General features: G+C 43.1%; 4 protein-coding genes and 2 long non-coding RNA genes across 9 annotated transcripts; 5 read left to right on the plus strand and 1 right to left on the minus strand.

Annotated features, from left to right (window-relative positions):
* The first annotated feature begins 13,897 nt into the window (after positions 1 to 13,897).
* Positions 13,898 to 15,690, plus strand: LOC127125972 (uncharacterized). 2 transcript variants are annotated; one of them, XR_007804854.1, is made up of 3 exons: positions 13,898 to 14,047; positions 14,253 to 14,363; positions 14,463 to 15,690. It is a non-coding gene; the product is annotated as an uncharacterized LOC127125972 (long non-coding RNA). The 2 variants fall into 2 exon arrangements; XR_007804853.1 differs by having other exon boundaries at positions 14,253 to 14,327; positions 14,463 to 15,689.
* A 25,913-nt stretch (positions 15,691 to 41,603) lies between these two features.
* On the plus strand, positions 41,604 to 44,640 carry LOC127125971 (uncharacterized). Of its 3 annotated transcripts, none has more exons than XR_007804851.1 (4): positions 41,604 to 42,924; positions 43,130 to 43,240; positions 43,340 to 43,689; positions 43,829 to 44,640. It is a non-coding gene; the product is annotated as an uncharacterized LOC127125971 (long non-coding RNA). The 3 variants fall into 3 exon arrangements; XR_007804852.1 differs by having other exon boundaries at positions 41,604 to 42,336; positions 42,475 to 42,924; positions 43,130 to 43,689; XR_007804850.1 differs by having other exon boundaries at positions 41,606 to 42,924; positions 43,130 to 43,204.
* Positions 44,641 to 45,847: 1,207 nt separating this feature from the next.
* LOC127125974 (DNA glycosylase/AP lyase ROS1) lies at positions 45,848 to 47,556 on the plus strand. Its single transcript, XM_051054835.1, has one exon. It carries the CDS (start codon positions 46,289 to 46,291, stop codon positions 46,823 to 46,825), a length of 537 nt encoding a protein of 178 aa, XP_050910792.1. The 5' UTR covers positions 45,848 to 46,288; the 3' UTR covers positions 46,826 to 47,556.
* Positions 47,557 to 48,988: 1,432 nt separating this feature from the next.
* On the plus strand, positions 48,989 to 53,298 carry LOC127125973 (uncharacterized). Its single transcript, XM_051054834.1, has 2 exons — positions 48,989 to 49,430; positions 51,923 to 53,298. Exon 2 carries the CDS (start codon positions 51,994 to 51,996, stop codon positions 53,269 to 53,271), a length of 1,278 nt encoding a protein of 425 aa, XP_050910791.1. The 5' UTR covers positions 48,989 to 49,430; positions 51,923 to 51,993; the 3' UTR covers positions 53,272 to 53,298.
* Positions 53,299 to 60,658: 7,360 nt separating this feature from the next.
* Positions 60,659 to 62,229, plus strand: LOC127125975 (DNA glycosylase/AP lyase ROS1). Its single transcript, XM_051054836.1, has one exon. It carries the CDS (start codon positions 61,100 to 61,102, stop codon positions 61,634 to 61,636), a length of 537 nt encoding a protein of 178 aa, XP_050910793.1. The 5' UTR covers positions 60,659 to 61,099; the 3' UTR covers positions 61,637 to 62,229.
* Positions 62,230 to 66,877: 4,648 nt separating this feature from the next.
* On the minus strand, positions 66,878 to 70,293 carry LOC127125976 (MDIS1-interacting receptor like kinase 1). Its single transcript, XM_051054837.1, has 2 exons — positions 67,595 to 70,293; positions 66,878 to 67,390 (listed from the first exon to the last, which is right to left on the minus strand). The coding sequence occupies exons 1-2, from the start codon at positions 70,227 to 70,229 to the stop codon at positions 66,972 to 66,974; spliced, it is 3,054 nt and encodes a 1,017-aa protein (XP_050910794.1). The 5' UTR covers positions 70,230 to 70,293; the 3' UTR covers positions 66,878 to 66,971.
* Positions 70,294 to 72,089: the final 1,796 nt, after the last annotated feature.

Consider the following 72,089-nt stretch of genomic DNA (forward strand, 5'->3'; position numbering starts at 1 on the left):
ACATCCACGCGAGTCATTTTCATTTAACCCTTTTTTTCTTTGGTAAATAGCACAAGATAAACTCACACCCGTTAGACAAGAACTACAAAAGTGGATCCCGTAGAGTACTACGGATGCGTAGGGGTGCTAACACCTTCCCTTCGCATAACCGACTCCCGAACCCAAGATTTGGTTGCGAGACCTTGTCTTTTCCTTCCCTCTTTTCAGGTTTACTTCGAGCGTTTCCTCTCCCTCCTTTGGGATAAATAACGCACGGTGGCGACTCTTCTGTCATTTTCTTTCGCCGGTTGTTTTTTCGCGCACTGTATTTTTCAGGTTGCGACAACAGGGAACGAAATATTTGAATGCAAAAAAGACGTCCTTTATTTATGATAAAAATGCAAGTGTCACATAGACGGGCCCTACAATGAGTCATTACGCCCTGGGCGGAACGTAAGACTTGGATATGCATGAATAAACAAAGAAAGTTACTCTTCAAGAAGAGTGACTTGGATAATCTCTTCAGAAGACCAATTGTGGATGACTTCACCCGGGATCCTCGGACGCACCCAGTTGTTGATGTCACAATCACTATCCCCATCTTCATCGTTGACTGCAGAGACTTGACCATACTGAATGATGCCAGCACTGGAGAAAGTAATCGGCCCCTGATGAGTCTGAAGTGCTGAAGTTGTAGAAGTCAGAGTTGGCTGGTACCCGATCCCGAACTTGTCTTCTTTCACTGGTAATTCCAACAGACGCCCCCAACCGGGAGCAACACCTGAATCCACCACGGCCCGTGCCTGCTTAAAGGACGAGATAGAGGCACCCGCTTTAACTTCTTCCACCGGAGCTGCATCTTTGATCTGAACTGACTCAAAGGCTTGACACAGAGTCTCGTGAATTTCACCTTCTACTTCTACATACTTGAATGTAGACAGGTTACTGACCAGGATGTCCTCCTCACCACAGACGGTGATAATTCGTCCGTTAACCGGAAACTTAATCTTCTGATGTAGAGTTGAAGAGACTGCCCCAACCTTATGGATCCAAGGACGACCCAGCAAGCAACTGTAGGAAGGACTGATATCCATCACGAAGAAGACAATGTTGAAGGTTTGTGATCCAATCAGAATTTGCAATTCTACTTCTCCAAACACCGACCTCTTGGAACCATCGAAGGCTCTCACAATAAGATCTGAAGGTTTCAAGACCAAACCCTCTACTTCTAACCTCGACAGGGCCCTCTTGGGTAGCACATTGAGAGAGGAACCTGTATCCACCAGAACATGAGATAACATGGTGTCTCTGCATTCTAATGAGATGTGCAGAGCCTTGTTATGATTGCGTCCGGCTGGTGTCAAGTCAGAATCAGTAAAACCCAACCCGTTGCTTGTATGGACATTGGCAACGATCCCTTCTAGTTGGTTCACTGAGACCTTCTGAGGCACATATGCAGCATTAAGAACCTTCAGAAGTGCCTCCCTGTGTGCCTCCGAACACAACAGGAGTGAGAGAATGGATATCTTGGACGGAGTCTGAATCAACTGATCGACTACCTTGTAATCGCTTTTCTTTATGATTCTCAGAAACTCGTCCATGTCCCTTGCGAAAGTGGTCCCAGAACCAGCTTGGGGTGTAGAGGTACCCTCATTCACGACTTGCTTGCCTTTGGCTTTCGCCACAGCATCAACATTATCAGCTTGGGTAACCGGTGGTGAGAGCAATCTACCACTCCTGGTGAATCTCCAGATTCCACCAACATTATCCACTGCGGGACCTTCAACTTCAAGTTCAAGCTTCTGACCCTCTTCTACTTTCAGTGGCCGTTCCACCCTATGATCGTGCGTGTATACGTTCCCCCCATAATTCCATGGAATGGCCCTTTCACTGGTGAAAGGTAAAGGACCAGGGGTTGTGATGGTCATAGTAGATTGCCGCACTGGTGGCACGGGTTGTGACTCCGGCGCATTGATCTGATTAGTTGGATAGAAAATAGTTATAGTAGCAATGTCACAGTCGTACTCAGGAACCTCATTTATTGGAGCATAAACCTCCGAAACATCAGAATCAAGTTCAATTTCATCAGAACCATCCATATCATCATGGATTACAGAATCAGTAGGAACAACATCTGCGAACTCATCAGTAGCATCTTCAAACCCCTCTTCCTCAACCCCTTCATCAAACTCTTGGACAGACAAATCTTCAACCTGGAGGATACCTTTGTCGAGCAAGACTTGGATACCCCGCTGTAGCTTTAAACAACCCGTCCCCTGTGTAGCACAATCCAAACAATCCTTCCCACAACCGGGGAAAACATAGGCCTTCAGCAAGCATCCTTTAATCTCCAACAACGGAGTCTTCAACTTCAACACATCCTTAATAGACTTGGCTTTTCCTTCCAGCATATTAACGTTTGCACCACCATGCTGCGGCATGGGATTATTGACGACATTGGGAGCGGGTGCAAGGTCGATGGCTTTTGAATCTATGAGGTCCTGAACTACGTGCTTAAAAGCTTTGCAGTTCTCAATGTTATGGCCAGGTGACCCAGAGTGGAAGCTACACCTAGCGTTGGCGTCGTAACCCACTGGAAGTCTACCAACAGGGGGAGCCAGAGTGCGCAATTGCACGAGCTGTAGTTGTTTAAGACTAGAAAGCAACTGAGCGTATGACATAGGAAGAGTGTCGAAACGCCGGTCCATCATCCTCTGCCTCTGTTGATAGGCGGGCCTGTTACCCGGTTGTTGCTGCTGTAGGTACTGAGCTGGTTGACGCTGCGGTTGTTGTTGTTGTAGTGGTGCTGCAGCTGGAATGGTCACAGCCGCAACATACGGTTGTTGACGATAATCCTGGAAACTGTTCCTTCTAACACCTCTGTTCTGATAGGAAGTCAAAGAATTCACTCCTCCCTCTCTCTGTTTATGCCCTCCAGCGAACGACTTTTTTACCCCTGACGAAGATCCACCTCCACTTTGGATCTTACAGGTTTTCAGGTAATTCTCCACCCTCTCTCCGGTAGAGACCACATCAGCAAAGTTGGAAGCATTGCACCCCACCAGACGCTCCAGATAAGGTCCAGGCAGCGTATTCATGAACATGTTGGCCATTTCCTTTTCCAACATAGGGGGTTGAACACGGGAAGCTGTCTCCCTCCAGCGTTGAGCGTATTCCCTGAAGCACTCATTGCTTTTAAGAGACAGATTCTGAAGTTGAGTTCTGTCCGGAGCCATGTCTGCATTATACTAATACTGCTTCACGAAAGCCTCCGCCAAATCCCTCCAACAACGAATGTGGGCTCTATCCAGCCTCATGTACCATTCCAAGGATGCCCCAGCTAGGCTGTCCTGGAAGAAGTACATGAGTAGCTTCTCGTCATCAGAGTATGCAACCATTTTGCGGAAATAGGCTTGCACGTGAGTTTTGGGACAAGAGATGCCCTTGTATTTGTCAAAAACGGGGACTTTGAATTTCGGTGGCACTCTCACACCTGGGACCAGCCCCAAGTCAGCAACATCTACTCCCAAAGGATTCTGTCCTTCTACTGCCTTCAACCTCTCTTCTAATCTTCTAAACATGGGGTCCATGCCATGGCCCATGCCAAAGTCTTCCTGAAGTGGGGGGAACTGATCGTCCTGATCATCATGCACGGGTTGTTGACCGGAGTTGGCAAGCGGGATCGGGATAGGCCCCGGTCCACTGGGTCCGTTAACCTCTCCAGCTGGAGGATCAATCACTGTCTCTGGTTGAGCAGGGGGGTTCCTGTGTATCATCTGCCTGAGCTCTTGTTGTCCCTGAGCCACCCCTTGAACCACATCCATGAATTGGGTCATGCGGGTCCTCATCTCGGCGAGCTCTGCTTGTACACCTCCCATTGCTCTCTGTTGATTCCTGCGAGTACCGTACCGGTGAATGCCTGAGTCAGCTATCCTGCTAGTGGGACACCAAACAAAATGAGAACACCGCAGCGGTACCTGTTATGCAAGATATGACAATGAATATGTAAATGCAATGATATGTTTATCAATTCCAAAGGTATTCTACCCCCTTGATTCCAGTCTTACATCAGACAGAATAGTGCAAGAAGACTGAGTTGTGGATAAACTTCTGAGATCAAGATGCAATAAAAGGAAACCATCATACAAATGAGTTCAAGGAAATGGGCCTTAGCCAAAAACACATCAAAAGAGGATCTCCACAACAAGCCTGTGGATTATCACTCTACAACAACAAAGCGGTAAGTAAAGAGAGGAATAAAAATCAGGAATCAGCCTCCTGTATACAACCCATAAGGACTGCTCTTCACTTCACCCAGTAATGCCACCGTGTCGGGATGATCTGGAGATTCTGCCAAACGCCGGATGAGCAGATTCCTCTTGTGAATGATCCCATCCAGTTCGTTGATGTGTTCTCTGTAGTAATTCCCATCATCTTCTCCGAATACCTCTTCAAGTCTGGATTTCTTCAAACCTGCCAGCGTCTTGAGTTCTTCGATATATCCTTGAGCCTCATTGAGTTGATCTGTGATATAGCCATTGGTTGATCGGGCGCACAGCAGCTCATGGTTCTTCTCCTTCAGCAAAGTCTTCAATTTCTCTATCTGACCAGTCAGTTCGGCCACCGTCTCTTCCTCCTTTGCCTTCCGAGAAGTTGAAAATGCATCCCATTGCTCTTGCCACCCAGCTAATTTACCATGAGCATCCATTAACTGTTGCTTGACTCGCCTCAACTCAGAACTGGATGATTTCAAGGCTTCGCCTGTCTTCCTGAAGAAGTCCACCTCTACAGCGAATTTCCTCTCGTCTTCCTTTTGCAATCTGACGGCTTCCTCCTTCTGATATTCTGCCTCATGGAATCGATGCATATAGTCTTGCAACTTCTCCCTCAACTCCGAGTTCTCGATTTGAAGTCCTTCCATGGCGTTCTTCAACTTGTCATACTCCTCTCAGCTCACCGTTGCTGACTGCTCAAGAGTAGGTGGATACAAAGGTTCTTCAATAGGAAACGGTAAACCAAACCCTTCGATTCTTCCTTAAAGCCACTCTCCATACTGAGGGTAAGTTCTACAATCTCCTTTTCCAAGCACAATTCTTCCTTTCTTGATCACCTTGAGCCAGGCCTCAGCTGTCTTACGGGATACAGTCGAATCAGGCGAAGAATGGAAAAACAGAGATTCTTCCACATCCTTTTCCAAAGACGGAGTTCTTAAGGCATATCCAAACTGTCTAACCGCAAGAGAAGGATTATAGTTGATTCCTCATCTTCTTCCTACCAACGGAACATTCGGGAAGTTCCCACAACTGTGAATAATATCTGCTCGAAGCAGACTCCGGTCAGACCACCAAGAAATATCTTCAGCCCTCAACCCCATCAATCTCTTCGACCAACTCGACGAGTCCTTGACATCAACGAATGCTCCTGATTTGGGTAGGTGAGAACTGAACCACTTATAAAACAAAGGCGCACAACAATTCAACAATCCTCCTTTTCTATTCTTATTCCTGTGGTGCACTGAATGAAAGAAATCTCCTAGCAAGGTCGGCACTGGGTTTCCCAACACGAAGAGGCGTATCGCATCCACGTCCACCAATTTGGCCATATTAGGGAACAAGATAATCCCATACACACAAAGAGCCAACACAGCATTGAAACCCCTCTGGTCACCATCTTCCAGTTTCTTCTTTGCTTCTCCCAGTAAGAAATTCAGATGAAAACCATTAACTTTTCCCTTCTGACACATATTAGCCTTCAAAACCGATTCCCTCAAATATGTGGTTGAAGCAACCATGCTGAGATCGGGCAGACACTCAGAACTGTAGAATAGCAATTGTGACTTGATAGGAACTCTGAGAAAACTGGCATTCTCCTCCAAAGTAGGGACCAAAACATAATCCGGGAATGTGAAGCACCTCAATGGAGGGTCATAGAACTGCAGCAGTGTGAAGAGAGCATCATGTTGATCTTTGGAAAGAACCGTGACGAAACTTAGAATCAAACCGTAATCCTATCGGAATCCTTCTAGAGAACCAGGATCCATTAACTTCATTAACTGTTGAATGGGCTCCAGACAGACCACCGGAAACTTGTAGGCGACGAGTCTCTTTCTGCCAATATCCATCTTAAGAGAACCAGAAAAACCCCGACCGGAATCAAGAAGAAGATGTAAACCCCACTAGAAATGGATAAACATGTGTTAAATGATATGAATGCAAATGATGTGATGATGTGAATGTAATGTAGTGGCATGTCAATCAGGATTGCTGTATCTGCTTGAACATCTGTCAGGTTGCACTGTCTGAAGAGAAAACCCACTGAAGAATATAATACAAGATCAAAGCTCTGCTCCAGAAAACCGGGTTGGTTGGAGGTTAAGGTTTCCTGAATTTAGCCTGCCCCTCACTGGTAGGTTCTAAGAACAGAAGTTCGTCAACTTCAGCCCTTCAGTCGCGAATAATACGTTTACCACTGAAGGTTTGGCATTATTACGGGATAAAAGACCTCCACTGACTCCCCTCAACAGGACATCCTAATAGCAAGTTCCCAGTCTCGGGGTCCTCGGATTGATCAGCGAGAATGCGCCCACAAGAGCTAACATAATCACGTCTCGGAGGAGAGGCCTCGACTGAGTTCTCGGGAAATGGTCACCAGAGTCGACAATTTCTAGAGGAACATCATGTCGTTACGGAACATCCATAGGACATAATATATCCAAGAGAAACCTCGTCTGGGTGTGGTTCTTCACGAACGACTTAACGTAGCAACATGCCACGCAAGCCTCATGAACATCCACTCTAAAATCTGTGTGTACACTCAAGCCAGGGTAATGGGCTTATCTCTCATAGAACACCCCATCCCAACAAACAGACAAACAGTGGCAGATACAGCAAACATATGTACATGAATGCAATTAGGCAAATAAGTAACTGTACAAAAGAATGAACATTCAATAAACAAGAAAACACACAAGCTAGGAGGGACTCGCTTAGGGAAGATGGACCAGCAAGAGGTCAACTTCTTAGCTTCCCCAGCAGAGTCGCCAGCTGTCGCAACCTGAAAAATACAGTGCGCGAAAAAACAACCGGCGAAAGAAAAAGACAGGAGAGTCGCCACCGTGCGTTATTCATCCCAAGGGAGGGAAAGGAAACGCTCGAAGTAAACCTGAAAAAGGAAAGGAAAAGACAAGGTCTCGCAACCAAATCTTGGGTTCGGGAGTCGGTTATGTGAAGGGAAGGTATTAGCACCCCTACGCATCCGTAGTACTCTACGGGATCCACTTGTGTAGTTCTTGTCTAAAGGGTGTGGGTTTACCTAATGTGTTTATTTACTAAAAAAAAGGGTTAAAGGAAAAGGACTCGCGCGGATGTCGCATCCACTGCATACGTATCTCATCTGAATATGAGAATCAGAGTCTTCGTAGCTCGGCTGACCTATGGGTTGGGGGGTGTGTGCTCGCTAAGACATCGCGTCTTATGCCTACGTATCTCATCTGGAATGAGAATCAGAGCACGCCGTAGTTCGGCTAACTACGGGGTTATGGATTGGGTTTTGGGACGAACGACGTCACTACGCAATCTACCGGATGCTCGACCTTTGGAGACTTACTCGCCTGTAGTAGAAGGAGTAAACGTGTTGCTTTGGGTTTTAGGGTTTGGGATGCGCGAGGGCAAACAGGCAGCCCTTAACGAAGGAACCGCGCTACATGTGGGGATATGAATACAAAACACAAAACATCTATCTCAAAGTAAAATGCCACCAAGGGGCTCAAACATTGCCTCCTATCGAGGTCTTCCAGCTAAGAAAACGGTAAAAATAAAAGGGGAAGAAGTAAAATACCACACGGATCAAGACCCGAAGTTACAGCAATTAAGGGATAAGCAACCCTGAGATCCTCCCAAGCTAACACCATCAAAGAAAACCAATCAGTACGGGTAATCGGAATAAACCTCCGGATGGTATCCCTGCAAAAGTATGTGAGCCCTCACAAAAACTCGACAAAAGGGGTTAGGCGAACAGGATGAAATCAAAAGATAACAATGCCATGGCAACACCAGACAGGTTAGAACAAAACAAAACAAAAAGAACGAGTACTGTCATACTCGCGACTGCATCGCTTAGCGAAAGCTTAGCGAGGCTTCGTTGCGTGCTCGCCTAGCGAAGCGGCCTGCGGGTTTTGGATTTCTTATTGATAACAGTCCGATGTTAGGGATTCCAAACCCTATGGCATTCATCTCAGAAACGAATTTGTTAAACATTCAAAGCATAAATCACATATTCATACACAAATATAACCCGTGGGCAAAACCTAATGTTACCTCATATAGTATTCATATCCAAGGCATAAAGTAATAGGAACAAAGGCATACCTGATGAGACACCTGTTAAAATTGGAAGACACGGCCGGATTGGCGAAGCAACGTTAGGGTTTGCGTGAGGCGGAATGAACTTCTCAGGGCTGCCCGAAGGTTGCTGTAGAGTAGTTCCTAGGTTTGAAACTCCACGCGAACTCCAAGTCTATTTCTTAGGGAATTTCCAAGTGTCTGAAACCCTACTGAAACTCTTATATTTATAGCTAATTTTCGTGGACTTGTGGGCTTGGAATGAGGTCAGCTCAGGCCCACATCTTTTCTGTCATTTTCTGAAACGCGCGCCCTTCGCCTAGCGACGGATCTGCTCGCTTAGCGAGCATGACAGTGCTTTTCGCTAGGCGAAGCATCTGCTCGCCTAGCGAGCATGACAGCTCAGTAGCAGATTCTTGCTTCTTCCAGCTTGGCGATTTGCACGGTGAATAGGCCCCATTTGGTCCTATTGGTAGTACCTCAGGTTTTTTCCTGGTGTTGACTGATCATCTGGATGATGTTCAAGCTTCTTGGAGCTAACTCTGATTGACATGATGCAATGTAATATGAAATGCTAAATGACCTAAACAATGAATGCATGAATGAGGAGGGCAAATTTTGGGGTGTTACATTAAGCAATATGATTGGATTCATGTTGTTGTTTCGACATAAACAACGAACACAGAGCGGTGGGAGATAATATTAATTTATGACTAGAAATATGTATAACGGATCACCATAATGCATGGGGATAGAAAAATAAAATCTAACCCTAACAATTTATTCTCATCTTTTAAAACCCTATTTTTATTTAGTGTTAATTCAATTTAGTTCTAATAAACAACAAACTTTTCAGAATATTTCTATTAAACTCATAGAGATAATTGAACTGTCTTTGATATTGCTTTATTTCTTGTGGATACAATAAACACAATATATACTTACTTTTGTTTTGACAACAACAACCTAAAATTCACTTCGAACGCTCACATAATGTCACCTCTTTAGGTCCAATAAAATTATTTCAGTCCATTTTCTTTTTTAGTTTTTTTTAAATAGACTTTGTTATGGGCCGCTTGCAAAGCCAACAATGAAAGGGTCAAGAACGAACATCAATAAAAAAAATGCACATGAACTTCACTCCATCTAAGGGCAGACGTTTTCGCTCTCCAATGCATCTCTCACCATCATATTTAATTGGATGACAACCCACGTAAAACATTGTGTTGTGCAGGAGCGGTTTTACCTGCTCTTGTTATATAAGAACCAATGCGCGTCATTTCAGGTATTTAAATTAATTTTCACTCTCAACTTACTTCTCATTCTCTCATTTACTAGGGCATTGGAGTGCTAACCTCACAAGTCCATCCTAACTTCGTCGCCCTGGAAGTTTACTCCGCCATACCAAGATTTTACTACACCATTTCACTATCTATTTTTGGTTCCATAATGGAACAATAGGGCCGTCTAAAGGAATCGACTTCTGATTCATGCGATTTTCCAAGAAAAACCACTGTCTCTTCACTAAAGATATAAATCGTTGATCTTATTCTCTCGAAGTACAAATTTATCTTTCGAACAAAAAACTGATCTTCTTTTCTTGAAGCACCAATCTCTTTTTTCGAACATATCTTATATCAAGTTCGTAAATCAACGGTGACTTCCAAAGTTATTTTATATGTCATCCAATGTCACACCGTCGTTGTGGTAGCTGAATCTAGTAAAGCTCATTGTCCTCCCTCAGTGGTGTAGCACCTCAAATTTGCACCCTCCCATTTGCATATTCATTTCATTTTTTAGGTCATTAACATCACATTAACATTGTGTCGCATTACGCGAAAAAACCGGCGGGAAAACAAGAACAACAGAGCCGCCACCGTGCGTTATTTATCCCAAAAGAGGGAAAGGAAACGCTCAGAGTAAACCTGGAAAAAGCATGGTCTCGCGACCAAAGAGAATGGGATCGGGAGTCGGTTATGCGAAGGGAAGGTATTAGCACCCCTACGCATCCGTCGTACTCGAAGGGATCCACGCACAATAGGAAGGAAAATGGTTGCTAAAACACTGCTCACACGCACACAGATACTGGCTGAAAGAGACACAAGAAACAAACAAGACTGACTCGGCAGGATATCGCATCCTGGGCCTACTTAGTCTATCAAGCATAGACATCAGAGTCTAAGTAGTTCGGACTGGGGAAACGACACATGCTCGCTAGGATGTCGCATCCTATGCATACGTATCTCCTTTGGACGAAGGAGAATCAGAGCATTCGTAGCTCGGCTAACACGCACACAAACAAACACAGGCAAAGGCAAACATGGAGCCTGAATGCCAATCACTGGACTTACATCAGCATCCGAACCAAAACACACACAAGGAGGCAAACGGGGAGCCTGAATGCCAATTACTGGGCTTACATCAGCATCCGAACCGAACGAACTCACACTGGAACCCGAACGCCACTCGATGGACTTACATCAGCTTCCAAGCACACAACAAGACACAGGATGTGGAATGCCAATCGCTGGGCTTACATCCATCTCCTACACACGCAAGGAGGAAAAGGGTCTCGATTGCAACTAGGGCAAGAGAAAGGGGAGGTCTCAATCGCAACGAGGGCGAGAGAAAAGAATTAATGTTAGTTGTTAGTCAAACTCGACAAGACATCGCATCTCGTGCCTACGTATCTCATCTGGACATGAGAATCAGAGTTGCCGTAGTTCGGCTAAACTATTCTTGTTGGTTTGTGTTTTTTAAGTGGATAACATCACTACGCAATCTACCGGATGCTCGACCTTTGGAGACTTACTCACCTGTAGTAGAAGGAGTTGACGTATCCTTAAGAGGGGATAATATTTGTTTGTGTTTTAGGAAAGCTCAAGCAAGAAAGGAAGTCCTATACGAAGGAACCGTGCTACCTTAATTGACATGCAAACGAGACTACGCGGAGTCTAGCAAACCTAGGGGATACAATCACACCACACAAACATATACAGCATGAAGTAAACACACCAACAAGGGGCTCAAACATCAGGGCTAGGCTTTAGTCGAGGGGTCATATCAACCTCGACAAACAAGCCTCTGTATCGGGGTCAGGTTAGCTCTTAACCTTGCCATTGAGGGGCTAAGGTGAAGCTGATGAAGGGTGATGAGGGGTGTGCCTCATTGCTTCTATCTCTGGTCAGAGAGAGCATCAGACAAAGGAGCGTGGGTCCAGAATGAGGGGACCCTTCTACGCTCAAGACTCTGACTCGACTGTACAATGTACAAGATCTTGGGTTTGTGTCCCAATGCATCAACACACAGCCGTGTGAGCAGAGGGACGACACACAGAATAGTGGGGGATAGGTTGCATATCCCTACCTTCTACCAATTGCCTTATCAAAAGGTCTTTACCTGCTTGGGGACAAAATATAAACAGTCACAAGCATTGCCCCGAAAGGGGGACTTCAGACAGGTGCCTGGCCAAGTAACAGGCCAGGTCTTCCAGACTACATGAAGTCAGAAGATTATACCTCAGTGGTAAACAACCACAAGCTAGCAAAGCAAAGTTCAAAATGAACTCAAAGCCACTTAGGTACCTGTGAAAATATCTAAAACAATCAGTTACTATATAGACAAACAACCAACAGTCAATATTAAACAGACAGACAAAGCATCATCAGACAATGAGCAAGGCACAAGCACAAGTGAACTTGTTCTCAAAGCCTACAAAACAACACAATGTTAGCCAATATCAACCAATAATCAGGCTTAAATGAATGAGGCACTCCAATCATGGCAATATGCCTTTGAACCTGAAATCCATAATCCAAACAGTGAGTCCAAACCACTAGGTCGAAGCCTAGGGTCAAAAGAGGATAAAAAAATCCAAAACAGAAGCTCAAACTCCACATGAAGCTCATTTAATCAAGTACTAACATGTCCTAAAATTAAGGGAGCATGCAAAATTGAATTATTTCTAAGCCTAGGGGTAGAATGGTCATTTCACAGTTAGGGAGTAATTTTGAATTACATTTCTATTTACAAAATTCTAATTAAAAGTCAATTAAAATCTAAGCTAGATTTAACATTCTTTAAAATTATCTAACATATTCTAATTAGATTCTAACCAAATTTTAATGCCTTATTAAAATCCTAAAAAGCCAATTACCTAACATCCTAAGTACTTAATCCTAAAATCCCCATTTCTAATTATCTAATTGCAAATAATTGGAATGATACAATTCTGAAATTAGTTTCTAATAATATTTCTAATCAACTCTTAATCCTAAAATTAAGCTAACCTAATCCATTTATACTAATCTAAACCTAAACTTTCCAGAATGGGCCTTGGATTCAACAAGCCCAATCGGAGGGGGGGGGGGTACGGATAGGAAAAGCCTTGCCATGCTGCTTGGTCCATAACCATCACATACACTGTATCTATTGAAACCAAATAACAAAAAAAGGCAACTAAACACAAAAGCGCTTATTCGGACGCGCTTATTCACAAGCTGAAAGGTTCTCAAGTCTCATATGGAGATTGTTCTTAAAGCTCACAATCGATTACACAACGGTAACCAATAACATCGTCCAAAATTCCATACATCGTCATGGCAAAGGAATCGAAGCGTAAGCATAAGGATTAAGAATTACCTGGCGAAGATGACGACGAAGGTGGCGACGATGATGACGAACACGAACACAGCTTCTAAACGCCTCTCTTCATCTTCTCGCACTGTTGGAGTGAATTGAAAGCATGTGAGCGGTGACGTTCTTCGAGCTTCGAAGCTTCCGGCGGTGGAGGTGGCTTAGCTCGGCCGTGTAGAGCTTCGAGTGATGAAGCTCTCACAGCAATTGGAAATGAGCGTGTACTGAAGGTGGGAGGGAAGCGATTGCACGGTGCTTTTTCGAATGAAGGGAAAAATCTTCTCCTTCGTCTCTTTCTTGGAGCAATTCTGGTGAGTTGTTGCTTGTTGATGGTGAAGTGTTGAGGTTCAAGAATTGAATAGGTGATGGAGATTGGTTACGGTTACGGTGGTTCGGTGAACGGAGATTGGTTGTGGTTGATGAAGAGAATGAATCAATGAAGAATCCAGAGTAATTTCCGCGAGATCTCGAACGAATCTGTATCCGATCCGAAGTCCGGCCGAATCGTAAGCTCCGATGATCCTTCTTCTTCTTCTCGTTCTTAGTTTGTTTTTCTGAATTCTGTGAAACTCTTTTGGCTATGGAGTTGTGGTTTTTGGTTTTTGCTACTTCTTCAATCTCTCTTTCTGTTTCATTCTTGGAAGGTTGCGTGTAGTTAAAAATGGTGAGTGAAGATTGGTGAGGTTCGAATGGTTCAGAGTTGAGGGAAGGTTTGGTGATTTGTGAAGATGGAGATTACGGTAACGGATCCGTGGTGGTTGAAGATTTGGCCATGGAGTTCGGAGTTTAGTGAAGGTGTGGATTGGAAGGTGAAGGTTGATGTTGAAGAAGATTAGGTGATGGAGGAAGAAGAAGAATCTGGATCGTGATGATGAGCATGGTTGAAGGTTAGTTACAGGTTGAAGAAGAATCTGGAAAAGTTTGTTAGAGGTTGAAGGATTGAAGGCAAAAACGATTTTGGAATGAGAGGGAAAATTTTCTGAAAACCAATGATTGGCAATGATTGCAGCTTATATAGCAGGATCTAAGGGGCAAATTGGAGAATTAAATCTGAAATGATTCAATCTGCACCATCCAGCTGGCATTAAGTGAAGGTGAGTCTTAAATCATGAATTAAGTTCACGTGAGATTTACCACAAGTCCCCATTTTCTAATTGCATTTTCCTTCAATCTTTGATCTAACTGTGGATATCCGTATTGAACCAAACTAGCTTATATTCAAGAACTGGTTTGTTGCTTGAATAATCACTGATTTGAATTGGACTGTCATTTGGATGATTGTTGATTTGAATTTCACAGGACACATGCTGTCATGGAATTGGTATTGCACATCGTCCGCTTTGCAATACAGCGGTCAAGCCAAGGATTACAAAGGTTAGGCTTTGAAGCCTCATTGCCGGTTGCATTCGGGTTGAGATGGCCTTGCTGCAAGTTTCTATTCATACTTGGTGGTTCCCTTAATGATGCTCTGAACCGCAGGTTTCTAACAGGATTTGACTGTTTATGCAGAGTTTGTCCAAAAATAACCTGCTGTGCTGGATCGTGGAAATTGCAGGATGCGACACGCTCATGCCGCTCGTACAACTCTCACTTTGTTGGACCGTGGCAGCTTCCATACACATATATATGATGGCATCCTGACCTCCGAGTCAATCACTTCCTTTGACAGTGTCATACATGTGCCACCTCCAATCATCTTCAGTCATATTTCCCGATGCCGCATTAATGCCACCTTGAGCTGCAACAGTGCGTGAATAGGTTGGGAAAAGCTTAGTAATACAAACAGTATTGAATCCATGTTCTGAAGATCCAATAACAACTCTCAAACTAGCACCACCAGCCCTTAACATAAATGCATTGTAAGTATGATCTCTGCATTTCGATTTTGGTGATTCAGCATTTTCTCTCTGAATGTGGCTTGTTTTGCTCAGTTGTAACAACAGCGGGAATGCTTATCACTGTTGCCTAATCTTACCATGGATATATTTGACCTCATAGATGATAATGCTGGAGGCGTTGTAGAAGCGAGTCGGCATCCTGAAAGTGATTGAGAGATCGTGGATATCCTTGACGTCCTGGGTAACACATCCATAGCCACCGCTTAGCTTCTACTGCACTTACTCTGACAGTGTTGCTGTTTCAAGTTGTTGCAGGTTTGCTTCAAAGCATTGTATGTAGCCTTTTCCACACAGTCTTTTCTTCTTGAGCTAAGCAGAACCTTCACATAGTCCAAAATTAGTATTCTGTTTTGCTAGAGACTCAGGGAGCAAAGGTGACGGATGCAATCGAATGACCTATTCCTACTTGACCGTGTGCCGGCCAGTTTCCTTGCAGGCTGACGCAGAATGACGGCAGGATGGTTATCAGTGAGTCTTAGACCAAACTCATGAGCATTCTTTCATTCAAATGGCAGATGTAAGTGTAGTATCAAATCATGTGACTGTGAGGCTTAGTTGTGGTGAACGCAAGATCCTGTTAGCAGTGCAGCATCATGGTTGGAAAAATCAAAAGACCAAGTCATGGCAAGGTACACATGAAGTTGAAAATGAGACAAGTTACTTGGACATGAAGATACAAAGTCAAACCCATCAAAAAACGACTCTTGGATGATAAATCACGGGAAAAGAGCTAGATTAGGCCTGAGATGGTTAAAAATGGATGAGTTGACTTTGGTCAAAGTTGACCAAAAAGTCGACCGTTGACCAAAGTCAACAATCGGTTAAAGCTTATTTTTTTGTATTTTCCCTAATGCTTGGACATTTGTGATAAATTGTAAATGATTGTGAATGAATGTGAGATTTTGACTTGATCTTGACACTTGAAATTAATTCTTGAACATGAATGGATACTTGTAATTATCATGAATCAAAACTTGACTTTGTAGTGGATTAATTAAACATGATATGGAATGCCTTACATGACATGGCCAATGAACTCTTCTCAGATGAATCACAGGAATCAAAACTTGAGTGAATGACAAGGCTTGAATGTGCATAGGTCATGACTTAAGGGTTTGGGTTGACTTTGGTCAAAGTTGACCAAAAAGTCAACCGTTGGTCAAAAAGTCAACTATTGGTTAACACACCTCTCTTTGCATTCTTTCATGTAACGGACCCGTCATGATCATGTAATGAATGGAATTTCTTCACCTGAATGAACTAGGAACAAGAAGTTGTTGAATGCCATTTAACCAAACAAGGAGATTAAGCATCCTGAATGATGATGTGCCAGCCGAAACTAGGGTTAGGAGGCCACATAAAAGGAGCTTGACCCGATTAGGATTTATGGAGCCACGACCAAGTGAGGACCTTTAAATCAAGGTCTTGATCCTTCAAGAAACCACCATTGACATCAGATTTAAGCATAATGCCCAAGCATCTCCACGCTAGGGTTTGATTGGGGCCACCCCAAGCTTGCTGAGAGATCCCAGTTTCCACTAAGTATAAGCATAAAGCTCTGAATTCAAGTCACTGCCATCTTGTGTTGAACCTTGCTTATGTAGATGAAATGCATGCTTATGATGATATGCAAATGTTACTAACCTAGAAATGAAATGAATGTACAAAATGGTAGGGTGCAAATTTGAGGTGCTACAGCTGCCCCTATTCAATCAACTGGGAACCCGAACGGATGAGAGCAACGGCTGTCAGACTTTCAGGGTAAACAGGGATTGAATACCAAGAACCGTAGAAATTTGCACACTGCTAGGAATTTTTCTTTGTTGTTTTTCTGCTTCAGAGGTACAACCACATCCAGACATCGACACACGATGAATGGGATCAGAAATCTTCAACTAGATGCCAACGGACAACTAGGAAAAACTCGACGTTTACCAAGACCAACGGAGAGGTAAATCCACATGGGGACAGGTACAACTAGACGTCATAGGACGAATAGGGAAAAACTCAGCGTTTACCAAGACCAACGGAGAGGTAAATCCACATGGGGACAGGTACAACTAGACGTCATAGGACGAATAGGGAAAAACTCAGCGTTTACCAAGACCAACGGAGAGGTAACCAGACATCATAGGATGAATGGGAAGACTCGACCAGACGTCATCGGACGAAAGGGAGAAGCTCGACGTTTATCGACACCAACGGAGAAGGAGAAAACTCAACCAGACGTCAACGGACGAAAGGGAGACTCGACCAGACGTCATCGGACGAAAGGGAGAAGCTCGACGTTTATCGAGACCAACGGAGAGGTAAATCAACTCTACTGGGACGACCAGGAGAGGATACAACCATACGTCAGCGGACGAAATGGGAAAAACTCAACGTTTACCAAGACCAACGGAGAGGTAACCAATCATTAATGAATGACTGGAAGACTCGACCAGACGTCATAGGACGAAAGGGAGAAGCTCGACGTTTATCGACACCAACGGAGAAGGAGGAAACTCAACCAGACATCATAGGATGAAAGGGAGACTCGACCAGACGTCATAGGACGAAAGGGAGAAACTCGACGTTTATCGACACCAACGGAGAAGGAGAAAACTCAACCAGACACCAACGGACGAAAGGGAGACTCGACCAGACGTCATCGGACGAAAGGGAGAAGGAGAAAGCCACTTCACGAGGGAAAGGCACCACAACCGGAAACCGAATAGGACGTCTACTGGGAATTCTGGTTGGGAATCAACCAGACATTAATGAATGAATGGGAATAGGGTACACAATCAAACGTCATCGGACGAATGAGAAAAACACAACGTTTATCGAAACCAACGGGGAGGTAGATCCACTTGGGGAAGGGTACAACTAGACGTCATCGGACGACTAGGAAAAACTCGACGTTTATCGACACCAACGGAGAGGAGGAATATTCTGAGGGGAATCATCTGGTATTACCAAATGATCTACGGGGAATAAGCAACCATACATCATCGGACGTACAGGAAAAACTCGACGTTTATCGACACCAACGGAGAGGAGGAAATCTTCTGGGGACGACCCTGTGGGGAAAGATATCAACTATACGCCAACGGACGCATAGGAAAAACTCGACGTTTATCGACACCAACGGAGAGGAGTAAACTTCACTAGGGAAGGGACGACGTTACGAACATCGAAAGATGATGTTTACAGACACCAAAGAATACCAGACACTACGCATGACTGGAAATCACCGAAAGATGGTGTTTACCGACACCAAAGAAGACCAGACACTACGCATGACTGGAAATCACCGAAAGATGGTGTTTACCGACACCAAAGAAGCAACACACGCGGGTGCTGACAGGATACTGACATCTACAAGATGGCAGGGCAAGGCTACACACTTGCAGGGGATCTCACTGGGGATCAAGGTCACGAAAGCGAGCAAACAGGAAGGAACACCAAGGATACCGGGTTGTAGGTAGAACGGGTGACCGACCAAAGCGTGAATTGGTTTGTGTTCAAAAACACTCAACATCCTGAAGAGGGCTAGAAAAGCAGTCTTGTTAGAGGATGGACATTCAATTCCACAAGGAATACGAATCTTACTCGACTGGGGAGGACGACTTCGACCCAAGAGCGCGTGAGACAGATTATCTATAGCCGTCAAAACGTAGATAATAGACTCGCATGGAAGATTATCCATAACCGGATTGGTTGTTAAATGGGTAAACGACCGACATCATCCTGAAGAGAGCGAAAGCAAACTTGTTAAAGGATGGTTATTCGATTCCGCAAGGAATACGAATCTTACTCTACTGGAGAAAACAATCAAAAGACTGACCAGAGAGCGCATGAGACATATTATCTATAGCCGTCGGAACGTAGATAATATACTCGCATGGAAGATTATCCATAACCGGGTTGTAGGTTGTTAGATGGATAAACGACCGAAAAGAAAGGCATCGGGGTACCAGGACTAGGTATGCAAAGATGACCAATCAAAAGGGATAAAGCTGCTAACTCGGAGAAAATACCCAAAGGGAAGGGGAAGACCCACTGGGGACAATACTGCTTGATCAAGGCAAGTATCCAGAGGGGAAAAGAATATCAATACCGCAAACTGGGTACTGATAACTGCAAAGAGGGGATTACATCTACCGGTTTGTAGGCAGAAAACCACGGAAAAGTAACCGTCATCAATCATGATGAGAACAAAGGGTTAACTCTACAACAAGGAGAGAACGTGGGATTTTACAACTACCAGCTAGTAGGTAGAAAACCACAAAGATAGGACTTACAACTACCGGTTTGTAGGTAGAAGCCAACAAATTCCGCTGAGGGTAAGATGAATGAGTACCGGTTAGTGAGCCACTATTCATTCATGCCCCAGGGAAGTACAAGAAACAGTCAACGGGAAGCCAATTCAGGATCGATCCAAAAAGACAGATTGAATCAGGACTCATCCTAATGAGGAAAGAACTCTATAGGGGAAACCCATCCCGTTAGGGAGGGAACGGAAACAACCGTCATCCACGAGGATCTAACTCAGTGGGGAGCGCAGAAGGAAATGGTAGACACTTTTCTGCTTAAGGGGTAGACTCTACATGGAGAGATCAGACACACCCACACCTGCTAGGGGAATTAATCCAGGCTTGCAAGATGCTACCAATCGAGGAGTAACAACGCTGGGGATACCCATTCACTTGCAGAGTCACTTGTTGAGAAAACACCAACCTCCCAACCACGCGGAGGAACCCGACTCTGAAGCCGATCCAATGGCGCGATGCTAAACTCTTTCCAACAACCCAATCTTGGCTGGTCACCACGGCCTGGGGCTAATGGGTAAATTTGCAATGTTGATGCATGAGTTTTTTTTTTTTTTTACACAATGCCCCATGATCATGGAAATGCTATGCACTAATGATGCAATATGCTATGCTTGTCTAAATGATGGATGCATAAAAATACGTCTCCTCCAGAGACAACACCGAGGAGCTTCAGGAACTCTGCTGAAGATTTTGATACCACATCCATTTCCACCCTGCTGGGGAAGACAACCTTTGCTGGGGATGACCTCCATCTAACCCGAACTGCTTGGGATTACTCTGCTAGAGGAGGCAACCAATCCTTACCTCTATTGGGGATGATTTCACCGGACTCGGTCCGCTTGGGGACCTTGCTGGGGGAAGACCATCATCACAAACTCTGTTGGGAAGGCAATAACCTTCAGACTTGCTGAGGAGCGACTGATCTCAAATCTGTTAGGGAGATAACACTCTCACACCCATTGGGGAGACACATCCTATTGGGCGCGGAACACCTGTCGAGTTGTCGAACAGCGGCATCCATCGTCCACCCACAGTGTCAGCTTTCCACTTTTGAGAACTCCCAAACCCACCTGGACTTTCTGATCCATCCCACGAAGATCAAATTCCTGGGATTCGTATAAACTTTCCAGTCCTTAGGCTTTGAAGAGTCTTCTTGATTAACTCCCCAGGATCGTCGTCCTTCTTTCGTCGTCCTTTCATTGTTCTTTTAACCCTTTGCCCCTGGTTGGACTCTGTGGGGATCTTTTGTCACAAGGCTTCATATCACTACTTGCCAGCGAATGAAGATATCTAACGGTACCTGCACAAGAGATTGTTAGATAAAATCGTGCCCCAGGTGCGCCAACACTTCAACATCTTGGTCACCCAAACTTCCGAGTAAGATTTCCAGATTTCAATCTTATAAGCATGCATCGGAAGGGACCTCTATGTTTCAAAATGCAAATATTCTTATCAAAATAAACAGATGTTTTCGTAATCAAAGCGGTAATGACACAAAAACAAAACTATTTGACTGAACACACACTTTATTGACCGAAACAAAAAGGATGACTCAGAACTGAGCAAAACACAGGAAGCAAACCCTGGAAAGAGGTGATTGCGCACAAAAGGAAAAAATCTATCCTAATGGCAATGTGAAACCGTGATCTCATCGGGTTCCAACTCGGTTACGCCCCATATGTCCTCGAGACTTTCCATACTTTTGGCCTTCTGAACAAGACGCTTCCAATCGATCTCTGTCAGAGACTAGCTGTGATGTCTTAACCAAAGCACAAACGATCATGCTAGACGTAGTTGTTCGTTTCAATCCCTCTTTTGGCTGGACCGCCCATTCGGGTTTCAGTCCACCGGGATACCCTTTTTTGCCCAAGTCGCCCTTGTGGGGTTTTCAACTTGCCGGGCGTACAAATTCTTTTCATTTTTATCCCTAACTTTTGCCCGAACCTTTCTCCTTTTTTCTTGGTTCGCCGGGATGCCCATTTTTGCCTGGACTCTTTCTTTTTTGTCCAGCGGGTCAATTTACGCGAAGTATTTTTTGACTACATCTGAGTTAACAGGGGACGGAAAATCTTCACCGTCCATTGTTGTAAGCATCAAGGCTCCACCGGAGAAAACCTTCTTCACAACATATGGACCTTCGTAATTAGGAGTCCACTTGCCCCTGTTGTCGGTACCGGGAGGAAGGATCCTCTTCAAAACTAGATCTCCAGTTTGAAATGTCCGAGGACGCACCTTCTGATCAAAGGCTCGCTTCATCCTTCTCTGATATAACTGCCCATGGCACACAGCTGCTAGCCGTCTCTCTTCGATAAGGCTTAACTCATTAAACCGTGTACGAATCCACTCGGCTTCGTCAAGCTTGACATCCAATAATACCCTCAGAGAAGGGATCTCCACTTCAACTGGTAGGACTGCTTCCATACCATACACAAGGGAGTACGGGGTTGCCCCGGTCGACGTACGCACTGAGGTACGGTACCCATGCAAAGCGAAAGGCAGCATCTCGTGCCAATCCTTGTACGTGACGACCATCTTCTGCACAATCTTCTTGATATTCTTGTTAGCTGCCTCTACAGCACCATTCATCTTTGGTCTGTAAGGAGAAGAATTGTGATGTTCGATCTTGAAATCTCTGCAAAGCTCTTTCATCATCTTGTTATTGAGATTTGAACCATTGTCAGTGATGATTCTCTCGGGAACCCCATAACGACAGATGATTTCCTTCTTGATGAACCGGGCAACCACTTGTTTGGTAACGTTAGCATAGGAAGCTGCTTCCACCCATTTGGTGAAGTAATCAATCGCAACCAAAATGAAGCGATGTCCATTCGAAGCAGTAGGCTCAATCTTCCCGATCATATCAATGCCCCACATAGCAAACGGCCAAGGCGAGTTCATGACATTCAACGGGCTTGGTGGTACATGCACCTTATCAGCATAGATCTGGCATTTATGGCATTTCCGAGCGTACTTGAAGCAATCGGATTCCATAGTCATCCAGTAATAGCCGGCTCTCAACAATTTCTTTGACATTGCATGACCACCAGCATGGGTACCAAACGAACCCTCGTGTACTTCTTGCATCAACATGTCTGCTTCGTGTCTATCCACGCATCTGAGCAAGACCATGTCAAAGTTCCGCTTGTACAGCACATCATCCTGATTCAAATAAAAGCTTCCAGCTAGCCTTCTCATGGTTTTCTTGTCATTCTTCGATGCACCTTCAGGATACTCTTGAGTCTTGAGGAGGTTCTTGATGTCATAATACCACGGTTTCTCATCAATCGCAACAACAGACTCGGCTGCAAACACATACGCAGGCCTCTCGAGTCGATTCACAGCAATGTGTGGCACATGATTCCACCAATGAACTTTTATCATGGAAGATAAAGTAGCCAAAGCATCAGCCATCTGATTCTCATCCCGGGGGACATGATACAATTTCACCTTCTTGAAGAACGTCAGTATTCTTCTGGTGTAATCTCTATACGGAATCAAATGCGGCTGGTTCGTATTCCAATCTCCATTGACCTGATTGATCACTAGAGCGGAATCTCCAAATATGTCAAGCGTTTTGATTCTCAAATCAATGGCTTCTTCTATTCCCATGATACAAGCCTCGTACTCAGCTTCGTTGTTGGTGACATCAAAGGTCAATCTGGCAGAAAAAGGTATATGAGCACCTTTGGGATTGATCAGCACCGCACCAACACCATTACCATTCACATTGACAGCCCCATCAAACATCAGTGTCCACTTGTCATCCGGATCCGGTCCTTCCTCGACAAGAGGCTCGTCACAATCTTTCATCTTTAGATACATGATGTCTTCATCAGGGAATTCAAACATCATAGGCTGATAATCGTCGATCGGTTGTTCGGCGAGATAGTCTGACAAAACACTACCTTTGATAGCCTTCTGAGACGTGTATTGGATATCATACTCTGTTAAGATCATCTGCCAACGGGCAACACGTCCGGTGAGAGCCGGCTTCTCAAAGATGTATTTGACTGGATCCATCTTAGAAATCAATAAGGTAGTATGGTTCAGCATATACTGCCTCAGTCGGCGAGCAGCCCAGGCCAAAGCACAGCAAGTTTTCTCAAGCTGTGAATATCTTGTTTCACAGTCGGTAAACTTTTTGCTAAGGTAGTATATGGCATGCTCTTTTCGACCAGACTCGTCATGCTGTCCCAATCCACACCCCATTGAATTCTCGGTAACTGACAGGTACATTATCAGCGGTCTCCCTGGAACTGGAGGGATCAGGATTGGAGGTTTCTGTAAATACTCTTTTATCTTGTCAAAAGCTTTCTGACAATCATCATTCCACTTGATCGCCTGATTCTTTCTAAGCAATTTGAAAATCGGTTCACACGTGGCCGTTAGGTGAGATACGAACCTTGCAATGTAGTTCAGTCTCCCTAAAAATCCACGAACCTGCTTCTCTGTTCTCGGTTCAGGCATCTCCTGAATAGCTTTGACTTTTGCTGGATCAACCTCAATCCCTTTCTCACTGACAATGAAGCCTAACAGCTTCCCTGATCTCACACCAAACGTACACTTGTTTGGATTCAGCCTCAGTTTGAACTTGACCAACCTGTCAAACAACTTCTGCAAATTTACTAAGTGCTCCTCTTCCGTCTGCGACTTTGCAATCATATCATCCACGTACACTTCAATCTCTTTGTGCATCATGTCATGAAAGAGAGTCGTCATGGCCCTCTGATAGGTAGCACCGGCATTCTTCAGCCCAAATGGCATCACCTTATAGCAGAACGTGCCCCAAGGTGTAATGAATGTTGTCTTTTCCATGTCCTCTGGCGCCATCTTAATTTGGTTATAGCCCGAGAAACCATCCATGAAAGAGAATACCGAGGATTGAGCCGTATTATCAACCAATACGTCAATGTGAGGTAATGGGAAATCATCTTTCGGACTTGCTCTGTTCAGATCCCGGTAATCGACACACATCCTGACTTTGCCATCCTTCTTTGGCACAGGAACGATGTTGGCTACCCACGGCGGGTAGGTTGTTACTGACAAGAAACCAGCATCGAACTGCTTCTGAACCTCTTCCTTGATCTTCACTGCCATATCAGGACTCGTTCTACGAAGCTTCTGCTTGACCGAAGGACAATCATCTTTGAGAGGTAGTCTATGAACCACAATATCAGTATTCAGCCCTGGCATATCTTGATAAGACCAGGCGAATATCTCCATGTACTCTCTCAGCATCTCAATCAACCTGTTCTTGACCTCAGGTTTCAAAGCGGCCCCGATCTTAATATCCCTTCTGGCGTCCTCAGTACCAAGATTCACGATCTCCAACTCCTCCTGATGAGGTTGGATGACCCTTTCCTCCTGCTTCAACAATCTAGCCAATTCTTTCGGGAGTTCACTGTCTTCATCACTCTCCTCTTCAGCTTGGTAGATGGGATTGTCGAAATCATACTGAGCCATAACAGATTTGTTCATAGTGGATGCCATAAGATCAATTCTGCATGTTTATGCTTTATTTTAGAAAAAGAGTTCAAGAAAGTCACAAAACAAAAACATTGCCATTTTTATTATTTTTTTTTTAAAAATGAAAAACAAAATAGAAAGACAGGGATCACAAAATTGTTTGCAAAACGTCCTTTATTAATGATAAACAATGAAAACATGTGGCCCTACAATGAACCACTACGTCTTGGGCAGAACGTAGGGTTTTGTGCAGAATGAGAAAACAAAAGAAAATTACTCTGTCTGAAGAGTAACTTGGACTATATCCTCTGTCGTCCAGTTGTTGATCACTTCGCCTGGCGCACTCGGGCGGACCCAGCAGTCGAGATCACAATCGCTGTCGACATCTTCACCCTCAGTAGCAAAGACATCACCATGATTCATCAGCCCAGCGCTGGTGAAGGTACTTGGACCTGCTGCCCCCTGCTCTGCTCGGAGAGGCTCATAACCGATGCCAAACTTATCTTCTTTGACAGGCAAGTCCACCATCTTGCCCCAGCCCTCAGCTCTACCAGAGTCCACAACCTCCTTAGCTTGCTTGTAAGAAGTGATCGAAGCACCTGGCTTCTTCTGCTCAGCGTAGGCCACCTTCTCAAGCGCCACGGTCTCGAACGCCTGGCACAGAGTTTCGTGGATCTCGCCATCCACCTCAACATATTTGAATGAGGACAGATGACTCACCAGAATGTCCTCTTCGCCACACACGGTCACAATCTGACCGTTCCAGACGTATTTGAGCTTCTGGTGGAGAGTCGATGAGACTGCTCCTGCTGCATGGATCCATGGACGTCCCAGAAGGCAACTGTAAGCAGGCTGGATGTCCATGACATAGAAGACAATGTCAAACTCCTCCGGACCTATCCTTATAGGCAAAGTGATTTCACCAAAGACAGAACGCTTGGATCCATCAAAAGCGCGAACAACTAGGTCACTCGGCGTCAGTACAACCCCTTCAACCGGTATCTTCTTCAGGATTTGCTTCGGCAGCACGTTCAACGAAGAACCGGTGTCCACCAGGACATGAGACAGCACAGCCCCCTTACACTCCATGGTGATGTGCAAGGCCTTGTTGTGATTCCGCCCCTCAGGTGTCAAATCAAGATCTGTGAACCCTACACCGTGTCGGGTACTCACATTAGCTATTACACCTTCCAGTTGATTGACCGAAATCTCCTGAGGTACATACGCCATATTTAACATTTTCAGCAAGGCGTCTCTATGTGCCTCAGAGCACAACAGCAGAGAAAGGATAGAGATTTTGGAGGGAGTTTGATTGAGCTGATCTACAATCTTGTAGTCACTCTTCTTTATTATCCGCATGAACTCCTCCACATCCTTCTCAAACGAGCCACCAGGCACATTCGCTTGAGTAGGAACTTCATCGACCACGGCCTGTTTGCCCTTTGCTTTAACAGATGCCTCAGCATTGGCATCTCTCAACTGTTGAGGCGCAAACAGCCGACCACTACGGGTAAAGCCTCCGGGTCCACCCACGTTGTCCACAGCAGGACTCACAACGGCCGGAGCCTTACTAGCAGGTGCGTATATCGTTACAGGCGCTTGATTTGAAGGCTTGACCCTGTTCTCAGCCCTCCTGTTGCTTCGGTAGGCATTGTCATACCTCCAAGGCACAGCATTATTGTCCACGGCCCTTCTAACCGGAGCGACGATTGTTGTTGGAGTGTTGGCAGCAATTGGTGCGGATATGGTAACTGGAGTACCACTCGTTGTAGGCGCACGCCCTTCAGATGGCTTGAAGAAGATAGTGACAGTAGACACTGCCCCATGATCTCTGTTATCAGCCCTACCAAACTGAACACGGCCCTGATCCATCAAACCCTGGATACCAGCCCTCAGTAATTCACACCCATCCTCGGCCTCTGCACAACCCATACAAATTTCACCGCAGCCCGGATGAACACCACTATTCAGCAGACGGTCTTTAACAACCAATAGAGAAGTCTGAATCTCATCCACACTGATCACCAGATCTTCAGATTCGACCCCCTCGATACAGTTTACCCGGTGAGCACCATGCGCGGGCATGGGATTGTTCACAACATTCGGCACAGGGGAGAAATTGATCGCCTTAGAATCGATCAGATCTTGGACTTTATGCTGAAAAGCCCGACATTTCTCAATATGATGTCCTGGTGCCCCTGAATGGAAATCGCACCGGACATTTGCATCGTACCCAGGTGGCAAGACGGTTGGTGGAGCCATAGTTCTCAACTCCACGAAACCCAATTTGAGCAACTCGGGTAGAAGCTCAGCATATGACATAGGTAGCGGGTCAAACCTTCTATCCGGTTGCAGCCTCTGCCTCGGCTGATAAGGACGTTGTTGCTGTTGTTGTTGTTGTCTTGGCTGTTGAGGAGGTGGACGTTGTTGCGGTGCAGGGATGGTCACTGCAGCAACCTGTCTATACTGATGCTGATTTCTGTTCTGACCTCGGCGGTGCTGGACGGCATTGGTTTCACCTTCTCTACGGCGAGGTGCCCCAGAGAAAGGTTTCTTTGATGAAGAGGAACCCACATCGTGGATCTTTCCAGCTTTGATCAAACTCTCGGTTCTTTCACCGCAGATAACAACATCAGAAAAGCTTCCGAATGGGCAACTCCCCATTCGGTCCATGAACACTCCCTGCAGTGTGCCAATGAACATATCAGTCAACTCCCTCTCCAGCATAGGGGGTTGAACTCTGGCAGCAAGCTCACGCCACCTCTGGGCATATTCCTTGAAGCTCTCATTATTCTTCTGGCACAGACTCTGCAGCTGAGTCCGGCTCGGTGCCATGTCCATGTTGTGTTTGTATTGTCTGAGAAAAGCTTCTCCCAGATCCCTCCAGCATCGGATAGAGTCTCGTTTAAGTTCCATGTACCAATCCAGAGATGCCCCAGACAGGCTATCTTGAAAGAAGTACATCCACATCTTCTCGTCATCTGTATATGCCGAGATCTTCCGATAATAAGCCTGCACGTGGGTGCGAGGGCAAGAAGTACCGTTGTACTTGTCAAAGGTGGGCGCTTTGAATTTGTGGGGAATCCTCAGACCTTCGACCAACCCCATATTCGTGACATCGAACCCAAGAGAGTTCTGGCATTCCATCGCCCTAATTTTCTCAGCCAGGGCATCGACCTTACGATCCCTATCTTCATTTCTAGCAACATCACCATCGTCCTCACCCATCATTGTGAACATGTCCTCTTGTCTATCAACAAAAGGAGCTGGATGACGCGCCGGAGCCCTGGTAGCTCTGGCATTAACCTCTGCAGCAAGAGGCTGACCATCAACCCTTATACCCCTGAGTTCTTCTCCAGTGGCGTAACCATAAACCGGAGCAGCAGCAACGTTGGCATTTTCGAAACCAGGTGGAGCAATAGGTGAACCATGGTTAGACGCCTGAATAACCGTTTCCTGTCTCTGAACCAAAGCACGGAGCTCCTCCTGACCCTGAGCAACCCCTTGCATCATCGTCAAAAATTGGGCCATGTTCGCTGTAACACCCTTCTAAATACCCCAAATATTTAATTAAAAACAACAGCATATAAATCAATATCAGAGTAATCATGCACCAAGGGTGTCACATAACAATTTCTTCACATAATTCAACATAAAAGCAGTCATACTCAATTTTATTCGACATAAAAACTTCTTTAACAATACGCAGCGGATAAAATATTTCAACATCTGTAATTCATCAAAATTAACATTTATTCGACAATTCAAACATCCCGTCCCGATGTTACATCTATCAGAGCATGACCCTCTAACCACACTAGACTTCAAGCACTAGCTCCTACTCAACTCACTGCTCGTTACCTGAAAAATATTGTAAGGGTGAGTTTCTCAATCGATATAACAAACATTATAAATCATCATGTTATGTTAAGTAATTCTACACGTTAATCACCCAAATCATATCATGCATGCGGTAACGGCACATTCAACTCAATTATCATACGCAAATACAACGTAAATACAACTCAATAACAACATAAAATGCAACTCAATGTGACTCGACTCTTTATGCATGTGGTACCATTTGGAGTAAACTCCCAACTTAAAATCATTGCCAGTTTAGTGGGCATCAAGGCATAAGCCTTCAACTTTCAACTTAAAATTTTGCCAATCCAGGCCAACGTGGTGTGAGCAAAAGCCCCGACTTAATGCATATGAATGTCTATGGCATGTACGACTTGAACTCAACAACATAAGAATAACAGCAACATAACAACTTTTCTTTCAACAAAGCAACTTATAATCAACTTTGGCTCATCAGCCTACAACTCAGTAATTTTCAACAAAGCAACTTATAATCAACTTTTTCAACATATTTGCATCGGCATTTCACAACATAAACTCAACAATTTTATTCATCACAATTAACTGCAATAGGCCAACTACCAATTGCATTTTACAACATAAAAATCAACTATTTTTCCACACTGCAACAGTGTTAACCGGTTAACGCTATAGGTTAACCGGTTAACGCAGGACAAAAATACCATTTCTGGCAAAACGCAACAGTGTTAACCGGTTAACGCTATAGGTTAACCGGTTAACGCAGGCAAAACTCAACATTTTCTCAATTTATAACAGTGTTAACCGGTTAACACCCTGGGTTAACCGGTTAACGCAGGCGAAACAGCAGTTCCTGCGCTAACACAAGGCAGAATGCAGAGTTTCCGCATTTTCCGCCGTTGGAGGACTTCCGGGACCTCCGATTCCAAATCCGTAAAAAGCGATACGTTCAGAATCTCACAACTCACACAGCTACCGATCTAATTTCAGCTTAAATTCAACTTATTCATCATAATATTTCAGCATCCATAATCTCAATTCGGTCAAATTAACAGCTTATCACTACCCATTACATGTTAATCGATAATACCCGTTAAACGACGATAAACCCCCTTTACCTTAACAATCCGGCAACTCTTCGAGCTTCAAGCTTTTCCGTTCTCCAACCTTTGCTCTACAGCTCTTTGCCCTTTTCCTCTTCTCTGCAGCTTCTCAGTTTTCACGTAAAAACCTTTTCCAAAAATGAAAACCTTTTCTCTTATTCCACTTATATATTTTCCAATAATAATTATTATTCCAAATAATAAAATAATAATAATAATAATCCAATTTATTTAATTAAATTAATAAAATAATATTAACTCAATTAAATAATTCTCTTATTTTAAATCGGGGTGTTACAACTCTCCCCCACTAAAAGAGTTTTCGTCCTCGAAAACATACCTCAAGCAAATAACTCTGGATACGACTCTTTCATCTGACTCTCCAATTCCCAAGTCACATTGCCACCTGCTGGTCCTCCCCAAGCTACCTTCACTAAGGCAATCTCTTTACCCCGCAACTGCTTCAACTCTCGATCCTCAATCCTCATAGGCGATGTCTCAACAGTCAGGTTGTCTCTCACCTGTACATCATCTACTTGGACTACATGCGACGGATCATGAATGTACCTCCTCAACTGAGACACATGAAAAACCTCATGCAAATTCGCAAGTGACGGCGGTAAAGCGATACGATAGGCTACTTCTCCTATCCTCTCCAGAATCTGATAAGGACCAATAAATCGCGGTGTCAACTTCTTCGACTTCAAAGCTCGACCAACACCTGTTATCGGAGTAACACGAAGAAACACATGATCTCCCTCTTGGAACTCAAGTGACTTCCTCCTCTTATCATGATAACTCTTCTGACGACTCTGAGCAATTCTCATCTTTTCCTGAATCATCTTAATCTTTTCTGTAGTCTGTTGAACAATCTCCGGTCCAACCACAGCACTCTCACCGGACTCATACCAACATAACGGTGTCCGACATCTCCTACCATACAAAGCTTCAAACGGCGCCATACCAATGCTCGAATGAAAACTATTGTTGTAGGTAAACTCAATCAAAGGTAAATAACAATCCCAAGCACCTCCCTTTTCCAAAACGCAAGCTCTCAAAAGATCCTCTAGTGACTGAATCGTCCTCTCAGTCTGACCATCAGTCTGCGGATGATATGCAGAACTCAATCTCAGCTTAGTTCCCAAAGCCTTCTGCAAACCTTCCCAGAACTTCGATGTAAATCTAGGATCTCTGTCCGAAACAATACTAGACGGAATACCATGCAAACTTACAATCTTCTCAATATACAACTCAGCTAATCTCTCTAACGGATAATCCATTCTGATCGGAATGAAATGAGCCGACTTTGTCAATCTGTCAACAATCACCCAAATAGCTTCACAATTCTTACTCGTCCTTGGCAAACCAGAAACAAAATCCATACTGATACTATCCCACTTCCACTCTGGAATAGCCAACGGTTGCATTAGCCCAGACGGCTTCTGATGCTCAATCTTTGACTTCTGACAAGTCAAACAAGAATAAACAAAACTTGCAATTTCTTTCTTCATTCCTGGCCACCAAAATAACTTCTTTAAATCATGATACATCTTCGTGGCTCCAGGATGAATACTCAAGCCACTACGATGTCCTTCTTCCAGAATACTCTTCTTAAGCTCGGTAACATCCGGAATACACACCCGACTACCAAACTTCAAAATACCATTCTCATCAACTCTGAATTCGCCACCTTGACCTTGATTCACTAGAGTCAACTTATCAACCAAAAGCATATCAGATTTCTGACCCTCTCTGATCTCATCCAGAATACCACTTGTTAACTTCAACATTCCCAATTTAACACTATTGTGAGTACTCTCACACACCAAACTCAAGTCTCTAAACTGTTCAATTAAATCCAATTCCTTAACCATTAACATAGACATATGTAATGATTTCCGACTCAATGCATCAGCCACTACGTTTGCTTTACCCGGATGGTAATTCAAACCAAAGTCATAATCCTTCAGAAACTCTAACCATCTTCTCTGTCTCATATTCAGCTCTTTCTGATCAAACAAATACTTTAAACTCTTATGGTCACTGAAAACCTCAAATCTTGACCCATACAAGTAATGCCTCCATAACTTCAGAACAAACACTACAGCCGCCAACTCTAAATCGTGCGTCGGATAGTTCCTCTCATGAACCCTCAGCTGTCTTGAAGCATAAGCTATAACCTGCTTATTCTGCATCAACACGCCACCCAAACCCAACAATGAAGCATCGCAATAAACTTCAAATGATTCCGACGAACTCGGTAATATCAGAATAGGAGCAGTAGTCAGCCTTCTCTTTAACTCTTGGAAACCTTCTTCACATTTTGAGTCCCAAATAAACGCTTGCCCCTTTCTAGTCAACATTGTCAACGGTAACGCCAACTTGGAAAATCCCTCAATGAACTTCCTGTAATAACCAGCCAAACCAAGAAAACTTCGAATCTCAGCAACAGACTTCGGAGCTTCCCACTTAGATACCGCTTCTATCTTAGAAGGATCAACAGCAACGCCACCTCTTGAAATCACATGACCAAGAAAACTCACCTCTTCTAACCAAAATTCACATTTAGACAGTTTAGCAAATAACTTCTTTTCTCGTAGAATTCCCAAAACCACTCCCAAATGCTCAGCATGCTCTTCTTCAGATTTCGAATACACCAAAATATCATCAATAAACACCACAACAAACTTGTCTAGGTACGGATGGAAAATCCTATTCATATACTCCATAAATACTCCAGGTGCATTAGTCACACCAAAAGGCATTACAGAATACTCATAATGTCCATACCTTGTCCTGAAAGCAGTCTTCTGAATATCCTCAGTTTTCACACGTATCTGATGATACCCAGATCTCAAATCTATTTTACTGAACACACTTGCACCAACCAACTGATCCATCAAATCATCAATCCTCGGCAAAGGATACCGATTCTTGATCGTCACTTTATTCAGTTGCCTGTAGTCCACACACAACCTCATAGTACCTTCTTTCTTCTTAACCAACAGCACTGGCGCACCCCACGGTGACACACTCGGACGAATAAATTTCTTATCCAACAGATCTTCCAACTGACTCTTCAATTCAGTTAACTCAACAGCAGACATACGGTACGGAGCCATCGATATCGGCCTAGTACCAGGTACCAAATCAATCGAGAACTCAACTTCGCGTTCTGGTGGTAATTCGTTCACCTCTTCAGGAAACACATCAGGAAAATCACACACCACGGCTAGATCACAAATCACCATCTTATCCTTGGCCTCCAAAGTTGCCAACAGCATGAACAACTCTGCTCCCTCAGCTACTGCCTCATCCACTTGCCTTGCTGATAGGAACAAACTCTTTCCTTCTTCAATCTCAGGAAAGATCACCGTCTTATCAAAACAATTGATAGAAACTCGGTTGAACACCAACCAGTTCATACCCAGAATAACATCAATCTGCACTAGTGGAAGGCACACTAGGTCCATCCCAAAGTCTCTACCAAAAATACTCAAAGGACAATTTAAACAAACCGAAGTAGTAGTCACTGAACCCTTCGCAGGAGTATCAATTACCATACCACCAAACAGCTCAGATATCTCTAACTTAAGTTTCACAGCACAATCCAAAGATATAAAGGAATGAGTCGCACCTGTGTCAATAATAGCTACAAGAGGAAAGCCATTAATATAACACGTACCTCGGATCAAACGATCATCAGCAGAAGTCTCAGAACCCGATAAAGCAAAGACCTTGCCTCCAGACTGATTCCCTTTCTTCGGCTTCTGACACTGACTTCCAATATGCCCTTCTTCACCACAATTAAAACAAATCACTTCCTTGTGCTTGCAATCAGCTATTGCATGCCCAGTCTTACCACAGCGAAAACACCTCTTTACTTCAGCAGTGCATACATTACTCTTATGACCAGCCTGACCACATCTGAAGCAAACTATACCAGTAGGAGCACCTCCCCCACTAGCTCTCTGAGCCGGAGCAGCTCTTTGTTTCCCTTTCCTAGCTGGAACATCATACGGCTTGCCACGGTTTTGATGTTGCTTGCCTCTGCGATCACTGACAATCTTGTAATGAGCATTATTGTCCTCTTCAAATATCCTGCAGCTATCAACCAATTCAGTAAAAATGCGTATCTTCTGATACCCAACAGCTTTCTTAATTTCAGAGCGCAATCCGTTTTCAAACTTGATGCACTTTGAAAATTCAGCACCCGCACCAGTGTAATGAGGATAAAATTTGGACAACTCCACAAATTTCGCAGCATAATCGGTGACAGACATGTTTCCTTGCTTCAGCTCAAGGAATTCAATTTCCTTCTTACCACGGACATCTTCCGGATAATACTTTCTCAGGAATTCCCTACGGAATACATCCCAAGTAACGTCTTCACCCGCCACGGTCAACCTCTCGTGAGTCTCTAGCCACCAGTCATCAGCTTCGACTGCTAGCATGTGAGTACCATACCGAACCTTCTGAGCTGGAGTGCAATCCATAACACGGAAGATTCTCTCAATCTCTTTCAACCATCCCAAAGCTGCATCTGGATCATGCTTCCCTTTAAACACCGGCGGATTCTCTCTCTGAAAAGTCGCCAAGCTACGTGATCCAGCATCTCCACCAGCATTTGGCAAGTTCTGCACAGCTTGTGCCATTGCTTGCATTGCGGCAGCCATTGCAGCGTCATTCCTTCCAGCCATTTCAACTTATCAATGCAACACAACTTAAAAGTTAGACTAGTAACAATTACACAATTGTTAGACAGTAACGACACGACAACTGGCCGGACAGACCGACCTGCTCTGATACCACTAGTGTAACACCCTTCTAAATACCCCAAATATTTAATTAAAAACAACAGCATATAAATCAATATCAGAGTAATCATGCACCAAGGGTGTCACATAACAATTTCTTCACATAATTCAACATAAAAGCAGTCATACTCAATTTTATTCGACATAAAAACTTCTTTAACAATACGCAGCGGATAAAATATTTCAACATCTGTAATTCATCAAAATTAACATTTATTCGACAATTCAAACATCCCGTCCCGATGTTACATCTATCAGAGCATGACCCTCTAACCACACTAGACTTCAAGCACTAGCTCCTACTCAACTCACTGCTCGTTACCTGAAAAATATTGTAAGGGTGAGTTTCTCAATCGATATAACAAACATTATAAATCATCATGTTATGTTAAGTAATTCTACACGTTAATCACCCAAATCATATCATGCATGCGGTAACGGCACATTCAACTCAATTATCATACGCAAATACAACGTAAATACAACTCAATAACAACATAAAATGCAACTCAATGTGACTCGACTCTTTATGCATGTGGTACCATTTGGAGTAAACTCCCAACTTAAAATCATTGCCAGTTTAGTGGGCATCAAGGCATAAGCCTTCAACTTTCAACTTAAAATTTTGCCAATCCAGGCCAACGTGGTGTGAGCAAAAGCCCCGACTTAATGCATATGAATGTCTATGGCATGTACGACTTGAACTCAACAACATAAGAATAACAGCAACATAACAACTTTTCTTTCAACAAAGCAACTTATAATCAACTTTGGCTCATCAGCCTACAACTCAGTAATTTTCAACAAAGCAACTTATAATCAACTTTTTCAACATATTTGCATCGGCATTTCACAACATAAACTCAACAATTTTATTCATCACAATTAACTGCAATAGGCCAACTACCAATTGCATTTTACAACATAAAAATCAACTATTTTTCCACACTGCAACAGTGTTAACCGGTTAACGCTATAGGTTAACCGGTTAACGCAGGACAAAAATACCATTTCTGGCAAAACGCAACAGTGTTAACCGGTTAACGCTATAGGTTAACCGGTTAACGCAGGCAAAACTCAACATTTTCTCAATTTATAACAGTGTTAACCGGTTAACACCCTGGGTTAACCGGTTAACGCAGGCGAAACAGCAGTTCCTGCGCTAACACAAGGCAGAATGCAGAGTTTCCGCATTTTCCGCCGTTGGAGGACTTCCGGGACCTCCGATTCCAAATCCGTAAAAAGCGATACGTTCAGAATCTCACAACTCACACAGCTACCGATCTAATTTCAGCTTAAATTCAACTTATTCATCATAATATTTCAGCATCCATAATCTCAATTCGGTCAAATTAACAGCTTATCACTACCCATTACATGTTAATCGATAATACCCGTTAAACGACGATAAACCCCCTTTACCTTAACAATCCGGCAACTCTTCGAGCTTCAAGCTTTTCCGTTCTCCAACCTTTGCTCTACAGCTCTTTGCCCTTTTCCTCTTCTCTGCAGCTTCTCAGTTTTCACGTAAAAACCTTTTCCAAAAATGAAAACCTTTTCTCTTATTCCACTTATATATTTTCCAATAATAATTATTATTCCAAATAATAAAATAATAATAATAATAATCCAATTTATTTAATTAAATTAATAAAATAATATTAACTCAATTAAATAATTCTCTTATTTTAAATCGGAGTGTTACATTCGCCCTCATCTCAGCCATCTCAGCCTGAACCTGATCCATGCTTCTTCGCTGATTGAGTCTTGTAGAATACCGGTGTGGTCGCTGATCAGCTATCCTGCCTAACACAGGAACCAGAGTGAGAAGTCCGAACTAGAACACCTGTTATGCAATATGATATGAGTATGATGTTAATGCATATGATGCACATGAAATGATCATTTCTCAGGCATTCAAAGAGCCTGAATCATCTCAAGAAATGACAACCTGCAACAACGCAAAAGCAACAGGGAGATATAGAGACATCATACAACAAGGTACTGAGTAAAGAGAAACCAAAAATCTCATCTATAAATGAGAACTGGATCATACAACAAAGATCCAAATATCCAACAAGGTACAACAAAGAATCCCACCCAACAAGCCTGGGGTGATTCACAACATAACATCAGGAAATACAAGCTAAGACAAGCTACTTCCAGGAATGAGCGTCTTCAAGTAGTGACACTGGTCTATCAACAGTTCACACTCTGAACATTCTGGTAAGGGAGTGATCTTCTCCTTTAACTGTCTTCTAAGCTCCATAACCTCTGCCCCAAGCTGGGTCTCTGATGCAAGTCTCTGGTCGACTTCTTTCTTCATCTGGATATCTTTGGCTTTGAGTTGCTTCTCCAAGTCTCTGATCTTCTTCAGATAACCGGCCTCAGCCCTCTGCAATCTCAAACACTCTCTGTGCTCCGCATCTAACAAGGTCTCCATCTCTGAATAAGATCTCTTCTTACTCCTTACTCCCCCAACATCTGCACTCTGGATGTCTCTGAGTTGATGAGACAGGTTCAGCTTTTCAGCTTTGGCTTGGTACAACTCCATCTGGGCATCCTGCTCTTTCTCCTTCAGGCGACGGCTCTCCATCAGAGCTTGCTTGTACTGCTCAGCGGGCACAGTATCAGCAAGAATCAAGGGTGGTTGTACTTGCAACGGACTCATCCTATCATAGGGCAGCAATAAAGTTTCCACTCTCTTCTTCACCCAATCTGTGTAATCAGGCATAGCAATGGCAAACTTCTTCCCCAAAATGGATCCATCTCTGACACCAATGGACTTCCAGGCTCTTCCAATTTGCTCCAATCTAACAGGGTCATTTTTCTTCTCAAAATACACACTCTCAGCTATCTCAGCTTCAAGTGGCCTTCTACTCATAATGAATCCCAGCTGGCGAAGGGAAAGAACTGGGTTGTAATTGATGCAACCCTTGGTCCCCACAAGTGGCACGTTCCGGAATTCTCCACAACTCATAATAACATCTCGCACATCCATCCGGTATGACTGCCATCTGATATCATATGAAGTGAGAGACATCACCCTCTGAGTCCACCTATAAGTGCTCTGAGCATCGACAAACGGCCCACTGACTGGTAGGAGAGACATGAACCATCTGAGCAACAGTGGGAGACAACACCTGATGGCCCCACCCTTACCATGCCTACTGTGGATAGCATAGTAAGTGTCAGCTAACAGAGTAGGAACTGGATTCCTTCCAATGAAGATGCAGACTGCAGCATAGTCAATAAAGTTGGGCATACTAGGAAACAGGACGATCCCATAGATCATCACAGCAAGCTGGGCATGAAAAGCTCCCCAATTCCCCTTCTCTGCTTCTCCTCTAGCAACTCTCAGCAGAAACTTCAAGGGTAGACCCATAACGTCCCCATTGGTCTTCCAACTATCACTGATATCTCGGATACTTAGATGCAAAGCCTTAGCAATAACCCTGAAGTCAACCTCCTTCGGTACGTCCAGGAAAGGAACCTGATGCCGAACAGGGACACCCAACAGAATGGAGTACTCCTCGAGAGTAGGCGCCAACTGATAGTCCTGGAAAGTGAAACATCTAAGCTCTGGGTCATAGAACTGAAGAAGCGTCTGTAACGGCACCGGGTCGACTACCGTCTTCAACAGAGTCATAGTATCCCCATACTGATCCACGAACCCCCTCAGACGATCACTGGTCACAAGACTACTCAACTCAATCAGAGATGTCAAAGGCTCACGGTGGAAAATGTAGGAACAAGTCTTCCGCTTCGGCTCGGGAACTGTTGCCATCTCTATCAATGAATCAAGCTCTGGGATGTACCTGAGAAATGATATGCATGCAAGGATTAGTTTCTTCTTTTTTTTCTTTTTTTTTTCATTCATTTTTTTTATTGCATTTCTTTTGAAAAATAAACATGCCATGATGCACATGATGCAGACACGACTGGCAAGCTGTGCATATCTGGACACAGGATCGAAGCTTCGGCTCGAACTCTGATCACAATCATCTGAAACCCCAAAGTCAACTGGTCAACTGTCGTCTGAACCCAATCTGAGAAACTGAGTCACCAACAGGAACACACTGAGTCACCAACAGTCACCATCAGTCACCAACAATCACCATCTGTACCTGTTAAAATGATCATTCCCTCCCCACTCACGGGTGTCATCTAGGCCAGGGTAAGGTCGAGAGAAACGCAGGATAAACAACCCTTTCAAGAATATCATCCTGTGCACACCAGATGTATGCACCGATGATACCCCATCAGAGTCTGAACTGCTCGTGATATCAATGTTCCGCTAAGTGGCGTACACCACCCGCTTCCCATGAATCACTCTATTCCTAGGTTTCCTAGATTGCACTCATAGCCTGGGTATTGGGCCATTTACCTCGAGTAACTCCCACCCCAAACAGAGAAACACAGCCAGCACAGCATATGAATAGGAATGAATGCAAACATAAATGCAAACAATGAATGCAAACAGTAAATGAATGAATGCAATAAATAAAGCAGCATATAACAACCAAAGCTCTAACCTAGAGAGCGCTAGGAGAGACTCGCTTAGGGAAGAAGGACCAGCACAGGTCAACTTCTCTAGATAGTCCCCAGCAGAGTCGCCAGCTGTCGCATTACGCGAAAAAACCGGCGGGAAAACAAGAACAACAGAGCCGCCACCGTGCGTTATTTATCCCAAAAGAGGGAAAGGAAACGCTCAGAGTAAACCTGGAAAAAGCATGGTCTCGCGACCAAAGAGAATGGGATCGGGAGTCGGTTATGCGAAGGGAAGGTATTAGCATCCCTACGCATCCGTCGTACTCGAAGGGATCCACGCACAATAGGAAGGAAAATGGTTGCTAAAACACTGCTCACACGCACACAGATACTGGCTGAAAGAGACACAAGAAACAAACAAGACTGACTCGGCAGGATATCGCATCCTGGGCCTACTTAGTCTATCAAGCATAGACATCAGAGTCTAAGTAGTTCGGACTGGGGAAACGACACATGCTCGCTAGGATGTCGCATCCTATGCATACGTATCTCCTTTGGACGAAGGAGAATCAGAGCATTCGTAGCTCGGCTAACACGCACACAAACAAACACAGGCAAAGGCAAACATGGAGCCTGAATGCCAATCACTGGACTTACATCAGCATCCGAACCAAAACACACACAAGGAGGCAAACGGGGAGCCTGAATGCCAATTACTGGGCTTACATCAGCATCCGAACCGAACGAACTCACACTGGAACCCGAACGCCACTCGATGGACTTACATCAGCTTCCAAGCACACAACAAGACACAGGATGTGGAATGCCAATCGCTGGGCTTACATCCATCTCCTACACACGCAAGGAGGAAAAGGGTCTCGATTGCAACTAGGGCAAGAGAAAGGGGAGGTCTCAATCGCAACGAGGGCGAGAGAAAAGAATTAATGTTAGTTGTTAGTCAAACTCGACAAGACATCGCATCTCGTGCCTACGTATCTCATCTGGACATGAGAATCAGAGTTGTCGTAGTTCGGCTAAACTATTCTTGTTGGTTTGTGTTTTTTAAGTGGATAACATCACTACGCAATCTACCGGATGCTCGACCTTTGGAGACTTACTCACCTGTAGTAGAAGGAGTTGACGTATCCTTAAGAGGGGATAATATTTGTTTGTGTTTTAGGAAAGCTCAAGCAAGAAAGGAAGTCCTATACGAAGGAACCGTGCTACCTTAATTGACATGCAAACGAGACTACGCGGAGTCTAGCAAACCTAGGGGATACAATCACACCACACAAACATATACAGCATGAAGTAAACACACCAACAAGGGGCTCAAACATCAGGGCTAGGCTTTAGTCGAGGGGTCATATCAACCTCGACAAACAAGCCTCTGTATCGGGGTCAGGTTAGCTCTTAACCTTGCCATTGAGGGGCTAAGGTGAAGCTGATGAAGGGTGATGAGGGGTGTGCCTCATTGCTTCTATCTCTGGTCAGAGAGAGCATCAGACAAAGGAGCGTGGGTCCAGAATGAGGGGACCCTTCTACGCTCAAGACTCTGACTCGACTGTACAATGTACAAGATCTTGGGTTTGTGTCCCAATGCATCAACACACAGCCGTGTGAGCAGAGGGACGACACACAGAATAGTGGGGGATAGGTTGCATATCCCTACCTTCCACCAATTGCCTTATCAAAAGGTCTTTACCTGCTTGGGGACAAAATATAAACAGTCACAAGCATTGCCCCGAAAGGGGGACTTCAGACAGGTGCCTGGCCAAGTAACAGGCCAGGTCTTCCAGACTACATGAAGTCAGAAGATTATACCTCAGTGGTAAACAACCACAAGCTAGCAAAGCAAAGTTCAAAATGAACTCAAAGCCACTTAGGTACCTGTGAAAATATCTAAAACAATCAGTTACTATATAGACAAACAACCAACAGTCAATATTAAACAGACAGACAAAGCATCATCAGACAATGAGCAAGGCACAAGCACAAGTGAACTTGTTCTCAAAGCCTACAAAACAACACAATGTTAGCCAATATCAACCAATAATCAGGCTTAAATGAATGAGGCACTCCAATCATGGCAATATGCCTTTGAACCTGAAATCCATAATCCAAACAGTGAGTCCAAACCACTAGGTCGAAGCCTAGGGTCAAAAGAGGATAAAAAAATCCAAAACAGAAGCTCAAACTCCACATGAAGCTCATTTAATCAAGTACTAACATGTCCTAAAATTAAGGGAGCATGCAAAATTGAATTATTTCTAAGCCTAGGGGTAGAATGGTCATTTCACAGTTAGGGAGTAATTTTGAATTACATTTCTATTTACAAAATTCTAATTAAAAGTCAATTAAAATCTAAGCTAGATTTAACATTCTTTAAAATTATCTAACATATTCTAATTAGATTCTAACCAAATTTTAATGCCTTATTAAAATCCTAAAAAGCCAATTACCTAACATCCTAAGTACTTAATCCTAAAATCCCCATTTCTAATTATCTAATTGCAAATAATTGGAATGATACAATTCTGAAATTAGTTTCTAATAATATTTCTAATCAACTCTTAATCCTAAAATTAAGCTAACCTAATCCATTTATACTAATCTAAACCTAAACTTTCCAGAATGGGCCTTGGATTCAACAAGCCCAATCGGAGGGGGGGGGGGGGTACGGATAGGAAAAGCCTTGCCATGCTGCTTGGTCCATAACCATCACATACACTGTATCTATTGAAACCAAATAACAAAAAAAGGCAACTAAACACAAAAGCGCTTATTCGGACGCGCTTATTCACAAGCTGAAAGGTTCTCAAGTCTCATATGGAGATTGTTCTTAAAGCTCACAATCGATTACACAACGGTAACCAATAACATCGTCCAAAATTCCATACATCGTCATGGCAAAGGAATCGAAGCGTAAGCATAAGGATTAAGAATTACCTGGCGAAGATGACGACGAAGGTGGCGACGATGATGACGAACACGAACACAGCTTCTAAACGCCTCTCTTCATCTTCTCGCACTGTTGGAGTGAATTGAAAGCATGTGAGCGGTGACGTTCTTCGAGCTTCGAAGCTTCCGGCGGTGGAGGTGGCTTAGCTCGGCCGTGTAGAGCTTCGAGTGATGAAGCTCTCACAGCAATTGGAAATGAGCGTGTACTGAAGGTGGGAGGGAAGCGATTGCACGGTGCTTTTTCGAATGAAGGGAAAAATCTTCTCCTTCGTCTCTTTCTTGGAGCAATTCTGGTGAGTTGTTGCTTGTTGATGGTGAAGTGTTGAGGTTCAAGAATTGAATAGGTGATGGAGATTGGTTACGGTTACGGTGGTTCGGTGAACGGAGATTGGTTGTGGTTGATGAAGAGAATGAATCAACGAAGAATCCAGAGTAATTTCCGCGAGATCTCGAACGAATCTGTATCCGATCCGAAGTCCGGCCGAATCGTAAGCTCCGATGATCCTTCTTCTTCTTCTCGTTCTTAGTTTGTTTTTCTGAATTCTGTGAAACTCTTTTGGCTATGGAGTTGTGGTTTTTGGTTTTTGCTACTTCTTCAATCTCTCTTTCTGTTTCATTCTTGGAAGGTTGCGTGTAGTTAAAAATGGTGAGTGAAGATTGGTGAGGTTCGAATGGTTCAGAGTTGAGGGAAGGTTTGGTGATTTGTGAAGATGGAGATTACGGTAACGGATCCGTGGTGGTTGAAGATTTGGCCATGGAGTTCGGAGTTTAGTGAAGGTGTGGATTGGAAGGTGAAGGTTGATGTTGAAGAAGATTAGGTGATGGAGGAAGAAGAAGAATCTGGATCGTGATGATGAGCATGGTTGAAGGTTAGTTACAGGTTGAAGAAGAATCTGGAAAAGTTTGTTAGAGGTTGAAGGATTGAAGGCAAAAACGATTTTGGAATGAGAGGGAAAATTTTCTGAAAACCAATGATTGGCAATGATTGCAGCTTATATAGCAGGATCTAAGGGGCAAATTGGAGAATTAAATCTGAAATGATTCAATCTGCACCATCCAGCTGGCATTAAGTGAAGGTGAGTCTTAAATCATGAATTAAGTTCACGTGAGATTTACCACAAGTCCCCATTTTCTAATTGCATTTTCCTTCAATCTTTGATCTAACTGTGGATATCCGTATTGAACCAAACTAGCTTATATTCAAGAACTGGTTTGTTGCTTGAATAATCACTGATTTGAATTGGACTGTCATTTGGATGATTGTTGATTTGAATTTCACAGGACACATGCTGTCATGGAATTGGTATTGCACATCGTCCGCTTTGCAATACAGCGGTCAAGCCAAGGATTACAAAGGTTAGGCTTTGAAGCCTCATTGCCGGTTGCATTCGGGTTGAGATGGCCTTGCTGCAAGTTTCTATTCATACTTGGTGGTTCCCTTAATGATGCTCTGAACCGCAGGTTTCTAACAGGATTTGACTGTTTATGCAGAGTTTGTCCAAAAATAACCTGCTGTGCTGGATCGTGGAAATTGCAGGATGCGACACGCTCATGCCGCTCGTACAACTCTCACTTTGTTGGACCGTGGCAGCTTCCATACACATATATATGATGGCATCCTGACCTCCGAGTCAATCACTTCCTTTGACAGTGTCATACATGTGCCACCTCCAATCATCTTCAGTCATATTTCCCGATGCCGCATTAATGCCACCTTGAGCTGCAACAGTGCGTGAATAGGTTGGGAAAAGCTTAGTAATACAAACAGTATTGAATCCATGTTCTGAAGGTCCAATAACAACTCTCAAACTAGCACCACCAGCCCTTAACATAAATGCATTGTAAGTATGATCTCTGCATTTCGATTTTGGTGATTCAGCATTTTCTCTCTGAATGTGGCTTGTTTTGCTCAGTTGTAACAACAGCGGGAATGCTTATCACTGTTGCCTAATCTTACCATGGATATATTTGACCTCATAGATGATAATGCTGGAGGCGTTGTAGAAGCGAGCCGGCATCCTGAAAGTGATTGAGAGATCGTGGATATCCTTGACGTCCTGGGTAACACATCCATAGCCACCGCTTAGCTTCTACTGCACTTACTCTGACAGTGTTGCTGTTTCAAGTTGTTGCAGGTTTGCTTCAAAGCATTGTATGTAGCCTTTTCCACACAGTCTTTTCTTCTTGAGCTAAGCAGAACCTTCACATAGTCCAAAATTAGTATTCTGTTTTGCTAGAGACTCAGGGAGCAAAGGTGACGGATGCAATCGAATGACCTATTCCTACTTGACCGTGTGCCGGCCAGTTTCCTTGCAGGCTGACGCAGAATGACGGCAGGATGGTTATCAGTGAGTCTTAGACCAAACTCATGAGCATTCTTTCATTCAAATGGCAGATGTAAGTGTAGTATCAAATCATGTGACTGTGAGGCTTAGTTGTGGTGAACGCAAGATCCTGTTAGCAGTGCAGCATCATGGTTGGAAAAATCAAAAGACCAAGTCATGGCAAGGTACACATGAAGTTGAAAATGAGACAAGTTACTTGGACATGAAGATACAAAGTCAAACCCATCAAAAAACGACTCTTGGATGATAAATCACGGGAAAAGAGCTAGATTAGGCCTGAGATGGTTAAAAATGGATGAGTTGACTTTGGTCAAAGTTGACCAAAAAGTCGACCGTTGACCAAAGTCAACAATCGGTTAAAGCTTATTTTTTTTGTATTTTCCCTAATGCTTGGACATTTGTGATGAATTGTAAATGATTGTGAATGAATGTGAGATTTTGACTTGATCTTGACACTTGAAATTAATTCTTGAACATGAATGGATACTTGTAATTATCATGAATCAAAACTTGACTTTGTAGTGGATTAATTAAACATGATATGGAATGCCTTACATGACATGGCCAATGAACTCTTCTCAGATGAATCACAGGAATCAAAACTTGAGTGAATGACAAGGCTTGAATGTGCATAGGTCATGACTTAAGGGTTTGGGTTGACTTTGGTCAAAGTTGACCAAAAAGTCAACCGTTGGTCAAAAAGTCAACTATTGGTTAACACACCTCTCTTTGCATTCTTTCATGTAACGGACCCGTCATGATCATGTAATGAATGGAATTTCTTCACCTGAATGAACTAGGAACAAGAAGTTGTTGAATGCCATTTAACCAAACAAGGAGATTAAGCATCCTGAATGATGATGTGCCAGCCGAAACTAGGGTTAGGAGGCCACATAAAAGGAGCTTGACCCGATTAGGATTTATGGAGCCACGACCAAGTGAGGACCTTTAAATCAAGGTCTTGATCCTTCAAGAAACCACCATTGACATCAGATTTAAGCATAATGCCCAAGCATCTCCACGCTAGGGTTTGATTGGGGCCACCCCAAGCTTGCTGAGAGATCCCAGTTTCCACTAAGTATAAGCATAAAGCTCTGAATTCAAGTCACTGCCATCTTGTGTTGAACCTTGCTTATGTAGATGAAATGCATGCTTATGATGATATGCAAATGTTACTAACCTAGAAATGAAATGAATGTACAAAATGGTAGGGTGCAAATTTGAGGTGCTACACATTGCCTTAGCATTGCATGGCATATTGCATTTTATCATGCGAGACTGATCAGAAGAAGTCATCTGCGCAAGAGAGCAAGGGATTTTCATGTTGGAAAAGGTCCTATGGTCGTTCTAGAAAGCTCGTGTGAATTAAGGCTCATGTTGTAGCAAGTTGGCCAAAGTTGGGGGTTCAGGAGTCCACAGTGCGTAACCAAGTCGGCTGAGGCCCATAAAAGTCAACCGTCTAACCAAACATCCATATACCATCCTTGTCCATATCACAAAACCATTAGATCCCATTTTAATCCAATTTTATCCATCATTATCCGATTAACCACTAACCCATTTAAGAATTTCATTATCCAAATCATAATCCATAATCCATTTAGCCCATTTAAATAATCCATATCCGCATTTTAATCCAAGTCCATTGATCCATTTATCCATTTTTAAACCATATCCAATTCCAAAATCAATTAAACCATTTTCCAAATAAGTCCATAACATGATCCAAAACCATATGCATGTAGTTTGTTCATAAAAATAAATAACAATAATAATAATAATAATAATACAAAAAAAAAAGCAAATGAAATGATACAGCAGTACAATGCAAACAGCAAGCTTCATCAAGCTACACACTCCAAGTGAAGCCAGCGTCAAAGCATAAGCGGCAAATGAAGCGCATGGGCAACTGGTGTACAAGCCAAGCTTCACGCCAAGGTAATGTAAAAGCTGCCACAAAAGCAACGCAGCCGTGCTACCTCAAAGCAGAATTTACTGAAGACGGAGCTTTACTCTGCAACTTGGCAGAAAACTTTGAAGCAAGTGATATTTGTGCCGATGCCAAATAAACTTGCCATCCAATCCGTACTCTGATATGCTAAGCAACTCTGCACTGACGTTTGTTCCGAATGAGATTAAAGAATGTGAGCCTATAATTGAGATGCCTGCATCACCGGAACCTCAAAGAACAGAGTTGGTTGATTTTGAAACAAAGCATGATGAAGAGATTTACTATAGTTATAATAACCAAGATGATGAAGACATGGAAGATATGCTGACATTCAACCTAAGTAGTCATGGATCATCATGCTTGCCAAAGACCCTTGATATTTTTTTCGATGGATTTGACCAAGGCATGAATACATCAACGGCTTTAGTTACATTACATCCCTGTGCTGCAAACACCCCTTTACCAAAAGTGAAAGAAGCTAGCCGTCTCAAAACCGAGCGCACAGGTTATGTTCTCCCAGATGATCACCCTCTCCTAAGAGAGCATGCTCCACGTGTACATGATGATCCTTCTCCTTATCTTCTAATGGAATGGCTACAAGCGGAGTTAGAAAGCTCGGCTGAATCAAATACATCTGACTTGCAAGATGAAGATAAAAGTCAAACAGTTCCTGAAACATAATTGAATCTATAACTAACTTATAACTAACTCAGATTATTCTAACCAAGGGGCTGGATGCTGAAAATTCTCATTCTGCAATTTCTCCGTCTTCACTCTGCATTTTCAACCTGGCTCTTCATCGTCTTTTTCAACCTGGGGGATTTCTCCTTCCTCATTCTAGATTACCTTAATTCATTCTGCACTTGGATTCATGATCTGCTTCACCATTCATTATTCTGCACCAGGTCTTCTTCATTATGAAATCTGAGTTCTTGCTGTAACTCGATTGGTATTTCATACTGCGACCAAGAATTCTTGCTCCGCAACACTCAATCCGCAGGATTTCAACCTCTCGATAACCTCACTCTCTTTTTCACCTCTTCAATCTTCTCTTTAACCTAACCTTCGTCCAACCCCATTCAACTCTCATAACAATTTCCAACCGTCATAACTGAACCTAACTACTTCCAACTGTCATAACCAACCATCTCTCTAACCTTACTCTCCTATAAGAACCATCCTCCATCTTCAATTCAAGTTTTCTTCCATCACCTTTCCCATAATTCAACTTTACTCACCATTCTTCTCCACCTCCACTCTCATTCACCACCCAGCTTCTTCATCAAAACCTTCACCAAACTCCAAATTCCAAAAACATAATCTTCTTCAATTTCAACCATCATCAATCAACCACCACACCGCACCAACCTTCAATCCTCTGCCATTTCTTCAACCTCAATCCTTCACCACATTCCAACAATCCGCAGCAAACTTCCAAAACCGTTATTCAACCTTCCACAGTGATTTACACAAGAACAATGAGATTTCAAAATCTCAGAAGAGGATGAAGAATTGGTAACAGAAGGAGTTTCTAAGCATCATTCATAAACCTCATCCAAGAACTTGCAACCGAAGTAGGTGAATACAAGAGACAGTGAAACCGCGGCTTCGATCATGATTTCCATTGCGCCACGAGTACGCTCTCCCTCCTCGCTCTCGGTTAAGCCGATTCTGCAGGAACTCACAAAACGAATAATCACACAATCGCGACTACGGAAGGAAGATAAGGCGAAGAAAGAGAGAGAGCACCAAGAAAATACCTGAGACGAGCTTCCACTAACATCGTCGTTGCGTCGGTCATCTTTGCCGGCGAGTTCATTGGTTGTTCTTGCTGGACTTTGATTCCGTTCCCAATCCGTGGTGTCCCTTGCCTCAGTGAATCCTCTCGAATCCAACGATCGAACCGCGCCTTCCACGATTACGATTCAAGATACGTGAACGCCGCGATTCAAAGCACCAGAGAACGGCGAAGAAGATTGAAGTAGAAGAAGAAGGGGGAAGTAGATCCGAAAGCTCTCGATCCGCTTCTCGTCGGTGAACGTTGCGAAAACCATTACGGTATGTGACTTTTCTCCATCGCCGTTTAATTCCTGAGCTCGCGTATTAGGATTCGGTTTTTACGTTTCGAGATTTGTTTAGCTCCGAGAGAGTTTTACCGGAGTTCGTGTGAATGGAAGGATTTAGAGGCGTTAATGTCAACACCGGTGAGAGGCGAGAAGCGCTTCTAGGTAGCGCTTTTGGAAGAATCGCGTTTGAAGCTTTCAGCGAATTTCTTCAGCAAGCTTTGGACTGAACCTTCAATGTTCACGTTGGATCCGGACTTGGTGTTCGGAGAAATGGGTTTTCTTCCTAAGTGGATTTCTGACCCCAATTCACACCTCCCCTCCGTCAATTCGCCCTGGGCCCATCATTCTTGCCTAACCTCACCTTGCACCTCCTGAATAGCCATTACACCCCCTGGCATTTGGGATGGTTAATACTTACATTTAGGTTAATTAGCTTAGTATTAGAAATTTTAGAATGATTAGAAATCTTATTAGAAATTAATTCCAGAATTTTAATTACTATTAGAAATTAGAATTATAATTTGTTGATTTAGCATAATATGTTGATTACTATAATAGATTTTTTAGATATTAGAATTAATAGAGATTAGTTTAATTTTAGAATTCTAGATTTTTATTAGGAATATTAAAAATAGGTTAAAATTGGACTTTAGAATAATTAGAATCGTTTAGATTTTAATTGACTGTAAATAGAACTCACCTAGAGTAGAATTTTAATTCAATATTACTCCCTAACTGTGAAATGACCATTCTACCCCTAGGCTTAGAAATAATTCGATCTTGCATGCTCCCTTAATTTTAGGACATGTCATCTCTTGATTAAATGAGTTTCGTATGGAGTATCAGCTTCCGTTTTGGATTTTGTTCCTCTTTAACCCTAGGCCTTGTCCTAGTGGTCCGTGCTCTCACGTTTGAGTTTTGTTTCAGGTTAGAAGCACATGTGCTTAGGCTTGATGATGCTTATCCAATGGGAATTGACTGTTTGTTTGTGTATGACTAATTTGAATTTGTTTTGTAGGGTTGACCTTTGAGTATGAGCTTATGGCTTGCACCTTCGTGCATTGTGATTATGTCTGATTGTACAACTTAACTATTGACTTTTGCTGTTTACTGTTGTTTGTCTGTATACTGATCATGCTAGATTGATTTCAGGTACCATAGTTGCTTATAGTTCTTTTAAGAACTTGCTTGCTGCTGCTTGGTTGTGTAAACCAATTGAGGTAGGTCCTCTTGACTTCATGTAGTCTGGGAGACCGGGCCTGTTACCGGGCCGAGCAAATGTCTGAAGTCCTCCTTAAGAGGCAATGTTTGTGGTTGTTTATTTTTGTGCCCAAGCAGGTAAAGACCTCTATGAGGCAATGGGTGGAAGCTAGGGATATGCAATCTATCCCCCACTATTCTTGTTGAGTCATCCCTTTGCTCACACTGTTGTGTGTTGATGCATTGGGGCACAAACCCAAGATCCTGTGCGGTTGCACAATCGAGTCAGAGTCTTTGAGTATAGAAGGGTTCCCTCATTCTGGACCCATGCTCTTTTTTCTGAAGCTCTCCCTGACCAGGGATAAGAGCTGTGAATTCTTATCTTCACTCACCTCTCATCTTCTTCACCTTAGCCCCTCAATGGCAAGGTTAAGAGCAAAACTCACCCTGTACAGTTGGCTTGCCTTTGCAGCCTTACCCCTTGTTTGAGCCTCACTTGTGTGCATATAGTGTGTGCTGTTTGTAATTGATTGTGTGCTATTACTTGTGAATAGGATAGACTGGCTCCCTGTGCCAGTTAGCTAGAAACCTTAACTTAGGGATGATTTTGCATGATAACAGCTAGGCTCGAGTCGTAGTCTCCCTAGTTGTGTCTCCCTTTGTTATCTGGTTAGGCTAGTCCTGTGTCCCTGCGTAGGGGAACTACGTCGCCCTGATCCTCATACCAGATGAGGTACGTAGGCAGGAGATGAGCAGATCTCTCCGGGCGCCTGTGTCTTTGTCTTGTGTTTGTTTGGTTCGGATGCCGACTTAAGTCCAGTGATTGGCTGTCGGGCTCCACGTTTGCCCGTTTGTGTGTGTTTTGGTTCGGATGCTGACGTAATTCCATTGAGTGGTAGTCGGGCTCCATGTTTGCCTCTTTGTGTGTGTTTTGGTTCGGATGCCGACTTAAGTCCAGTGATTGGCTGTCGGGCTCCACGTTTGCCCGTTTGTGTGTGTTTTGGTTCGGATGCTGACGTAATTCCATTGAGTGGTAGTCGGGCTCCATGTTTGCCACCCTTGTGTGTTTGATTGTTTTGTGTTGTTTGGCGTGCGTGAGCCGAACTACGGTAGCTCTGATTCTCGTTCCCGACGAGATACGTAGGCATAGGATGCGATGTCCTATCGAGCCCTCTTCTTCTAACCCCACCCGTGTTGTCCGGTAGTGTGTGTTTGAGCAGTGTTTTTAGCAACCATTTCCCTTCCTATTGTGCGTGGATCCCGTCGAGTACGACGGATGCGTAGGGGTGCTAATACCTTCCCTTCGCATAACCGACTCCCGATCCCATTCTCTTTGGTCGCGAGACCATGTCTTTTCCAGGTTTACTCTAAGCGTTTCCTTTCCCTCTTTAGGGATAAATAACGCATGGTGGCGGCTCTGTTGTTCTTGTTTTCCCGCCGGTTTTTCGCGTAATGCGACAGCTAGCGACTCTGCTGGGGATACTAGAGAAGTTGACCTGTGCTGGTCCTTCTTCCCTAAGCGAGTCTCTCCTAGCGCTCTCTAGGATTAGGATGTTGGTTGCTATCTGCTGTTATTTATTGCATTCATTTCATTTACTGTTTGCATTCGATGTGTGCATTAATGTTTGCATTCATTCATTTCATCTGTTGTGCTGGCTGTGTTTTCTCTGATTGGGGGTGGGTGTTACTTGAGGTAAAAGGCCCAATACCCAGGCTATGAGTGCAATCTAGGAAACCTAGGAATAGAGTGAGTCATGGGAAGCGGGTGGTGTACGCCACTTAGCGGAACATTGATATCACGAGCAGTTCAGACTCTGATGGGGTATTATCGGTGCATACATCTGGTGTGCACAGGATGATATTCTTGAAAGGGTTGTTTATCCTGCGTTTCTCTCTACCTTACCCTGGCCTAGATGATACCCGTGAGTGGGGAGGGAATGATCATTACAGGTACAGTTGCTGACTGGTTGGTGACTTGTTGGTGACTCTTGGTACTGATGGTGACTGTGAATTATGGACATTTATTTCTGGGACGCCGGAGTTCTGTCCGTGGTTTATCAGCGGGTTCCGTTTATTTCGGATCCCCGGGTTGAATTCGAGAGTACCTGTTCAGAGGATCTGGATGTCATCCGTTCAGTGGATGTCCCTGTGATGGTAGTAATGTAATCTCCAGTTCCGTTTATTTCGGAACTCCCCAAGTCGGATTTATGGTGACTCAGTTGACTGTGACTGGTTCAGAGAGTGGGTCTTCAGATGACTTGGTGGCACAACGACCTGCATTCATGCATTTGCATTGGTCTCATTTCGCATTCATCTACATTCAACTCATGTCTGTCCGTACTCAGGGTCCATTATTTTTAACAGAGACTCAGATTGAGAGACATCCAAATGGCAGAATGTTGTTGATAAAATTTTATCTGTCTCGATAAAACCGGAATCTAAGGACATAATATTCCTAGTACGGACAGACATTGCATGTGTGAGTCATACTAACCCATTTGCTGTTTTGTAGGTTTCAGTATTCAACCGGTACGCATAGCTCGTCTGCTCAGACATCCTGCTAGGGGCAACAAATCCGAGCTGATGGATCCTCCCAACGCCGATATCCTCGAACTGAAAGAGATGGTGAGAGATTTGTTCGGTATTGTGCAAGGGCTTGCCCTGGGGCAGAAAGCCATGGCCGAGAGATTGGAAAGGATTGAGGGCTGGATGATCAAGGAGAAAGTTCAGGGGAAAGCTCCATCATCCGAAGTGACAAATCCCTCTGACTCTGTAGTGAAGAAACTCTCTGGCAGTGGCCTGCTCGAGAAAAAGGTTGACTTAAGTGGTGTGCCAGCAAAGAAAGAACGCAGTAAGGATCGTTATCATCCTTATGCTGCTGTTGTAACCGCTCCTGTTGGTAATCCACCTGTACCACAGCAACAACCACCACCTCAACAGAAAGCACTGAGAGCTAGGAGCCAAGTGAAGAAGAAAAAGGAAGAGCGTCAGTTCGAGGAACCACCTGTGACCTACACCCTTTTGTTCAGGAGATTGAGGGATTTGGGGTTAGTCCGGCCAAGGATTTTGATTCCCGTAGCACAACAGAAGAGGCCTGCACACTATGATGAGAATGCCAGGTGCGAGTTCCATTCTGAGGCACCCGGGCACAATGTTGAGGGTTGTAGGGCTTTCAAGCATGTCGTCCAGGACATGGTGGACTCTAAAGTTATCAGCTTGGCACAGATCATGGATGGGGATGTCAACCCTGTACCCAGGAAGGGTCCTGTAAAGATGAAGATGGTGAAAAAGGTCAAGAAAGGAATGGGGATGACTGAGGAAGATCAGTTAAAGGGTCCGATGCCTACGGCCCCAAAAACTCTGGTGCAGGATGGAGCTTTCCCTGTTGTTGATATTTGTTGTGCGGCTGCCATCACAGAGGGATTGATGAGGGACACGACCCAGAAGATGGTGGAAATGGACAGTGAAAAATTTGAAACACCCGGTCAAGCAATTGAAACCATCAAGGTAGAGAATGCTGTTGTTATTGGGAAAGAGAAAAAGCTGTCCATTTCTTCCTATAAACAAGCTCTAGAGGTGGTGAAGAACAAAGAGGCCCGAGGTTGGGGAAGGATCATTGACATAGTGGTGAAGGCAGACATGTTCGGGATTGGTTATCCAGATCAAGAGTCGTCTAGACCAAACAGAGGACGTCGTCCACCGTACATCTTCGTCAGTGCAGGAATGCTGAATTCTGATCAGGCTTGTTCAGTGAGTGGAGAGATCGACCGCGACCGCGAGCTAGAGCTGTGGATAAAGTCGTGCGTACCAGGCGACTGGAAGGCCTCCAAAAGCATCACTGTTGCTCATCCGGAAGAGTAGTTTTTCTGTGTTAATTTTGTTTGCATGAAAGCCATACGTTTTGCCCGAAACGTACTGGTCCATTGTAAGGGCCACCTCATGTGTTTCATTTTGCAACATTTTGCATCAGTAATAAATGGATGTTTTTGTGATTAAAAGCGGTGTTCCCTGTTTTTCATTTTTTGCAGTTTTAAAAAAATAAAAATGGAAATTTTTTTCGTTTTTCTTTTGAACTTGTCTTGTTCCAACCACGAAAGTGATTACCCTCCTGATCTCATCGATAACAATTTGGTTACACCTCTATATGACTTCGACAATCCGATCTATCATGCCGAAGAAGAAGGCGGAGAAGATTGTGATCTGCGGGAATTGGCCAGGTTGTTGAAACAAGAGGAGGAAGTGATTCAACCACGCGACGAGCGAGTCAAGATCGTAATCCCGGGTACCGCCGAGGTCAGAAGGGAAACGAAAGTGAGGCCGCTTCATCGGCAAGTCAAGAACAGAATGGTAGCCCTGTTGAAAGAGCAGGTGGATATTTGTGCCTGGTTGTATCAAGTTACACCAAGATGGGATACTAATGTTGTGGGGCACAACCTACCATTAACAGAAGACTGTTCTCCATTGAAGCAGAAGCTGAGGCCTGAAAAGGATGAGAAAGAGAGGATGTGTATGGACTATCGAGACGTGAATAGAGCTAGCTTGAAAGATGAATTCCCGGTACTCCACATTGATGTATTGGTTGATAATGCTGCTCAGTTCTCGTTGTTTATCTTCATGGATGGATTCTTGGCCAAGACCAGATTGAGTTGCTGCCAGATGATGTGAAGTAAACAATGTCCATCACACAAGGGGCACCTCCTTGTTATGAAGGGATGCCATTCAGTCTCGAGAAGGCCGGTGCCACGTATCAGAAGTCTACGGTGACTTTGTTTCATGATATGATTCATCGTGAAAGCGAATGCCATGTTGATGACATGATGACACAGTCCCAAGCAGAACAGGGGCACCCGGCAGGCCAGGGCAAGGTGTTTGGCCGACTGAGATCACTCATACTGTTGAGTCCGAATCAGTGCACTTATGGAGTGTTGTTCATCAAGCTACCGAGGCTTGTTGTGAGTAAATCAGAGGAACGAAGGTCGATCCTGCAAAAAAAAAAAAAAGAGAGAAAAAAAGAACAATACTAGAAACGCCTGAACCAAAAACAAAAAAAAAGGAAAGAAATCAAATGGTCAGGTGGAATGATGACTGCCAAGGGGCATGGAAAGAAAAAATGAGTAGCAGGAACCTCTGATTCTGATACCTTCCGGGGAAGAAACAATTGTTAATCTGGTACTTGACAGCCCTCAAAGGATCTATGAGGTGCGTATTGGGTCAGTATGACTAGTCTTGTCGAAAAGAGCACGCAATTTACCTAAGCAAAAAGTTCATCGACTGTGAAATAATACACTCACTGCTCGAGGAAACTTGATGTACTTTGGCATAGGCTGCTCGCCGACTGAGACAGTGTATGCTGATTCATACCACCTTGTGGATGTCCAAATTGGATCTGATCAAGTATGTGCCTGAAAAGTCAGCATGGACCGGACGGGTTGCGAGAGGGAAAATGGCGTCCACTGAATACGATATTCAGTATACCTCCCAGAAAGCAATCAAGAGGAGGGTATTGTATGGTTATTTCGCCCAACAACCCATTGATGATTCTCAACCAAGGAAGTCTGAAGTCCCTGATGAGGACATCTCGAGGTACTCAAATCGAAAGATTGAGAGTGACCGGTCCCGGAGGAGGGGCCCGACCCTGAATCCGAACGGATTCTGATGTCTGAGGGGGAGAGTTTAAAGTGAGTGAGCTAGTGCTTCCCCGATAACATTTGAACGCACCAACGATAGTGGCTGAGTACGAAGTTGGTATCCTGGGTACCGAACCGCAGTATGTGCATCTACTGGGGAGCACCTTTCTCACTCCGGTATGGGATGAAGGTTGTACTACCATCTGAGACTCCGGTTTCTTCATAGGGTCCCGTTGGACGTAGACTTGAAAAAGATGAGTGGATTAGGACTCGGTATGATGCGTTGGAGCCTGACTGAGTAAGAGGGCTGACAATTACTTGTCATGGGACAGTTGTACCCAGTAAATGAAGCGGGTTGTTAACCGAGAAGTGCGACCTCGTGGGTAGCATGGAAGAGATGTGATGTTGAAAAGGATCCTTCCTTCTCAAGACGATCGTGGGGCAAGTGGATAAACAGTTATGAATGTTCGTTCGTGGTCAAAAAGGTCTCCTCTGACAGAGCCTTGTTGTTGACGACCACGGATGATGAGGATTTTCCATCCCCTGTGAATGCGGACGCAGTTAGAAAATACTTCGTGAAAGAGACCCGCTGGACAAAAAGAACAAAAGAGTCCAGGCAAAAAGGGGCATCCCGGCGAACCGAAAAAAAAAAAAAGGTTCGGGCAAAAGTTAGGGATAATAAAAGAAAAGAACTGTACACCCGGCAAGTCGAAAACCCCACAAGGGCGACTTGGGCAAAAAAAAAGGTATCCCGGTGGACTGAAACCCGAAAGGGCGGTCCAGCCAAAAGAGGGGTTGAGACGAACAATTGCGTCTAGCATGATCGTTTGTGCTTCGGTTAAGACATCACAGCTAGTCTCCTACAAAGATCGATTGGAAGCGTCTTGTTCAGAAGGCCGAAAGTGAGGAAAGTCTTGAGGATATATGGGGTGTAACCGAGTTGGAACCCGATGAGATCACGGTTTCACATTGCCATTAGGATAGATTTTTTCCTTTTGTGTGCAATCACCTCTTTCCAGGGTTTGCTTCCTGTGTGTTGCTCGATTCTGAGCCACCTTTTTGTTTCAGCCAATAAATGCGTTCAGTCAAATAGTTTTGTTTTTGTTTTCATTACCGCTTTGATTACGAAAACATATGTTCGTTTTGATAAGAATATTTGCATTTTGAAACATGGAGGTCCCTTCCGATGCATGCTTATAAGATTGAAATCTGGAAATCTTATTCGGAAGTTTGAGCGACCTAGATGTTGAAATATGGGGCACGCCTGGGGCACGCTTTTATCTAACAATCTCTTGTGCAGGTACTGTTAGATATCTTCATTCACTGGCAAGTAGTGATATGAAGCCTTTTGACAAAAGATCCCCACAGAGTCCGACCAGGGGCAAGGGATAGACGAACAATGAAAGGACGGTGAAGGATTACGACGACGATCCTGGAAGGTTTAATCAAGAAGACTCTTCAAAATCTAAGGACTGGAAAGTTTGTATGAATCCCAGGAATTCGATCTTCGCGGGATGGAGCAGAAAAGATCTAGATGAGCCTGGGAGTTCTCAAAAGTAGAAAGTCAACACTGTGGTAGAATGGTGAACACCAGTGTTCGACGAATCGAAGGGCGGCCCGTGTCCGATAAGCTGTATTTCCCCAGTGGGTGTGAGAGGGTCATCTCCCTAACAGATTCGAGATCGGTGCCTCCTCAGCAAGCCTGAAGATTACCATATCCCCAGCGGAGTTGTGATTGTTTTCCAAATCTGAAGCTGCCTTCCCAGCAGAGTTTGTGTTGATGGTTTTCCCTCAGAGAGGTCCTCAAGCGGATCGAGTTCGGTGAAATCATCCCCAGTAGAGGTAAGGATTGGTTGCCTCCTCTAGCAGAGTAATCCCATGCAGTTCGGGTTCGATGGAGGTCATCCCCAGCAAAGGTTGTCTTTCCCCAGCAGGGTGGAAATGGGTGTGGTAATGAAAGCTTCAACGCAGTTCTTGGAGCTCCCCGGTGTTGTCTCTGGAGGAGATGTGTTTTTATGCATTCATCATGTAGATAAGCATAACATATTGCATCATCAGTGCATAGCATTTCCATAATCATGGGGCATTACGCTAAAAAAAAAAAACTCATGCATCTGCATTGCAAGCATATCCATTAGCCCGAGGCCGTGGTGAATTGACCAAGAATGGGTTGTTGGAAAGAGTTTAGCATCGCTTGGATCGATTTCAGAATTGGGTTCCCCAGCAGGGTTGAGAGAGGTGTTTTCCCAACAAGTGACCCCGCAAGTGAGTGGGTATCCCCAGCATTGTTACTCCCCAATTGGTAGCATCTTGCCAGCTTTGATCTTTTTCCTTAGCAGATATGGGTGTGTCTGATCTCTTCATATAGAGCCGACCCTTTAAGCAGAAAATGTCTGTCATTTCCCTCTGCGCTCCCCACTGAGACATATCCTCGTGGATGACGGTTGTTTCCGTTCCCTCCCTAACGGGATGGGTTTTCCCTATTGAGTTCTTTCCTCATTAGGATGAGTCTTGTTCCAGTCTGCCTTTTTTGGATCGATCCTAAATTGGCTCCCCGTTGACTGTTTCTTGTACTTCCCTGGGGCATAAATGAATAGTTGCTCACTAACCGACACTCTTTCATCTTATACTCAGTAGAATATTTGTTGGCCTCTACCTACAATCCGGTAGTTGTAAGTCCTATCTTTGTGGTTTTCTACCTGCAAGCTGGTAGTTGTAAAATCCCACGTTCCCCCCTTGGTGGAGTTAACCCTGTGTGCTCATCCTATCGATGACTGGTTACTTTCCCGTGGTTTTCTGCCTACGAACCGGTAGATGTAATCCCCTCTTTGCAGTTATCAGTGCCCAGTTTGCGGTGTTGATATTCTTTTCCCCTGGATACTTGCCTTGATTAAGCAATATTGTCCCCAGTGGGTCTTACCCTTCCTTTCGGATACTTGCTCCGAGTAAGCAATTTTATCCTCTTTTGATTGGTCATCTTTGCATACCTGTTCCTGGTACCCCGATGCCTTTCTTTGCGGTCGTTTATCCATCTAACAACCTACAACCCGGTTATGGATAATCTGCCATGCGAGGTTGTTATCTACGTTTTGACGGCTATAGATAATATATCTCATGCACTCTCTGGTCAGTCTTTTGATTGTTTTCTCCAGCAGAGTAAGATTCGTATTCCTCGTGGAATCGAATTTCCATCCTTTAACAAGTTTGCTTTCGCTCTCTTCAGGATGATGCCGGTCGTTTATCCATTTAACAACCTGCAACCCGGTTATGGATAATCTTCCATGCGAGTCTATTATCTACGTTCCGACGGCTATAGATAATATGTCTCATGCGCTCTTGGGTCGAAGTCGTCCTCCCCAGTCGAGTAAGATTCGTATTCCTCGTGGAATCGAATGTCCATCCTTTAACAAGACCGCTCTTCTAGCCCTCTTCAGGATGTTGAGTGTTTTGGAGCATAAGCCAATTCACGCTTGGTCGGTCACCCGTTTCATACCTAAAACCTGGTATCCTCGGTGTTCCTTCCTGTTTGCTCGCTGTAGTGACCTTGTTCCCCGGTGAGATCCCCTGCAAGTGTGTAGCCTTGCCCAGACATGTAGATGTCAATATCCTGTCAGCACCCGCGTGTGTTGTTTCTTTGGTGTCGGTAAACACCATCTTTCGGTGCTTTCCCAGTCATGCGTAAGTGTCTGGTCTTCTTTGGTGTCGGTAAACACCATCCTTCGGTGATTTCCAGTCATGCGTAAGTGTCTGGTCTTCTTTTGATATCGGTAAACATCATCTTTCGATGTTCGTAACGTCGTCCTCCTTCCCTAGTGAAGTTGATCCTCCTCTCCGTTGGTGTCGATAAACGTCGAGTTTTTCCCAATTATCCGCTGATAATTTGGTTGTGTTCTCACTCTCCCTAGAAGAGTTTCCTCCTCTCCGTTGGTGTCGATAAACGTCGAGTTTTTCCTATATGTACGATGACGTATGGTTGCTTATTCCCCACAGATCATTTGGTAATACCAGATGATTCCCCTCAGTTGATTACTCCTCTCCGTTGGTGTGGATAAACGTCGAGTTTTTCCTATTCGTCCTATGACGTCTAGTTGTACCTTTCCCCAAGTGGATTTACCTCCCCGTTGGTTTCGATAAACGTCGAGTTTTTCTCATTCGTCCATGAACGTCTGATTGTATACCCTATTCCCAGTTCATTCATTAATGTCTGGTTGATTTCCCAGCCAGAATCCCCAGTAGACGTCCTATTTGGTGTCCGGTTGTGGTCTCCCTTTCGTCCTATGACGTCTGGTTGAGTTTTCTCCTTCTCCGTTGGTGTCGATAAACGTTGAGTCTCCCTTTCGTCCTATGACGTCTGGTTGAGTTTTCTCCTTCTCCGTTGGTGTCGATAAACGTTGAGTCTCCCTTTCGTCCTATGACGTCTGGCTGAGTTTTCTCCTTCTCCGTTGGTGTCGATAAATGTTGAGTCTCCCTTTCGTCCTATGACGTCTGGTTGAGTTTCCTCCTTCTCCGTTGGTGTCGATAAACGTCGAGCTTCTCCCTTTCGTCCTATGACGTCTGGTCGAGTCTTCCCATTCATCCTATGATGTCTGGTTACCTCTCCGTTGGTCTTGGTAAACGTTGAGTTTTTCCCATTTCGTCCGCTGACGTATGGTTGTATCACTATCCTTCCAGTCATTCATTAATGATTGGTTACCTCTCCGTTGGTCTTGGTAAACGTGGAGTTTTTCCCATTTCGTCCGCTGACGTATGGTTATATCACTATCCTTCCAGTCATTCATTAATGATTGGTTACCTCTCCGTTGGTCTTGGTAAACGTTGAGTTTTTCCTATTCGTCCTATGACGTCTAGTTGTACCTGTCCCCATGTGGATTTACCTCTCCGTTGGTCTTGGTAAACGTCGAGTTTTTCCTGGTTGTCCGTTGGCATCTAGTTGAGATTTCTGATCCCATTCATCGTGTGTCGATGTCTGGATGTGGTTGCACCCTGAAGCAGAAATAGAAAAGAAAAAAAAATTCCCAGCAGTGTGCAAATTTCTACGGTTCTTGGTATTCAATCCCTGTTTACCCTGAAAGTCTGACAGCCGTTGCTCTCATCCGTTCGGGTTCACATCTGATTGAATAGGGGCAGCTGTAGCACCTCAAATTTGCACCCTCCCATTTACATATTCATTTCATTTTTTAGGTCATTAACATCACATTAACATTGCCTTAGCATTGCATGGCATATTGCATTTTATCATGCGAGACTGATCAGAAGAAGTCATCTACGCAAGAGAGCATGGGATTTTCATGTTGGAAAAGGTCCTATGGTCGTTCTAGAAAGCTCGTGTGAATTAAGGCTCATGTTGTAGCAAGTTGGCCAAAGTTGGGGGTTCAGGAGTCCACAGTGCGTAACCAAGTCGGCTGAGGCCCATAAAAGTCAACCGTCTAACCAAACATCCATATACCATCCTTGTCCATATCACAAAACCATTAGATCCCATTTTAATCCAATTTTATCCATCATTATCCGATTAACCACTAACCCATTTAAGAATTTCATTATCCAAATCATAATCCATAATCCATTTAGCCCATTTAAATAATCCATATCCGCATTTTAATCCAAGTCCATTGATCCATTTATCCATTTTTAAACCATATCCAATTCCAAAATCAATTAAACCATTTTCCAAATAAGTCCATAACATGATCCAAAACCATATGCATGTAGTTTGTTCATAAAAATAAATAACAATAATAATAATAATAATAATACAAAAAAAAAAGCAAATGAAATGATACAGCAGTACAATGCAAACAGCAAGCTTCATCAAGCTACACACTCCAAGTGAAGCCAGCGTCAAAGCATAAGCGGCAAATGAAGCGCATGGGCAACTGGTGTACAAGCCAAGCTTCACGCCAAGGTAATGTAAAAGCTGCCACAAAAGCAACGCAGCCGTGCTACCTCAAAGCAGAATTTACTGAAGACGGAGCTTTACTCTGCAACTTGGCAGAAAACTTTGAAGCAAGTGATATTTGTGCCGATGCCAAATAAACTTGCCATCCAATCCGTACTCTGATATGCTAAGCAACTCTGCACTGACGTTTGTTCCGAATGAGATTAAAGAATGTGAGCCTATAATTGAGATGCCTGCATCACCGGAACCTCAAAGAACAGAGTTGGTTGATTTTGAAACAAAGCATGATGAAGAGATTTACTATAGTTATAATAACCAAGATGATGAAGACATGGAAGATATGCTGACATTCAACCTAAGTAGTCATGGATCATCATGCTTGCCAAAGACCCTTGATATTTTTTTCGATGGATTTGACCAAGGCATGAATACATCAACGGCTTTAGTTACATTACATCCCTGTGCTGCAAACACCCCTTTACCAAAAGTGAAAGAAGCTAGCCGTCTCAAAACCGAGCGCACAGGTTATGTTCTCCCAGATGATCACCCTCTCCTAAGAGAGCATGCTCCACGTGTACATGATGATCCTTCTCCTTATCTTCTAATGGAATGGCTACAAGCGGAGTTAGAAAGCTCGGCTGAATCAAATACATCTGACTTGCAAGATGAAGATAAAAGTCAAACAGTTCCTGAAACATAATTGAATCTATAACTAACTTATAACTAACTCAGATTATTCTAACCAAGGGGCTGGATGCTGAAAATTCTCATTCTGCAATTTCTCCGTCTTCACTCTGCATTTTCAACCTGGCTCTTCATCGTCTTTTTCAACCTGGGGGATTTCTCCTTCCTCATTCTAGATTACCTTAATTCATTCTGCACTTGGATTCATGATCTGCTTCACCATTCATTATTCTGCACCAGGTCTTCTTCATTATGAAATCTGAGTTCTTGCTGTAACTCGATTGGTATTTCATACTGCGACCAAGAATTCTTGCTCCGCAACACTCAATCCGCAGGATTTCAACCTCTCGATAACCTCACTCTCTTCTTCACCTCTTCAATCTTCTCTTTAACCTAACCTTCGTCCAACCCCATTCAACTCTCATAACAATTTCCAACCGTCATAACTGAACCTAACTACTTCCAACTGTCATAACCAACCATCTCTCTAACCTTACTCTCCTATAAGAACCATCCTCCATCTTCAATTCAAGTTTTCTTCCATCACCTTTCCCATAATTCAACTTTACTCACCATTCTTCTCCACCTCCACTCTCATTCACCACCCAGCTTCTTCATCAAAACCTTCACCAAACTCCAAATTCCAAAAACATAATCTTCTTCAATTTCAACCATCATCAATCAACCACCACACCGCACCAACCTTCAATCCTCTGCCATTTCTTTAACCTCAATCCTTCACCACATTCCAACAATCCGCAGCAAACTTCCAAAACCGTTATTCAACCTTCCACAGTAATTTACACAAGAACAATGAGATTTCAAAATCTCAGAAGAGGATGAAGAATTGGTAACAGAAGGAGTTTCTAAGCATCATTCATAAACCTCATCCAAGAACTTGCAACCGAAGTAGGTGAATACAAGAGACAGTGAAACCGCGGCTTCGATCATGATTTCCATTGCGCCACGAGTACGCTCTCCCTCCTCGCTCTCGGTTAAGCCGATTCTGCAGGAACTCACAAAACGAATAATCACACAATCGCGACTACGGAAGGAAGATAAGGCGAAGAAAGAGAGAGAGCACCAAGAAAATACCTGAGACGAGCTTCCACTAACATCGTCGTTGCGTCGGTCATCTTTGCCGGCGAGTTCATTGGTTGTTCTTGCTGGACTTTGATTCCGTTCCCAATCCGTGGTGTCCCTTGCCTCAGTGAATCCTCTCGAATCCAACGATCGAACCGCGCCTTCCACGATTACGATTCAAGATACGTGAACTCCGCGATTCAAAGCACCAGAGAACGGCGAAGAAGATTGAAGTAGAAGAAGAAGGGGGAAGTAGATCCGAAAGCTCTCGATCCGCTTCTCGTCGGTGAACGTTGCGAAAACCATTACGGTATGTGACTTTTCTCCATCACCGTTTAATTCCTGAGCTCGCGTATTAGGATTCGGTTTTTACGTTTCGAGATTTGTTTAGCTCCGAGAGAGTTTTACCGGAGTTCGTGTGAATGGAAGGATTTAGAGGCGTTAATGTCAACGCCGGTGAGAGGAGAGAAGCGCTTCTAGGAAGCGCTTTTGGAAGAATCGCGTTTGAAGCTTTCAGCGAATTTCTTCAGCAAGCTTTGGACTGAACCTTCAATGTTCACGTTGGATCCGGATTTGGTGTTCGGAGAAATGGGTTTTCTTCCTAAGTGGATTTCTGACCCCAATTCACACCTCCCCTCCGTCAATTCGCCCTGGGCCCATCATTCTTGCCTAACCTCACCTTGCACCTCCTGAATAGCCATTACACCCCCTGGCATTTGGGATGGTTAATACTTACATTTAGGTTAATTAGCTTAGTATTAGAAATTTTAGAATGATTAGAAATCTTATTAGAAATTAATTCCAGAATTTTAATTACTGTTAGAAATTAGAATTATAATTTGTTGATTTAGCATAATATGTTGATTAGTATAATAGATTTTTTAGATATTAGAATTAATAGAGATTAGTTTAATTTTAGAATTCTAGATTTTTATTAGGAATATTAAAAATAGGTTAAAATTGGACTTTAGAATAATTAGAATAGTTTAGATTTTAATTGACTGTAAATAGAACTCACCTAGAGTAGAATTTTAATTCAATATTACTCCCTAACTGTGAAATGACCATTCTACCCCTAGGCTTAGAAATAATTCGATCTTGCATGCTCCCTTAATTTTAGGACATGTCATCTCTTGATTAAATGAGTTTCGTATGGAGTATCAGCTTCCGTTTTGGATTTTGTTCCTCTTTGACCCTAGGCCTTGTCCTAGTGGTCCGTGCTCTCACGTTTGAGTTTTGTTTCAGGTTAGAAGCACATGTGCTTAGGTTTGATGATGCTTATCCAATGGGAATTGACTGTTTGTTTGTGTATGACTAATTTGAATTTGTTTTGTAGGGTTGACCTTTGAGTATGAGCTTATGGCTTGCACCTTCGTGCATTGTGATTATGTCTGATAGTACAACTTAACTATTGACTTTTGCTGTTTACTGTTGTTTGTCTGTATACTGATCATGCTAGATTGATTTCAGGTACCATAGTTGCTTATAGTTCTTTTAAGAACTTGCTTGCTGCTGCTTGGTTGTGTAAACCAATTGAGGTAGGTCCTCTTGACTTCATGTAGTCTGGGAGACCGAGCCTGTTACCAGGCCGGGCAAATGTCTGAAGTCCTCCTTAAGAGGCAATGTTTGTGGTTGTTTATTTTTGTGCCCAAGCAGGTAAAGACCTCTATGAGGCAATGGGTGGAAGCTAGGGATATGCAATCTATCCCCCACTATTCTTGTTGAGTCATCCCTTTGCTCACACTGCTGTGTGTTGATGCATTGGGGCACAAACCCAAGATCCTGTGCGGTTGCACAAGCGAGTCAGAGTCTTTGAGTATAGAAGGGTTCCCTCATTTTGGACCCATGCTCTTTTGTCTGAAGCTCTCCCTGACCAGGGATAAGAGCTGTGAAGTCTTATCTTCACTCACCTCTCATCTGCTTCACCTTAGCCCCTCAATGGCAAGGTTAAGAGCAAAACTCGCCCTGTACAGTTGGCTTGCCTTTGCAGCCTTACCCCTTGTTTGAGCCTCACTTGTGTGCATATAGTGTGTGCTGTTTGTAATTGATTGTGTGCTATTACTTGTGAATAGGATAGACGGGCTCCCTGTGCCAGTTAGCTAGAAACCTTAACTTAGGGATGATTTTGCATGATAACAGCTAGGCTCGAGTCGTAGTCTCCCTAGTTGTGTCTCCCTTTGTTATCTGGTTAGGCTAGTCCTGTGTCCCTGCGTAGGGGAACTACGTCGCCCTGATCCTCATACCAGATGAGGTACGTAGGCAGGAGATGAGCAGATCTCTCCGGGCACCTGTGTCTTTGTCTTGTGTTTGTTTGGTTTGGATGCCGACTTAAGTCCAGTGATTGGCTGTCGGGCTCCACGTTTGCCCGTTTGTGTGTGTTTTGGTTCGGATGCTGACGTAATTCCATTGAGTGGTAGTCGGGCTCCATGTTTGCCTCTTTGTGTGTGTTTTGGTTCGGATGCCGACTTAAGTCCAGTGATTGGCTGTCGGGCTCCACGTTTGCCCGTTTGTGTGTGTTTTGGTTCGGATGCTGACGTAATTCCATTGAGTGGTAGTCGGGCTCCATGTTTGCCACCCTTGTGTGTTTGATTGTTTTGTGTTGTTTGGCGTGCGTGAGCCGAACTACGGTAGCTCTGATTCTCGTTCCCGACGAGATACGTAGGCATAGGATGCGATGTCCTATCGAGCCCTCTTCTTCTAACCCCACCCGTGTTGTCCGGTAGTGTGTGTTTGAGCAGTGTTTTTAGCAACCATTTCCCTTCCTATTGTGCGTGGATCCCGTCGAGTACGACGGATGCGTAGGGGTGCTAATACCTTCCCTTCGCATAACCGACTCCCGATCCCATTCTCTTTGGTCGCGAGACCATGTCTTTTCCAGGTTTACTCTGAGCATTTCCTTTCCCTCTTTAGGGATAAATAACGCACGGTGACGGCTCTGTTGTTCTTGTTTTCCCGCCGGTTTTTCGCGTAATGCGACAAGTGGTAGACGGTCCAGTCATAGTAACCTTTCCATCTGTTCCAATGCCACAAGATCTAGCTCCTTTAAAGTTCGATCAATGAGTGTGATGACACTCGGTCATTGCATGTTTTTTGTTGAAGAAACACAGAAAAGCAAGTCGAAGATGATCAAATTTGATGAATAATGGTCAAATAACAGAGAAAAAATAAGTGTGAAGTATTGAGGACTTAGAGAAATTTGGCTGAGAAAAGAGTAAAAGCGAGCAAGCCAAGGGAATAATTATGCGATGCATCACACACGCGAAAAAAATAAGAAATGTGGTATCGCGCGTGGAAGAGCAGTCAACGCAACATCGTGCGCGATGCAATCTATTGCATGCGTGATGAGCCATTTTTCTGGACAATTAATGACGAGTTCTGGTACGATTTGATGGCTATAAAAAAATGGAAGAATTTGGACTTTAGGGGTTCTGCGATTGGAGATCGGAGAAGATGATTTACAACACCGAAATTGAGTTTTAGAGCGCATTCAAAGCCATTGGATGCCAGATCTTCAAGAAATTCTTATGCAATCTTATTCTTATCAATTGGTATTGTAATTTTATAAGTATGAGTAGATAAACACTTTTAGGTTAGATTTTATCCCTTAGAGATCAATCCTCCTATTAATATAAGAAGTCGTGCCATTTCACATGTATTTGAATTCTATCCATCTTTCTTTCCTTCTAAACATTATTATTCACAATCATACTAACTTGATTATTATTCATAATTATGTTGACTTTGAGCGTTCGAGTGTTAACCTAATAAAATTGGTCTCTCATCTATCACATCAGAAGTGGAGATCACTGTGATTACCACCGATCTATATTCTCCGGCCACTCTTTGATTCTATGTGAGAACAATACTAAAGATTTAACTAATCTACCTCCCATTAAAAAACCTATTGCCTGCAAATAGATTTTTAAATTAAATTTCTTTCTTATGGTTGAATTGAAAGAAACAAAGTTCGCTTAACTCCCAAAAGTTTCAATTTCAATTATACAAAGCGATTAGCATACTATGAAACATTCACTCAAGATGTTAAATGACCACCATTATACTTTTCATATCTATTGCAGCCTCAAATAATTGTTCTTTGTTTACTAAACTTGACATAAATACAACTTTTCTTCATGGGAACTTAGATGAAGAATTCTATTTGTTCATCTTTTCCAAAATCAAGATACAAAGAAAATTTATTAGCATGAATTAATCATTACCATTAACACAAACATTGCTTCACTGATTACAAAATTACAATCTGGTTCCTAGAGAAGACCACTAACTGGTGATGTACTAAAAACTGACATCTCCTTGTTATTCATGTTATCTGCTAAAGATGTTTCATTTTTTCCACTAATCTTTCTTCTAGGCTTTGCTTCTCCAAGCATCATTATCACATCCCTCATGCTTGGTCTGTCTTTAGGAAGCTTAGCAGTGCAAACAACTGCTATTCTTAAAACTAAAAGCATTTCTTCTATAACATGTCTGCAGTTTCCTACACTTGGATCTAATGCTTCTTCTAGAGATTTCTTCTCTCTGATCTTCCTTCTAATCCACTCTACAATGTCTACACTCTCTCCGAATTCCGCATCTAATGGCCTCTTTCCGGTCACAAGCTCCAACAAAACTACTCCGTAACTGTATACATCAATCTTTTCATCCACCTTCAATGCATATCCATATTCTGCATATTCACAAATCATTTAAAATGTTATAACGTATAAAAAAAATACATGAAAGAATAGACATCTGTGTAAACATTTCTACGATATCAGTGCATACTCGTTAAACTCGGTTAACTAGTCTATCCTTTTTGATCTAAAGCTGTAGGCAAGAAAAATGTAGCTTTAATCACTGATAAAATAAGAATTGGATACTAGTAACTCACCAGGAGCAATGTAGCCATAGGATCCAGCAACCATGGAGACAGTTTCGTTCTTCCGGATCATCATCTTGGCTAACCCGAAATCTGCTATCCGTGCTTCAAGATTTGCATCAAGCAGTATATTATTTGACTTAATGTCGCGATGGATAACCGGCGGGTAACAGTCGTGATGAAGATAAGCAAGTCCTTGAGCAACTCCCAGAGCTATGTTATATCTTGAAACCCAATCAACAAGCTGTCTAACAGCTTGCTTACCATGCAAGGCATCTCCTAGGTTTCCATTATGCATAAATTCATAAACTATCATCAAATCAGTGTCATTGTGAAGAAATCCTAACAGTCTAACAATGTTCCTGTGTCTTAGTCTCCCTAAGAGGTTCACCTCCCCAACAAGTTCATCACTTCCTCTTCCTACTTCAACATCATTTCCTGATCTCCACAACTTTTTCACTGCTACGATTGTATTGGATTGCGGTACCTCGGCTTTGTAAACAATGCCGGTAGCTCCCATTCCGATTACATTTGTTTCCTTGATGCAAGCTAGAATTTCGGTACTTGTAAAACCAAGTCTCTGAAATGCGATTAATCTCCATGGCCACCCTTTGTTACCTTTATAAAATCTCTCTTTGAAGCAAAATCCACCAGTGTACCACCTTACATATAAAGATCTTGCTAGCAAAATTGTAATTCCAATGGCTAGAATTGATGATATTCCAATGATCCATCCTGTGATAACATGTTTTGCATGTGAACTTCCATACCTTGAGGAGTATGCCGAGTTTTGGTCACATGAAGGGAGAATTCCGCCACATAGGCCAGCATTACCGACGAGATTGTTCGGGTTTATAGTTCTTAGCATACCATTTTCTGGCACAGAACCTTCAAGCTTGTTGTATGAAACATTAAATGCTTCTAAAGCTGGTGATAAACCAAAGTTTTCAGGTATATGACCGGTCAACGAGTTGTTGGAGAGATCAAGCATTGCCATTGTAGGCATGTTCGCTAGTTCTTTTGGGATTTCACCTATCAAAAGGTTGTTTTGCAGGTTCAAATTTACTAGTTTTTGACATGAACCTATGCTTTCTGGAATGGCGCCGGATAAATGATTCGACGAGAGATCAAGAACAGTAAGTGAAGGAGAGTCCTGAAATTGGTTTGGTATTTTACCTTCTAAGTTGTTGTTGGAGACCATAAAAACTTGAAGATTTGGAATGGAGAGAATAGTGGAAGGTAGAGAAGAATGGAGTTTGTTTCTTGAGAGATCAATGAAAGAAAGAGATGTTGAAGAAGGAATATCATCTGGAATTTCACTAGTGAGACTATTGTTAGCTAATTCTAACCTTTGAAGCTTCTCAAGCTTGCCAAGACCAACAGGAACGGATCCAGACAGAAAATTGTTGTGGATTCGAACACGAACAAGCGAAGAACATTTTGATAAGCTTGATGGAATTGAACCAGAGAAAGCATTGTTGAAAAGTATCAGCTTTGTGAGATTTCCTTGGCTGCAAAGAGTTTCCGGAATCTCTCCGGATAGTGAATTGGACGATACATCCAACCATTGCAACTGTGAATTCTTGCCGAGGTTACTAGGCAATGGACCTGATAATGAATTGTTCCATAGCTCAAGAACTTCCAGTTGAGGCAAATTACCAATGCCAAAAGGAACAAAACCAGATAACTGGTTTCCCATGAAGTTCAAAAGCTTCAAATTCTTCAGCAGACCTATTTCATCTGGAATTTTTCCTGTCAAAATGTTATCAGAAAGATCCAAAAACTGCAGAGAAGTCATGTTACCAATTTGTGATGGAATTCTTCCTTCAAAATTGTTGTTGTATAAGAAAAGTGTATCCAATAGCTTGAGATTTCCCAATTCATATGGAATCTCACCACCAAGATTGGAAACTGCTAAATCAAGATACTCAAGACTAGCGAGATTTCCAAATTCTAATGGAATCTCGCCTTCGAATTCGTTATATCCAAGAATCATATATTCCAATGATGAAAGTTTTCCAAGCTCGCCAGGAATTTTTCCGGTGAGATTATTCCCAGATAAACCAAGAAACTTCAACTTATGCAAGTTTCCAAATGTTTTCGGAATTGAGCCTTCAAAGAAACTGCCTCTGAGATCAAGCATTTCTAACAAAGTTGCATTTCCAATGTCCAAAGGAATTGTACCTGAGAATTCATTGCTCGAACCATTTAACGCTGTTAATCTCGACGCCTTTCCAAGTCCTAATGGAAATTCACCAATGAAGAAATTCTGACTTACATCAAGAATGTTCAATGTGGTAAGGTTGGATATAGATTTTGGTAATTTTGATGAAAATGCATTGCAACATAAGTTAAGAGAAGTAAGAGATTGAAGTCTTTGTATGTCATTGGACACTACACCACTGAGATTCTTGCGGGAGAGATCGAGAATCTCCACGGTTCCGGCCGAGTTGCATTTTATTCCGGTCCAGTTACAATGAGGTGAATCCAACTTCCAATCCTCAAGAGCGTTTAAAGGATCAACAAGACCAGATTTTATCGAAAGCAAAGCCAATACTTCATTATTCAAAGCAGCAGAAAAACTGTAAGAGAAACAAAAAAAGACAATGTAACAGAAGAAAATGAAAAACTGTGTTTTCATCTGCATTTTGTTTAAGGCTCAGTTTTCCATGATTTACACCTATATGATAAGTTTGAGTCAAATTTAATAGGTAGCTTGAGAGGTTTATGAAGTAATAGATCAAAGACAGGTGAACATTTGGAGTTATTTGTAGTTTATCCGACATAAAACATGGGAGAGAATATGTATGACTTTCGATGTTGTTGGTTTAGTTTCTAATTTTCTTGATATAGTTTTATTGCTCGTAATACCGACATTTCTGAAAAAATAAAGTGTTTCCGCCTGTGTTGAACACTAACACCTATACCAATACTTGTAATCACCTTTATTTTATTAATTTTTTAAATTATTATCGATATCATTGTATCGATGTCAGTGTGAGTATTGTATTGGGAGTGTCTGTGTTGTGTTTCATAGTATAACTTATCCTTGTTTTTTCTTAAGAGTGATTAAAAAATTTATCTCCTATTTGTTTATGTTGAATTCCATTTTACGGTAACTACATTCATGCTTAAATGATTGTAAGGAATTAGAGCATATAAAATTAAAGAATTCCATTTTCACTTGAAAGCTAGAACTAACATGTTCACAAGTATACAGTAATTGAGTGATTTACAATTAAGATTTAAGCAGCTGTGGAAAAAGAAAAAGTTTAAAAAAATGTATAGTTACCATACAATTACAGTGCTATGTTATTAAGGGAACTTTTTAACTTCATTTGAACTTTATTATGATCCTGTTTTCAGACAAGAAACATAGTTTAAAGCATCTTTTCTAATATATTTGATTTTATTTTGTTCATCCACTTTATGTTTATTAGTATATTACCATATGAGTGGAAAAGTAGAAATTCAAATTCCCTCTGAGACACAAAAAAGTTGCATCTGATTAAAGGGTAACTTCTAAGTATGACAAAGATTTTGAAATCATGCATTTTTGACACATTCATACATTCGGTTCACAAATACACAATTTAAAATCCTATGATCAAGACGATATGATATATGTGAATGCGTCAAACTATGACTTGAGGGAATAGTGCTCCCAATAGATTAAAGTAAAGACAAGAAGCATCATCTATGATCCACTTGATGGTTTAAGCCTCATAAATATATTAATTATTCAAAGTGATTTTAATAAGGGAATCTTTCCATGTTACGAGGTGAAAGAAACTTGAAAATAAGACACCTCACAAAAATAAGTTTTTTTAGACGAAGAAGCAAGTAATATATTAATAGTATTTAATTATATGTTAATGATAATGGAGAATAAAACTATAAGAGAAAATGAGAATAGTGATGAACTTGATCAATCATGGTCTGATCCCACCAACTACCACTTGTCATATGATATAAAATAAACTTCATTGTTCCCTTTTCTCCCTTTAAAATAGTCACATGCACACATGGTGTAGACTAAGAAAAATCACACCAATATTTTTAATTTTTTTTTGCTTAGATCACATCTGATGATATATATCTGTCCATGTAGTAATACAGATGGAAGCCATGTGAAATGGCAGCTTCCTGGTGAAGTCTGATTAACATCCTTCCTTATTATTGGAGAGAGGACTTCAATTGATATTCAATTATGCTTGTGTTGTGTTGTGTTCTTCTCTAATACAATTTATTTTTAGTAAAAAAATTGTGATGAATTTGGTTGCTTATGTCCGAATTCCCTTTGTGGGAAGGAAAACTAGAAGCAGCTTTTCATATATTAAAAAATGAAAAGAAAAAGAAAAACTCAGAGTAGAGATGCCTTGTTGGGATCATTGCACGTGTAGCACGTATATACCATGTGCATTCCTCTTCTATTGGTTTCTAAAACTATTACTATTACTTGATCTAAACCTTAACAAGAAAACACATACACCACCCTTCACACAAA

The sequence above is a fragment of the Lathyrus oleraceus genome, chromosome 3, assembly GCF_024323335.1.
Source record: "Lathyrus oleraceus cultivar Zhongwan6 chromosome 3, CAAS_Psat_ZW6_1.0, whole genome shotgun sequence".
Lineage (NCBI taxonomy): Eukaryota > Viridiplantae > Streptophyta > Magnoliopsida > Fabales > Fabaceae > Lathyrus > Lathyrus oleraceus.

What these genes read in the sequence shown, in the direction of transcription:
- LOC127125973 (XM_051054834.1), top strand. Translation starts at nt 51,994, where the DNA reads ATGGATCCTCCCAACGCCGATATCCTCGAACTGAAAGAGATGGTGAGA.
- LOC127125976 (XM_051054837.1), bottom strand. Translation starts at nt 70,229, where the DNA reads ATGCAGATGAAAACACAGTTTTTCATTTTCTTCTGTTACATTGTCTTT. An exon ending in CTATGGCTACATTGCTCCTG is followed by an intron (nt 67,391 to 67,594) that starts GTGAGTTACTAG and finishes GTGAATATGCAG; the next exon opens with AATATGGATATGCATTGAAG.
- LOC127125974 (XM_051054835.1), top strand. Translation starts at nt 46,289, where the DNA reads ATGCTAAGCAACTCTGCACTGACGTTTGTTCCGAATGAGATTAAAGAA.
- LOC127125975 (XM_051054836.1), top strand. Translation starts at nt 61,100, where the DNA reads ATGCTAAGCAACTCTGCACTGACGTTTGTTCCGAATGAGATTAAAGAA.